This window comes from Cupressus sempervirens, chromosome 6, assembly GCF_028749045.1.
Source record: "Cupressus sempervirens isolate cs-2001-9-10 chromosome 6, ASM2874904v1, whole genome shotgun sequence".
Taxonomy (NCBI): Eukaryota; Viridiplantae; Streptophyta; class Pinopsida; order Cupressales; family Cupressaceae; genus Cupressus; species Cupressus sempervirens.
The window spans coordinates 625,706,563-625,778,651 of record NC_143123.1 but is presented as its reverse complement, the minus strand read 5'-3'; the positions used below and the strand labels follow the sequence as shown (position 1 = coordinate 625,778,651).

At 36.4% G+C, this 72,089-nt stretch overlaps 1 protein-coding gene and 1 pseudogene across 6 annotated transcripts; one reads left to right on the top strand and one right to left on the bottom strand.

The window, feature by feature from the left end:
• Positions 1–22,548: 22,548 nt before the first annotated feature.
• Positions 22,549–42,237, bottom strand: LOC149553788 (uncharacterized; annotated as a pseudogene).
• Positions 42,238–55,333: 13,096 nt separating this feature from the next.
• LOC149553787 (serine/threonine-protein kinase AFC1-like) lies at positions 55,334–61,366 on the top strand. Of its 6 annotated transcripts, none has more exons than XM_089789145.1 (12): positions 55,334–55,553; positions 57,893–58,118; positions 58,258–58,284; positions 58,403–58,556; positions 58,681–58,729; positions 58,872–58,986; positions 59,098–59,189; positions 59,459–59,609; positions 59,712–59,776; positions 59,867–59,964; positions 60,098–60,203; positions 60,303–61,366. In XM_089789145.1, the coding sequence occupies exons 1-12, from the start codon at positions 55,449–55,451 to the stop codon at positions 60,462–60,464; spliced, it is 1,350 nt and encodes a 449-aa protein (XP_089645271.1). In that variant the 5' UTR covers positions 55,334–55,448; the 3' UTR covers positions 60,465–61,366. The 6 variants fall into 6 exon arrangements, with proteins under 6 accessions (XP_089645271.1, XP_089645270.1, XP_089645272.1 ...); XM_089789144.1 differs by having other exon boundaries at positions 59,456–59,609; XM_089789146.1 differs by lacking the exons at positions 58,872–58,986; positions 59,098–59,189 and having other exon boundaries at positions 59,456–59,609.
• Positions 61,367–72,089: the final 10,723 nt, after the last annotated feature.

The following is a 72,089-nucleotide window of genomic DNA, read 5'->3' as shown; positions in this document are numbered from 1 at the left end:
AATAAACTATGTTTAATTAAAAATAAACTATATTTAAATGTATTACAACAATAAAACTTTATTAATAAATATTACTTAGATAATAATTGACAATAATATTAAACTTTTTAATAAATATATTTTAATCAATTATTAAAATATTTAATAAAATTCAATTCAATAAATAATATTAAAAATTAACTTGCATTACACATATATCTTTTAAAAACAAAAATCAAATTCATTGTATGAATCATGCAAGTTTTATATTAATTAAAAAGAAGGGGGTGCTTTTAAAAAGTCGTTGACCCTTTTGTTAGCCGTGCGGCCTCCTGACAGGGTGCCACAAGCTTTATAATAAAGGTTGTGAGGCCCCCTACGTCAACAAGTCCGCCAGCAATAAAGGTAGACCCCCCCACCCCACAATTTATATTTTTTTTTTAATTCTAATTAAATTAAATTCATTAACATTTTATATAATTAATTTTTAATAAATGATATATTAATTGTATATTTTATTTTTAAATTGTATTTTATTTATATTTTAATAAAACAATAACCCCTTCCTCTACACAATATATATATATATATATATATATATATATATATATATATATATATATATATATATATATATATATATATATATATATATATATATATATAGCTAGCTTAATAGAAGAATTACTATCAACCATTCAAACCTTCGATTTTAGAATTTTCTTTTCTTTCAAAAGCTCTTCCCAGTTTAATTTCTAAATTCTTTCATCTAGAACGAGGGTTTCAAATTGATTTATTTTCCCTTGATCTTTTGCACATAAAAGGAATCAACATGCATATCAAGATTTTACAAAAATCACAAGATTGAAGGATTCATTGCAATGAAATACAAACAATCAGATTCATAGTCACAAAGAAGACAGAATTTATTTGAATAACGTAATTAACTATGCAATTTAAAACATAAGAATCTACCTGGATTCTGATGCTAAAACCACGATGCCTAGAAGATTTGTGAGAGAATTTACTTCTATCCAAGAACTTCTCTCTAACAATTTTCTCCAAAATTTCCCTTCTCAAATTCACTTCCAAATATGCTTCCAAAATTCGTGTCCAAATTCCTCCCTCTCGAAAATGAACCCTCAATTGGTGGTAAGGAGTTCTCTCCTCAAATTGGGGCACTAATTGTGCATTCACCTGAGAGGACTCCTTGCTCACAAGACTCAACTCTAAATTTACCTTTATTAATCTTTCCTTTATCTTTTCATGCACATTAAATGAATTATTTAATTATTTAATTTAATTTTCCACTTAACTTTGCTTTCAAGAAATTTATTAACTTTTAAATCTCGTGCACACTTTATTAAAATATCTTTATTAAGTTCACATGTTTTATTTTTTAAATTAATTTCTTCTATTTTAATCTCATGCATAAATCATGCGAACTTAAAACTTTTTTCATAATTTAATATCTTTTTCATTTTTAATTTATTTTCGAATGTTTAATTTGATAAATATTTATTAACTTAACTAACAATAATATTTAGCATTTATTTAAAAATGAACTCTAAATATATTATTATTAAGTTAAATAAATATTATCATGTTCTAAATTTATTCTTATAGCTTTTATCTCCAAATTTAATTCTTTTTATTTAATTATTTTCTCAATTAATTAAATATAATTAAATATGAAAATGTCATAATAATTTGTCATTAAATTAAATCATTAATTTAATCTTTTAATTAGACTTAATTAATAGAAAATCCACCAAAGACTCATAAAGTAAAATACGAAAACCCGTCATAGAAAAACACGTACAAAATCAAACTAAATGTTTATAATCAAGAATTAATGTCATTCGACAATTCGAAGTGTACTTGACTTAAATACTTGTCCTAATTTTCAATTAGGACAAATGGCTTAAAGGTTTAGGATTTGGACTTAAGAATTTATCTCCCCTCTCTTACCATTGAGATAATGCGATAGGGTAAGCTCATCTTGGCAATTTAAGAAAGTCGATACCCGGTACTTGCAACCTGCAGAAAATTCACACATGTACAAACACAATATTCTAAGCTAAATAGGCAATGGTAGGAAGTGATGCATCATGTAGATCTCGACTAGCAAGTGACTATGACTCCCTTCCTTAACCACATCAGAAATGCCATACATAAAGAAAACAAACATGCACACCATACACATGTAGTATGGGGTAAGTATCCATAAGAAAACACATATGATAATAAACCATCTAACTAATCATCATCAATAACTGAAAACACTAAATAATCATCATGCATACATGAAATATAGAGTACCAAGTAATCTCATCATATAATAAATGAATATAAAACAATATCTGATAACCTCAAAACAATAATACTAATCATCAAACATAAAACTTTGAGAGTTCAAAAATGATAGCAAAAATGCAAACTAGGGCAGGTACTGCATCCACCCCCCTAGACTTAGGCTTACTCCTAGAAGCCTACATGAATGATAAAAGTAAAGGACTCACTGTGTAGGTCCCATTGGACCCTTTCCCCTATAGGAGGATATGTCTCCATAGAGAACACTCTCTAGGATCTACCCATATTGCCAATCGTAGGTTCTAAAGTTGTAGATCTCTTATCTAAGAGATGTGGTTTCCCTTGAGGGCAATGAGGTGACTTGTGTCCATGTTGTCCACATGAGAAACACCCTCCATTGAAGCTTCACTGAACTCTAGGTGCACTAGACTGCTGACTGCTACCCCCAGTGATAGAAGAAGGAATACCTTGAGATGGTTGGTGAAGTTGGTGGCACTTATTATGTTGTGCATTGCAAGATTTACGAGAGCTCATACACTTAGGTCTATGCTCAAGTCCTGCCCAATATGCTCTATCTTGATCATGAATAGGAGGTAGGTGATCAATGATGGTCTGCATCATTTGCCTTAGATCAAACTCCTTAGAGACAACTTGTTGCTCTCTATGGTTCTCTTCCTAAAGCTCTCTAACATGCCCTTCCCTATTCCCAACTTGGATAGGTTCTTCATGGATAGGCTCATGGATATTGATAGCTCTACCTTGTCCATGGCCTCTACCATGGCCTAAGCTAGAGCCTCTAATAGAAGATCTTGTCCCAGATACCATCCTACAATAATATCCAAATACAAGATGTTATCATAAACATACACATAATACTTTAAATCACTTAGAGCAATATGATTATGGTTTAATAGTAAACTCAAAACCATATTGATACAACATTCATCCCTTTTAACAACTACTGAAATAGATCTCCTAAACTCTTTAAATAAGAACAACATAATGATCACAAAGACAACCAACGACATACTACCTTAAAGCATAGATGAAAGATACATATTTTTACAAATAGACTAAGTTTCAATTTTAGTTTTGCATATATTTAGGTTTACATATAATTTTAGTTTTGAAGTCTAAGTGTTGAATTATGAAAAATATACAACTAAAAGTTTAAGTTTTGTTTTCAGTTCAACTAGTTCAGGTTTTAGTTTGAAATAGATATACATAACAATTTAATGTTTTCATTTTTGTACAACTACTTAACACTAGTGGCGTTCCAATATACCCAAAGCTCCCAATGTAGAAACTCGGACTCTATAGAAGATATCAAAAATTTGCTCTTTTGTGTTAACATATTCCATCTTCACCTCTTTATCTTGAACTAATTCTCTCAAGTAATGATACTTGATTGCAATGTGCTTAGTCTTTGTGTGCATCATAGAATTCTTTGATATATTTATAGCACTTGTAATATCACAATAAAGTATCACTAGTTCAATGATCTCTTCCTTCATACCTTTGAGTAGTTATTTGATCCATAAAATGTTTGTACAATTTACAATAGCAACAACATATTCAGCTTTAGCAGTTGATTGTGAAATGCAATTTTGTTTCTTGCTAGTCCATGTAACCAGCCTCTTGCCTAAGAAAATTGTTCCTCCACTTGTGCTCTTTCTATCATCAATGTTTCTAGCCCAATCATCATCAATATAGGCTCTCAATTAAAATTTCTCATTTTTCTTGTAGTATAGACCATATTCCTATGTTCCTTTCAGATATCTCATTATTCTTTTTACAATCATCAAATGACTCTCCTTGGGATTAGCAAAGAATCTTGCAACTATCCCTACAGATAATGCAATATTAGGTCGGCTAAGAACTACATATTGTAATTTTCCAATCATAAACCTATATAGTGTTTGATTCACCTCAATTGAATCATCATTCTTTGACAATTTATGTCTTATCATCATAGGTGTACTTACTGGCTTGGAATCCTCCAATCCAAAGTTTTCAGTATCTCTTTGACATACGTTGACTGAGTGATGTATATATCATATTTCATCTAGTGCACTTGTAAACCCACAAAGAACTTGATCTCTCCAAACATAGACATCTTAAATTCTTGCTTCATTTCATTTGCAAAAGCCTTACACAAAGCATCTTGACCTCCAAATATGATATCATCAACAAAAAATTCAGATAACAAAATGTCTTTGACTTTCTCTATCTTCAAAAATAGATTGTTGTTATCATCAATCCTTTCAAATCCAATCTTCAAAAGATAATTATGAAATCTCTCATACCATGGTCTTGGTGCTTGCTTCAAACCATATAAATCTTTGTGTAATCTACATGCAATTTTTTTATTGTTAACATCAAAAAATCCTTCTGGTTATTCTATGTAAACTTCTTCCTCTAATATACTATTTAGAAATACAGATTTAACATCCATTTGATAAACTTTGAAACTTTTGTATACAAAATAAGCAAGCAGAGTTCTTACTCCTTCCAATCTAGCAACAGGGGCAAATGTTCCTCCATGGTCAATTCCTTCTTCTTGTGCATATCCTTTGTAGGTTAATCTTGCCTTGTTCCTTGTGAGTTCACCATTTTCCTCTAAATTATTTATGTATACCCATTTGGTACTAATCCTATTCTTGTCTTTTGGTCTCCATGTCTTATTTTTCTCAATTTGTTCAATCTCTTCTTCCATGGCTTTACTCTAGTCTACATCTTCTAAGACATCTTTCACTGTTTTGGGTTCTTTGATGCTCAGCAAACATGTATCATTTCTCAACTTGTTCCTTATCATTGGTCTAGCATCTTTATCTCCAATGATTTATGCAGTAGGATGATGTCTCTTGATATATTTAGACAATCTTGGTTTAGCTCTAGTTTCTTCATTTGGTATTTCAACTTCCAAGTCACTATGTACATCTATGTTAGGTAGTTCATCATTTCTTTCATATACACTAATCTCAAAATCAAAATGTGCCTCAACTTCATTCTTTAACTCGACATATGAATGTAGCTCAGTTTTTGAATGCAACTTGGCATTCATAGTATGTGACTTGACAGTCATTGAAACTTGTTGTTGGTTTGTAACTTAATTTGCAACATCTTCTTTAGCAAGCATACCTTCATAAAAGTATACAAATGATTTGTATTATTTTGGTTCCTTCATATGTTCACCTCATATACTTTTGTATATTCATCAAATTTCACATTTGCACTTTCCACTTTCCACAACTTTGTTAGTGTTAGTATTTAAATACTTATAAGCTTTACTTCTTGTGGAATAACCTAGGAATATACCTTCTTCACTTTTTTCATCTAGTTTAGCATTCCTAAAATCTTTGAGAATAAAAGATTTGCTTCCAAATACATTAAATTAATTTACATTGGGTGAGTATCCATACCATAGTTCAAAAGGTGTTGAATGAGTACCTTTCTTGACTTGTACATGGTTCAAGGTATAGACAACTGTACTTACAACTTCTCTCTAGTATTTCAAAGCAACATTTTTCTTCATCATGAGTGTCTTAGCACAGTCCATTACAAACTTGTTCCTCCTTTCAGCAATTCCATTTTGTGGAGAGGTTCTAGGAGTAGATGTCTATCTTTTGATTCCTTTATCATTACAAAACATCTCAAACTCTTTTGATGTAAATTCTCCTCCTCTGTCAAATCTCAAACATTTTAGAATTTTACCCGTTTTCTTCTCAACTCTTGCTAGATACCACTTAAACATTTGGAAAGCATTAGATTTATGTTTCAAAAACATATTTGTCATCATTCTAGAATAATCATCAACAAGTAGAATAATGTACTTATTTCCTTTGTAGCTTTGCACTTCAATTGGTCCACACAAGTTAGTATGAACAATCTCTAGTACTCCTTTAGAGGTATGCATTTTACTCTTCAAACTTGACTTTGTCACTTTGCCTAACTGACATTGTTTGCATATTATATTATTAGGCTTCTTCAACTTAGGAAAACCTTTAACTTTTCTCATGTTACTAATATTGACCATGTTATCAAAATTGACATGACATAACCTCTTGTGCCATAGCCACACATCATCAAATTTTACAACTAGACAAGTAACATCCTCTACATCAAGTAGAATCAGTGAAATCAAAAAGGGGAGCAAGACTATTAAAAAAGACAATTTGATTGCAGAGGAGGTAATCAAATATTTTTTTGAGATTCTCACTAAGGATCTAAACTTGAAGATGGAAGATCAAAATGTTGTTATCATGGAAATACCCAAAATCATTGGGCAGGATCAAAATTGGAACTTATTGGCCATTCCCAAGTATCAAGAAATTAAAGCAGCTTTTTTTGACCTACTAGTGGAAAAGGCCCTTGGTCCATATGGCTTCCCCACTTTCTTCTTCCAACAATTCTGGGACATTATTCATGAGGATATTGTTCAAGCTATCCAGGAATTCTTTGGGGTGAGGGACCTCTTGAAAGAAATTAATGCTACCTTTTTAGTCCTCATTCCTAAGATTGTTGGAGCTAATACTTTCGGTTCTTTCAAACCCATCAGTCTCTACAATTCCTTTTATAAGATCTTTGCAAAAGTTCTTGCCAATAGACTTATCTCCATTCTATCGATTATTATTTCTTCCCAACAATCGATATTTGTCCTTGGCAGGAAAATTCTCGATTCCATAATGGAAGTTCATGAGGTTATCCACTATTTGGATGCTGGAAGGTAGGAGGGCTTTCTTCTCAAGCTGGGTCTTTCTAAGGCATATGACAAAGTTGACTGGGGGTTTTTGGACCTTATTCTTGATGCTTTTGGTTTTAATGTTAAGGTAAAGGAGCTTTTCTCTCAATTGGTTAGCACTTTGTCCTTTGTTGTCCTGGTGAATGGTGTTGTCTCTAAATGTTTTAAACCTTCCAGGGGCCTCCGACAGGGAGACCCCTTATCCCCTCATCTTGTTTGTCATTTTGGTGGAAGGCCTACAGAGGCTCATTCATTCCAACAGGAGGAGAGGGGATCTGGTGGGGCTAAAACCTTCCTCTGGCCCTTCAGTTTTCACTCGCCAACAATTTATTGATGACACCATTATGGGGGGTGAATCCTTGGTCAAGGAGGCTAAATCAATTAAAAATATTCTGAACACTTATTCAAAAGCCTTTGGACAGTTGATCAACTAGGACAAAAATTTGGTTTTCTTCTTTAACACCTCACATAAAAGGGAGAAGAAGATTGCTGATATTTTAGGATACAAGGTTGGCTTGCTCCCTTCTACCTACTTGGGGCTCCCCTTGGGATTTAAGCCTCCAGACTCTTTCTGGGATAATTTAGTGGATCGTTTCAACAAGAAACTAGCTAGTTGGAAAGGTATCACTTTGAGTCAGGTGGGTGATTAAGTCCACTCTTCAGAACCTCCCCACTTATGCCCTTAGCCTGTTCTCCATCCCTTCCAAGGTGGCTACCCACCTTGAAAGCATTCAAAGGAACTTTATGTGGTCTGGGCCTGATGAGAGAAAGAAGTATCTTTTGGTGGCTTGGGACTCTATCTATAAACCCAAGAAGCATGGAGGGTTGGGCATTAGAAAGCTGAAATAGTTCAACTCTATCCTCCAAGCCAAATAGATCTGGAGAATTTTCAATAATGTTGGTGAATGAAGAGACATTATGTTATCCAAATATGCTAACAACCTCAATCTCAAATAGTTCATTAACAAAGAGACTCACCCCAATGGCTCTTTCATCTGGAATGGTCTGGTGCATTCCAAGGACTTAGCTTTTGGCAAAGCCAAATGGTCTATGGGCAATGGAGAAGATATCAATTTTTGGATGGATGACTGGCTTAGCTTGAGCCCTCTCTAGGAGAATGAGGACTTCTATTTTTGGGCTAATTTTTGTATTGAAATATTTGGCAACAAGGAGAGGGACTACAGATTCAACAACAGGTGGATTGACCTTACTTAGGTTTTTGCAGATCTGAAGCAGCTCATGGACTTGGTGAGACCATTCCTTTATTGAATAATTAGGATGTTATTGTTAAGGGGGATACCTTGAATAACCCTTATTCGGTGGATTTTAGCTATAAGTCTCTCCAACCTCAAGTCTAGGCCCCAGCATGGGCGAAAGCCTAGTTTCCTGGACTCACCCTGAAGATCAACTTTTTCTTTTAGAACCTTCTGCAAAATCACATCCTCACTATGGATAATCTCAGCAATCGAGGTAACATGATACCTAATAGATGTATTTTATGTAAAAGGAATTATAAGAGTATTGATCATTTGTTCTTACATTTCCCTTTCACTTCATCCATCTGGTCTCATCTCCTGTCTTTTTTTAATCTGTCCTGGTGTTTTCCTTCTAATGTCTTGGAGCTCTTTGTTCATTGGCAATATGGTTTGGAGTTTAATCTTTCCAAGTCTTTTTGGCTATGGGCATTACCCCATGTTTTCTGGGGGGAGTGAAAGGAAAGGAATAACCGCATCTTCAGGGACAAGGAGGTGAATGAGAAGGTGGTTTTCCATAATGCTTTCATGATTTAATGGAAAACCATACCAATGCTAAGGGCCCTTTCCCCACCCTTATGCCTAGGGTCAATAATAAAAGAGAAGGTTGTTGCTAGTCTCTCCCTCCCAAGGGATTGTTCAAAGCCAATTTTGATGGTGCTGCTAAAGGTAACCCAAGAAAAGCTGGGGTGAGGGGAATCATAATAAATGAACATGGTAAAGGTATAGCAGCTTTCGGTTAAACCAATCACTATGTTGAGGCCTTGGTGGCTCACCAGACTATCAAGTTAGCAAAGGAAATGGGAGTTAACTATCTCTGGCTGGAGGGAGACTCTAAAAAATATCATAGACTACCTCAAGGGAAAAAATAAACCAACTTGGACTATGGCTAATATAATTGGGGAAAGTATCAAAGACCACCAGACTTTCAAAAAAAATATACGTGGCACATGAGTACCGCGAGGCCAATATGGTGGCGGATAGGCTGGAAAATTGAGGGGTTAAGAATAATGAGGTTTCCAAATGGACGGATGGATTTGACATCCCGTCAGTAGTTAATGAAGTCATTGAAAAGGATTGTATCCTAGGCAGATTGGGAATTATTAATGATCATAATGAATATTAGTTTTTTGCAGGCCGAGTTTAGTACCAAAATGTGTGATCTAAATAAGGTAATTAATATTTTATTGGGAAGGAGCAAAACTATGGAGCAGAAGTATGATTTCTCTAGTACTTTCCATATCCACAATATCTTTCATCTTATGCTGAGTACTACTAAAAGAAACCAAATTCACAAGGAAAATAATATTGCTAGTGATAAGAAAAATAGGGGAACTGAAGATTTGCAAATTCTGGAGAATTCAAGTTTTATAGGCAACGGTCAGGAGAACATCATGGTGGGAGAACATCACAGATGAGAGCCAAAGGATGAGGCACAAAAATGGAAGAGGAGAACCAAAGTCTAGAATATCTTGAAGAAAGGTGAAATTACCAGCTACATTGAATGCCTTCATCGATGGAAGCCCTCAATTACAAAAATCATGGTCAAAAACTAGAACGAGGGTACTATTGAAACTGGTGGGGTGAAGTTCTCAGTCATGGAAGAAATTATCTCCCATGTTATCGGCATCCCCATTATTGGCAAAAAATTCTATAGAGATCAAAAAATCTCTAGGAAACTGGTTGCAAAATTCACCAAAAACTAGGAGGAGAAAAAATAGCTGGTGAAGCAGGGCACCACTACCTCCCGAGGTCTATCAAGCCTCTTTGCAGATTTATGTTAAGGGCCATCATCAAATACATCATTGTCGACACTAGGTTCGACTGCATATGCACCTACCACTTTGTGCTTCTCAACCATTTCAAGTAGGGTGAAAATATCCATCCCCTTTTACCTCTACTCTTCCTTGAACGAGAATATTAATGAGTTCCAAGATAAGAAAGCTAGGAACCCTACTCTCCATAAGGGGTTGCTTCTATCAATTTATGAATATTTTAAGGCTAGGGCAATTAGCAAGTATATCAAAGATAGGAAAGAGGGCAAGAAAGTGAAAAGGGACTCTGATGATTCCAAAGAAATTTACTTCCCTTCAGAAATAGAGGAAAGTCTGGATATGTATACAGACTCTGAGAACTTAGAAGTCCCACAATACAGCTCCCAAAAAAAACCCATGATAGCAAGGAGATGGCTACACCCCTGAGCCCATGAAACTCAAAGATACCTCCTCGGACAGGGGCTACAATGAGCAGGATGAAGGGATGGAAATGGGAGGTGATAGTGTCGAGGCTGAGGAGAACATCAAGGCTGAGGAAAGAAAAGAATGAAGGAAGAGTAAAAGAAACATAATAATAAAAGTGCCTTCAAGCAGAGAAAAGGATGCCACAGGGACTGTTAAGCAAAAAAGGAAAAGCATGGAAGACAATAAGGAAAAATAGGGATAGGGAAACAAGAAGATGGAGGAGAACCCTATGGACAAGCTTGAATAGGATCTCGACCAAGGATATGATGAGGTTGGCACTTCCACTTATAGATGCTCAATAACTAGGAAGGATAGGAAGGTGGTTTGGAGAAACTTTGACCATTCCAAGGCCAATTTGGGGATCAAAAGAGAACTCATCAGAACCCAGGTTAGAGAGAATGATGAAGGCAGGATCCAGCTAGAGGAACTTATTAATCCTACCTTGGTTATCCTCAGTGACATTGCCACGGAGAATTTGGAGATGGATGTTCTAAATAATGCCAAGAATTGCACCATGGATAGCTATAGGACCACTAAATGGCTCTTCCATTAAATCCATGAGCTCAAACACAGACTAAGCACGCTAGAGAGAGATACAGCCTCAAGAACAAAGTTAATGAGGATGAGCTTAGTGTGGATATGAAGATGGAGGCTTTCAACACTAGATCCCTTGAGATGGACAAGACCTTGCAAGGCATTGTCGAGAAAAATATCAACATTCTGAAGGAAAATGAGAGTATCAAAAGGTTTATCCACTTTGGGGAAGATCAAAATATCTACAAGGAATAGGATAAAGACATCATCCTGAAGGACAAGACTCTGGATGAAGGTGCAAGGAAACAAACTAGATCTAGCACCCAAAAAAAAGAAACTCTGACCCCTGAGCAGGAGCCTTTAGAGATGAAGGAGGAGGCAGGCAAGTTGTTCGAGCTTGAAATCAATGTTGCTGAGATGCTCAGAGATATCGTCTGATGTGCCTTGGCCTTTGGCGGCTTGGCCTGGTTTTTTGGTGCTTCTCCCTGGCTTTTTCTTATTTATTTTTTATGGGAGTTATTTTGCTTTCCGGCTCTTTGTAGCCTTTTTCATTTAAATTTTTGACTATTTAACTATGTTTGGGGTTTTAGGGCCCTTTTAAAGTATGTTTTCCTCAATCAAAAACATCCTCTACATCAAGGTAGAATATATTACTCCTAGTTTTATCACCCTTTCTAATCAGTTTTCCATTAGTATCATATATCTTAGGAATCTTATTTTCAAACTCAATATTACACCTTGAATTATTCAGTTGTGACACACTCAACAAATTATAGTTAAGTCCTTCAACATAGTAAGCATTGTCACACAAAATCTTTTGTGTTAGTTTGATAGAACCTTTTCCTTTTATTAAACATGGTGGGTCATTACTAAATCTTACACTATTTCCATCATAACAATTCAAAGTAATGTACTTACTTTTATCTCCAATCATGTGATGTGAACACCCACTGTCAATGATCCATCTATCATTCTTGTTCATAAAAGACACAAGTACAATTGCCTCATCTTCATTAGATTTGTCCTTCATTTCAACATACACCACTTCATCATCATGTTCATCAAATTCATCTCGTGTTTCCTCTTCGATAATGTAGCAAGACTTCTTGCCTTTGTCTTTGTAATCTTTGTTGTCTTCATCTCTTCTATTTTTGTACTTGTCACTACCTCTGTAATTTTGCTTCTCTAGACATCTAGCAGCAATATGTCCAACCTCATTGCAATTGAAACAAATAATAGGTAATTTTCCTTTAAACTTGTCTTTACCTCTGTGAAATATTCTTGCCAGAAGCGCTTCAAGTTGATCTACATCCTCCTCATCTATATCACTATCACTAGACACATATTTTGTCTTTTTCTTCTTCTTCTTCTCATCAGGTTCCTTTAATGACAACTTAGCTTTGAAAGAAGATTCAATAATTCTAGGTTTGTAATTATCAAAGTTAGATATCTCAAAAGTAGTGAGTCTACTTACTAGACCTTCAAGAGTTAGATCATTCCTTGGTACACATCTTTGTTCTTGTATTACATAAACTCTAATAGGATAGATGGGTAGTAGTGTTCTCAAAACTTTTCTTAGTATAGTATCATCATTTATTTTACAAGTAGCTCCTCTTATTGCATTAACAACATCTTTTATCCTAGAGCAATATTGAGCAATATTCTTACCTTCTTGCATTCTCATATCATCAAACTTACCTCTGAGACTTCAGCTTTGGCTCTCAAAACATTCTTGTCTCCTCCATAGATGGTGTGTAGAGCATCCCACATTTTTTTTGCACTATCAAGACTTTTGGTATCATCAAACTCAGCATATCTTAGGGTAGAGACAATCTCCAACATTACATGGTTGTGTTCTTTCTTCTTTTTTAGATCCTTGACAATTAGGGCTTCAATAGGATCAACATGCTCATTAGTAATGGTAGATTGTGCATGATCTCCAAGTCCTCTAAGGTGTAGCTTCATCAAACTTTACCATGTAGGAAATTTATCTTTATCAAGCTTGGGTACTTCTCTTTTTGACATCTTGATCTTTATGCTTCTAGTACCTTCAAACTAGTCCTCTTAAGCAGATCACTCTGATATTAATTGTTGGAATTTTTTTAAATAATTGAGATGGTGGGGGGGTGGGGGTGAATCAGTTATCCAAGGTCCAAATGTTCAAATAAAACTTTTCATATCTTAATGAATCCATAAAACATTTATCATCATGCATGCATCCATAAGATTATGCAACCACTTAAAACTTGTGGGTTGCTATCAAATTAATTTGCAAAATTGTAAACATGAAATATAACAGATTCAATAATACACTTGACACAATGATTTAGATGGAAATCCAATTTGGAAAAAACCATGAGGAACATTCTACTCTTTCTCACTCTTCTAAAGTGATGATGTGTGAAAGGCCAACCCTATTAAAGGTTACAATGCACATTGTTAAATGTGACCCGGTTAAAGGATTTCAATCACCCTATTAGGAGTGAGCCTTGTTAGAGGACTTTAGACCATTCACTTGGAATGTCACCTAGTTAAAGGATTTACAAATGACTATTAGGTCAACCTTAATCCAAAGGATTTACCCTAGATTGATGCAATTATTAGAGAGTAACAGTAAGGCTTGATCTGACAACAACTTACAAATCTATTTGCAAATTAAAAATCTCTATTTCAGTCCTCCATTTTTCTTGGCTTTCACACACTTCAACTTTGATAGCTTATTCACCCTTCAAGTATTCATACCCTTAAGACTTCTTTCTTATCATTTTATTGTAGACTCTTCACTTAGGTCACTTAATGTATCAATACCCTAGACTCCTTCTCTTCCTTACGTTCTCACACATGACAACCCTTGCTTCTAACCAACCATCCCTATAAATAGAGAATTAAGACATTTGTCATTCATTCTCTATTGTCCAATTTAGGGTTGGGACAAATTAGGTAGGATTCAATGAATCTACCCCTTATTTCATTTCATCCCTCTCTAGAAACTTCTCCTTCAATCCTCTTTGAATTCGCCTCAAAATGGTTTACTGTGAATTGTATGCCACTAGCTCATCAACCTTATCTTCCACCTAGTTCACACAATCCATGAAAACAAACTTGTCAGCTCAAATCCATCAAATTCATGATCTTTCTAATAATGTTGACACTCGAAATTAACGTGCTTCTGATGCTCAGCATAAACTATGTTTCTCGGCATCCTCTATAAAATCACTCAACACAAACTAAAGTTTTTGGTGCTTAGCATCAACTAAAATTTAATCGGCATCAACTGTTTTACTTGGCATACACTAAAATAGACTTTTACTTGATTCCAACTAATTTTTTGCTCAGCTTGCACTGACTCTGCTCAACACCTACTATCAATTCAATCAAGCTTGACAGACAAACTTTGTTTAACTTGTTCTTTTGAACTTGCTTAGTGTAACCAACCTTTGCAACCTTAAGTAGATTATCAATGCACTATGATATCAATGTCTTAGCTAATTCTTGTACTCCTTTTCATATCATAACTCAACCTTTCCTCTAGGTGATATTGTTACATCATTTGATCAAATCCTCTTCATCAATCAAATAAGTGATAGTATTTAAATCATATAAGAAGTTGTCTTACCCAAAAAAAGTAGGTTTGATATCATTGACAAAACAATAATTAAAACACATTTCATACTTGTATCAATCTGTTTACAACAAACTAGTGCATTATCGATGATACCACCATAGGTTTTGACGATACAAGATGTAAGATGTTGTTATACTTGTAAGATTGGAAGTAATGGAGACATGAAAATCAAAGATTTCTATGGAAAACTATGTGTTGATGGAGTGTTGGAGGAAACAAGATTATAGAGAGAAAAGGGTTAACCCATGCCCTAGATTTTCCAAATGTATTCAAAATAGAATGGATTAAGATAGTGTTGAGCAGAATACATGATCACTTTGTATGGTTGGAAAATGGCACTACCAATATCACTAAAAGGATCATTGAACGAGTAATAGGGTACCCTACCCTAGATAGACCCAAGACCATGTGAAGTGATTTAAAAGAGGTAATTGAGAAGAATACAAAGGTTGTATGGAATAAGAGAGGGATGACAATTAACACAATTTTTGATCCCCTAATTGTATTTGCTATGAGAATTATTGCTCACAAGTTCTTTCAATCTATCATTGAACAGTGTGTCTTGTATGGTTGTGGATTTGGGCTACAAGATAGTCAAGAAGGATCACTCTTATGACCTTGCCGAGTTACAATTCCAGCAATTATCAAAAAACTTGGGAGCCATAAGAAAGATAAAGAGTGCACAATGAAATTTTGGTTCATTACTAGTTTGCATATTCTTTTATGTGTATAACACATTTCCTTCATTTGGAAAAGTTGCTTGGAAGACCAATAGGTCAATTGCAGTTCAAATTGGAGAATTCATAGAGCAACTTGGGGATAATTTTGAGTCAGTCATGACAAGCTATTTTGAAGACTTTAAGAAGTATATGAAGAAAAGACTGAGGATAGGAGTATCACTAGTAGAGAAATATTATGATGATGTTTGTTTTCTATTTGATGTTAATTTTACATATGTACAAGAAATATTGATAGTTGAGAAGGATGGGACACAAGTCCAAATAGGTCAGGAAGGCAGTCCTAAACCTAAATCACAAATTCAAGGTGAATAAAATTCAGAGAAAGAGAAGAATAGGACTAAAGAGTTAGTTTTGACTATGAAGCTAGAGGAATAGATAGCAATTCAGACATTGGTTATCCTACCAAGCTTTGCATCTCTTATTCCTATCCAAATTCTTCAAAGGTCGAGTGTAGATGCTACACCATTGTAGTCATCAAGGCCTAGTCCTGATACATCTAAGGTTGGAGAAGGCACATCTTATGGAGATGTCAACTTAGATGAGGTGATTGAACTTATAATATTTGATCTACTGTAGAACAAATGAGCATATTGCAAGAAGCTCTAGCAAGGAAGAAGAATCAAGAGTTTCTCATAAAGGAGCACAAGAAAAGACAGGTGCTATATGACATCAAAGACATATTTATTGATGCATTCAGCCTCCCAGGGCCTAATGCAGATAAATCTATTCTTGAGCAACTAGTGAATTTAGTGGATAAGATCAGTGATTCATACCTGGACACAAACACCAAACTTTTAGAATGGTCCAGAGAAGAGATTTTTAACAAAGGTTGATGAGATGATTTCTAGTGTCATTGCACTCAGATAGGTTGACTTAGCAACCAAGATGGAAGATGTGAAAAAGGTGTTAGAGAATATATTTTCTCTATACACAAAGGTTTGTGATTTGAACCTGTTTACACACAAAGCACAGAGGACTATTGACCAGCTACAAGGAGATATTCTTAAGTTGTCTCTTGGTCATAGTTAGAGTCATTTTCAAAGGTTAGTATCTACTCAAGGTTAGCTAGCTATACTATATGCACAAGATGCAAATATTAGGGCTACCTTGATAAATATTCAAGCCATGTTGACCCCACACATGGAGTTGTTGCATGAGGAACTAGCCTTTGCAGAAATAATGACGAAGAAAGATGTTCATCTTTCTACTCATGAAAGCTTGGTGGACCTTGTTGCTGATCTAGATGTTCAAATCCAATCTCTAGAGGTGGCATGCCACAATTGGGATGCAATACTTAAGATTATAATGGAGGTCCATCAAACATTTTTGGAAAAACACACTATTCATGTACCACCCATGACATGAGTGTCAAAAAAGGGGGAATTGAGAAAAAAGGGGATAGTAAAGAACAAGGAGATATTGAAGAAAAGAAGAAAATGCCCAAAGGGGGAGTACAGTCAAAAATAGAGTAAGCCAGCAATTGAAGCAAATTTACTTAGCAGGAGTATCAGATTTAGATACAACACAGAATAATCAACTTAGGGGGATTTATGAAGTTTTGAGGTATGACTGATAAGTCATTTTGCACAATTTTGAAATTTTGCATGTGAGTCAAGTAAAGATTATAGATTATCTGAGTTATGCTCAAGTTAAGGATATACATGCATGACAAAATGTTTTTGCCACTCATGTCAAAGGGGGAGATTGTTAATCTGAGATTGGTTTTGACATATGAGTGGCTACACACTTAGTCATATTCTTAAAGTGCATGTTGAGTAAGTAGTGTATGTCGAGCATAAGTTGTTAGATAATGCAAGCTAAGCAGAATATGTAGTATGTGTCAAGTAGACAGTTAGTGTCGAGTCACTCCAGTGCCAAGCAAGTTAGTATATGCTAAGTGATTTAGATGTTGAGTGAATAGTGGATGTCGAGTCATTCAGAGGTCATGTTACAACATTGAAGATATAGTGGATGTTGAGCATCAAAGGCTTCAAGTGTCGAGTAAACAATTTTGGACATAATTGTTTGTAATGATATAAACTCCTATGTAAATCATTTTTGGGCCAACTTAAGGATTTTTTTGTGATTCTAGATGATAAGAACAAATCTATATTAAGAATTCCTATGCAGTACATGAAACCAATCAGATTGAGGGATGTTCTAAGTGACAAAATGGGTAAATAACTATTGTTGATTCTTACCTAACCCTAAGTCACCTAGGTCTTCTTAAGGAAGGAAAACCCTAAAGAGTGTGAGGAGCGAAGAGAGAAGTTTGCATGCATAGACAAAGCATTCATCGTGACTAAGGAGTTGTGAATTGAGATATGAATTGCATAATTAGTGAGAGAGAATAGAGGAAACCGGAGAGGACAGAAATGATACATCTGATCAGAGAGGATCAAGTATACATGAGGAAAGAGGTGATTTTTTATCTAGCAAAGAAGTGCTAACTAAAAGATCAAGGCCAAGACATTCTAATAGGTGAATTAGTAAAATCTCTTAATAGAGTAGCCTTAATAGGTTTAAAGTTCTAGCGGACTTTTGTATAAATCTCTTAACTGAGTGCTAACTTCATTGTAAGTTGAAGTCCTTTAACCAGGTAGACTTCTTATAGGGTGTTGAAATCCTTTGATAGGGTAAGATCTAACAATCTTTGTAAGCCTTTAACAGGGCAAACCTTTCACAGAGTAGATCATAGTTTATGATCAAATATTGTTACCTTCATTGGATACACTTTACAACTACGGTGATAAAGATTTGTGGGTGTCATCCCCACCCTAGTTTTACCTTATCATTGGAGGATTTTTGGGTAACCAAATATCTTCTATCATATATGTGTTGAATGTTTATTGTTGTCATGCTACAGATGAACATGCTTAGTTTGGTATTTCAATTTACATGCAAATTGTGAGATGGATGTGTGGTGAATGTTTTATTGGATAAAGTTTTGAAGAACTGATTCACCCCACCCCCCCTCTCAGAGTTTACTTTCCCTATTGTATTTTCAACAATGTGTGCATTATATCAACCCTAAAACTTAACAATAACAATGGATGCATAAACCAAATGCTTGTGTCCAACATTAAGAAAAGTATTTCTCACATGTAACAAAAATAAATAAATAAAACTACCCACACGAAACTATATGGCTAAATATATAGGACATTGTTTGCAACCAAAATCGCTCCTGCAATGAAGACTATAAGTCCTTATAGGGTAGGAAAATGGAAGCAATCCAACTAGTACATTAACCAAGGGGGAAGACCAAGACCCACACTTTAGATGAGGTTTGGTTGATACAAAAAGAAGATGAGATATGAAATATAGAGATGAGATATAAAGATATGACAAGATGATGAAGTATATAGAAATGAAAGAGCTAAAGATTAAATACATTGTGATATACAAACCTAAAAATGGGTTGTCAAATGACCTAGGTAAGGGTTGATTCCCTTAACTCGGTACCAAAAATTATGCTACAGATAAAATATAGAAATCATTCAGTGATCTTTCAAGGGAGAACTAAATAATTAAGGGTGAAGTGGAGCATTAGAAATGCAATGTGCCCCTAACTGACAATGTGCAACACTGGTTTTAACTATGCAATTATGAAGAAAGCTGAAAAGGGTATCCAGATCTGCAACATGTTTGTTAATCCAAGATCCAAAGCCTACAAAATAAAGAGATCTGTTTGTTTGTTTGTTGTTGTTGGGAGGGGGGGTGGTGTTGCCTTAGTCAAAACCCAGTTTAGGAATCAACCTTGAATTGAAACAAAGATAGAATGCTAACAAGTAGTAGTGATAGATCTAACATAAAAGCAATGTAAATCTATGAATATACTCTTGAATTTGGAATGTAATCAAGTATGTAGATGTAATATCTTTGACTCAATTTCAAAACCATAGAAAGGACATCAATGTGACATCAAAACCTTCATGAATGAATGTGCTTGAAATCCACCTTAGCAATGCATGTAGATGAATGCATATCTTAAGAGGATTAATGTAGAAGATGCAAGAAGGGATCTTGAACATATGAAGGGAGATCCTAAATGTTGGAATGATATATCTTGCATAAAGTCCTTCAATAGCTTGAATGCATGAATTCTTGTGTAACATCTTGCCAAGGAACCCAAAAGAAATTAACCTAAAGTTTCACTAAGTTTGTCAAACTTTTTTTTTGAAAGATAATAACTTAACAACAACATATATAATATAGTGGAGGCATTCACATTCACATAAACACATACAATAAAACAAATTACAATTCTTAAGGGTCCCATGATGTTGCATCACATTTTTTAGTTTTAATTAATACTAACTCCAATATATAACACATCTATATTAAAGAATAACTACAAGTATAAATCCATTTAAATAATATACAATTATATAAGATGCCACTTAGCAATAAATAGAATGCACAATCATCCAATGTACAGGTCATAGGGTAAGAAAGGCTAAACGAATATACATCATGAAATATATTACATCATCTTGTAAGATCTATGAAATCAAATACAATACACTTAAGAGTATAACCATCCATCACAATACATAAGAAATAGAATGAAAGAGAGTATATAATAGGGAACTCTAGCCACAACATCAAACTGTTAGATCTCAATGGTATAAGAAAAAGCACTACCACCTAACCTCGTGGAACTTAAATGGCCCACTCCCACTACACTAAGGAGATAAACTCAAGTCCCAAACAAATAACAAACTCAAAAGTCAAAACCAACATCTAGGTTTAATGAATAATCTAAAAGTAAACTATCCCAAAGGGTAACAAGACATAAATATCAACTGATCCCAGAGGCAACACAGACACGTAGGAAATCTACTATGCAAGTGGGAAAGTGTCATCGCATGAGCCAACTATAAGGTTACCATTGTAGTATTTTAATACTTCGAACCCCCTAGTGCCTCTATGCAGCATCAATATCCTTTTGTACAGACAAGGCATACTAACAAGTCAGCTCTAAGGTCTGTTAAGGCTAAAATTTGCACCCTGCTAAATTAAACAAGTTTAAAAATCTTGTCTAACATGGGATTCATTTCTGCATGTGGGAAATGCGTAACTAGAAATGAAACCTCCAGCTTATAGGCTGATTCCTATTGGCTAATCACTGATATCTCTAGAAAACTAACTTGAACTTATGGAAAAAAGGATAGAAGTTATTGAAATAAACCTATGACCTTAAACTCTCAACTAGAGAACTAGGTGATACACTAAAATGTGGATACACAAATACATGAACAACTTTACTTTGGAATATTTTCTCCATGACTTAAACATTTTCACTTTGTAAAGGTTTGCATAAATATTTCACAATGAGGTTTTTTGAAAGAAAAGTTAAGGAAATGATAATATCTCACTTAACAGTCCTAAGAAATGACACAAAATGTAACCTATAAATAGACTTACACTCCTACAATTTGGTAGGGTTGAGACAGAAAACTAAGGAGTCCTAAAACTCACAAATTTATCTTATCAATCAGACTTTTACACAAAAACTACAGAGAAAAGAAAAGGCTTGAGATCAATTCCCAAAAAATTACACCAAAATGCTTCAATTCATATATCTTGTTTAGGGAATTGAGATACAAAAGACACAAAAATAACTTAAGGACACTAGAAAAAATGTCACCAAATCCCTTTTTTGCATATTCAGAACTCCCTCCACAATTAGAGTTCAAAATACTAAATACAAACCCCTTAGGGTCAAATCCATGAAAAATGCCTCTAAAAAAGGAGTCATAATCACTAAAAATGATGATTCACCTTTGAAAAAGGTCCACTAGGCCATAAAGAGACTTATGACTCACTAAAATTGCCCTCAAAAGACTCAAAATGTTAATAAATGACCTCAAACTACCAAGATAAAGTCAAAATCCGACCCACGGTCTTAAAATGACTCAAAATCCCTAAGATACTCTATTCATGACTTTAAATGATATTACTAAGCCTTTGAAAACAATCATTCCTAGGACTTAGTATTATAAACACATGTCAATTATATCTATGAATAAGTCTAACACCTCCATTTGGCATAAACAAACTAACAAAATATTAAATTGTTAATAATGTTACCATTAATTTTTGTTTTTACAAGAAGACTTATTCAAAAAATATCAACATGGTTTATGAAAAATGTGACAACACCTATTCCATTATTTCTAAAACTCGATAACACATCTTTAATTTGAACTTTGGAAAATAAATAAAATCCCATCTTAATTCTCTGGACTTCAAAATTTATGAAATATAAAAAGGGGCATTATACTTCTATTCTCAACCCTAAACTCATTTTTGCATTTGCATTGGCTTTGGAAAGCTTGGGAAGGAATTTGACTAGAGCTTAAAGGCAATTTACTTCATTTGTGGCTGCCATGAGAGCTTTCTACAGTCACTCCATTGTTATCATTTGTTTCATTCGGCTAGAACCATGTTTCTTTCTTCATTTCATTGCACCTGTAACTGAAAACCACCATAGTGGAAGGTAATACATCTATTCTTTTGTTGTTGAAATTCATTTCAAGCCACCAAGAAGAAAGGAAAGCTTCTTTTGTGTGAAACTATCTTTTATGACTGGTGTTTTATGAGGTTAGAAGCCAATATCACTAAAACATTCTGGAACGATTTCATTTTCTGGAGTCACCATATATGAGGGTTTGGTCGTGTGGTTAGAGCCATGATTCCTCTACAATTTTTCATCTCTTGAAGCAAGAGGTAATATATCTAATTTTTGATACTTCTTCTAGTCAGTATTAGAAGCCATGACTGATATTAAAGATTTGAATCCGCCACAAGAATTTTGCAAAGGCTGAGCATATTCAATTATTTGCTATTTGAAGGCTACCATAATTGAAGTCTTTTCCTATTAGTTTTATGAAGAAATGCATATGGCTGTTGTTAAAACACAAACTCCATTTATTTACTTGCCATTTTCTAAAAATACATATCATTGTTGTTACGGAAGCAACACAAATTTTTTGGTATTACATCTCCTTTCTCTACTGCTTGGAGTGAAGCTTTATTTTTTTCTTTGAGGGCCATTACTTGGTTTTAGAGTGATTACTTCTTGTTGAAGTTGGCATATTTGAAAGGTACCACTATTTTACATTTGTTTCACCTTCAATATATTCTTGTACTTCTTTACGAGTGATGACCAGTACAATTTACATTGATCTGTTGCATAAATTCTTTCCCATGTAGCCTTCTTTGTTCTTGAGTTTCTAAATGGACCTTCCATTTTCCTACATAATTCTATCAACTTTTCAGTCTCCATTTTTATCCACGTGGACCTCTTCTTTGTTGGTGGAGCTTTTGATGATAAATCCAATACTAAGGGTTCTAGAGAAACTGTAGCCAAATCCTTTTCTTTATCTTCAGATGTAATGGAAGAAGATAGTCCAAAGGATATTAACAATGCCATTTCATAAGATCCATGATGACCTACATGGTCTTCACTTGTTCCAACTTGATCTTCATGGTTGTTGGATAAGATAGACAAATCTTTAGTTGATGATTTTTCTGCACCTTTATGGTAATTTAAACTTGAAGATTTTTTGATCAATCCACCAGCAGTCTTTTTAGTTAAAGTACCATTTGAGGATTCTCTTTCAGAAGCTGTATATTTACATAAGTCTACAATAAATTTCAAAGATGCTACATGGTCTTTGCTTGACTTTCTTGATCTTAGTTTCTCATGTGAGGCAAATTGAGTGTCATCTTTCCTTGAATCCCTTCTTATTATTTGACTACAATGATCAAGAAGAGAAGCCATTTTGGCTTTTTGGAATCTTTCTAGATAGACTGGAAGCCAAAAACATGGTCAGAAGAGTATTAAGACAAATGTTTATCATTCATACACTATTGTTGTTGCACATTAGTGTCACCTTTAGAAGCAATATCCCCATATACAATAACTACTACTTCTGGTCTTTTACTACTGTACTTTAACACCACCTTTCTTAATAATCTATAAATAGTGTGTTGTATGTGAGACACTGTAGCATTTGAAGGGCAAGATGCTAGTGCCACATGTATTGCTTTATACAATGCTTTAGTAAGTTTTCCTTTGTCATTCCAAAGGGATCGAGTTGTGATATATATCTTTCCTTTTAGTCCTGGTTGTGATTGATTGACACGATTGTGTATACCATCTAAAGATGTTCTCATATACCTTTTGACCTCCTTTAGCCACTACTAAAGAGCTCCTTGTAGCTTTTTCCTTGATAATTCTTATGAAAAGAAAACATAGTTTTATATGCTGCTCAATCATATGCTTTGTTCATTCCTGTAATCTTATGCAATGTTGTTTAGAGGCAATCTTTGTAGGTAATTGATAATGTTTTTTGAATTGCATATGTGAAAATCTTTGTAATTCCATCAGGCTGAAACTTGTGAACTTGTATAGAATAATAAAGATTTATTTGTTGTATCTTGTAGCAAGTTACTTTCTTATATCATTTATGAGGTTCGAGAATAGGCTCGTGACATCCATAAATGACTTCTATTGTCACTTAGGTTTGCACCATTGTCCAAAGCCTATGCATGAGGACAACCTAGTAAAACATGGAAACAACCTCCAAGCTGTGGGACTTGAACTATGAGGTTGAGTCTCCAGAGAAGGCCGGCTTCCTCTTACTATTAGGATGCACCTAACTACGCTTGGAGAGGAAAAGGGAGAAGGAGAGCATAAAAGAAAATCTACCTAATCTGATCTAAAGAGGTGGTGCACCAAAATAGAGTGTTTAGACCAATCTCTGTCCATATATGCACTATTGAACCAGAATGAAACTAAGGATATACACATTCAGACTTGCTTTAATCTAATAATCACATGCAGATTAGAAGACCAAGATGAATGACACAAGGAAAGAGAGATTCACTTATATTATCATTCATAGGCCAAGGAGATACAGTCATGCAGATCATAGATCTCTACAAAACACCAGTAAGAGGTAAGGAGTTCTTGCACTTTCATACCAATGGCTGAAAGAGATAAGGCAGAAAATCATGTAGTTCAGAGGCACAAGGGAATTTACACTGAGAATTTGCAGAGCAATAACAGAGAAGACAAAGAAAGGTCTACCCCTACAAAATTCATAAAATTTTGTCTTTATAGCTCAGGCATAACTAGGATGCCCTCCAACTGCAATTACTTCGCAACAACCTGCCATTAAGTCCTACAGAGAACAATCATGAAGAAAACCTGATCTGGATACGGATCCAGATGCAATGATATCTGATCTTCTATGTCAAATAATGCCTTGAGAGGATAGAAATTATTCCATTAAGTCATTCTGACCCAGTAGATGGATCAAAAAATGGGTAGTGGAGTGTCCCTCTCATTCTGCACTCATTCGAAGGTGGTTGGGATCGATCATAAATATCAAATTTTGTGGGGGACTTGACCTCTTATCATTTTTTGTGCATGAATCAGCAGATTCAGCGAGTTAGCCGAATCTCACAATGAAAATGCACCAGGTGGACTAATAGTCTCATTTCTTTATGCCACCTTGCAGGTCTCCTCGAATTTGACCAGATATTCAAACTGACCGCACCACCTTGCAAACCCTGTAATGCCCCGCCCGGAGATCCTTGGAACCAAGGATTCAAATCAAGCCAAGATATTTTTTTTTTACAAGTATGAATGCACAAGACAACATCATACAGGGATCACAAAGATTGCAATGGAAGACTTCAACACAATCCCGGCAACCAACGAATCTCTGAATCCCACTACCCAAATGACACACCCAAACAAAAGCCAACAACCACCACAACAAGATGAGGGCACAAGAAATGACCACTCATCAACAAACCACCACGCTGGGGTAAAATGCAGAATCTCGAAATTTGGCTAAGCCTGAAATCCTGAAGCCCTGAAAATTGGCTAAGTCTGGATTTCTGAAGCCCTAAAATTGCCTAGAATCCATAACTTATCTCTGAGAGGTCTGAAACCTATCTCAAACAATTTTTCACATATACGTCAACTTATACTTAAATGATATATTTTAAACCCCGAAGGACTACAATAGAAACCCAAAAACTGAATTTCAAAAGAAACCTCCTGAATTCAAAATGCAACAACATAGGCTCGAAGAACACCCAAAAGGGTATCCAAAACCACTCTCAAAAAGATCGGATCATGAAAAAATGTGCCCGTTGATGGCACGCGTAGGTATTTCACAAAAACCGTGTGAGACTTTTTACTAAGGGAGGGCGACACTTCTCCCTTACTAAGTGTGAAACTTCTCAAGAAGGTATGCGATACTGGAAAAGTATCGCGCGACATTTCTCATAAAGTCATGCGACACTCTTCCAGTGTCGTACGACACTTCTCCAGTAATGCGTGCGACATTTATACTATCGTACGACATTCTTTCTATGGGCGTGCGATACTTTATCAGTGTCACACAATGCTGAACAAATGTCGCCCATAAAAAGTAAAAACACTTCCAAAACTCAAAAACGGGGAAAAATCGACAAAAGAACCTCCACACCGAGGAGTACCGGATCCACAAAGGCTCGAGGAATGAACACTCGAGTGCAAGAACACGGAATGAAGAACATCAAACCATCTAAACTATAGTAGCAAAGAATACATTGAAATAAACATCGCAGAGAACAAAAGCAACATCGCAATATACAGAAATACATCTCAGGAATAAAACAACCAAACTAAGTACGCGGTTCCTCCCAACCGTCAATAGCATCATAAGACCATCGTGGATCCTAGCCATCCCCCACGCGTAACATCCCAAGCCACCGACCAGATCGTCAGTACTGTCGTAATAGGGATGTCACTACTAAAACATGCAACAATATAAGCATAAGAAAATCTAACATGCTAGTAATAAAGCATAAGATAATCCTATAGTAGATAACATCACCTATCACATGCTAAACAACAGTAAGCAACAGATATACTACTAAAGCAAATCATATGCTAAACATCATAATAAGGGAATGCGCCAAATAAAATAACATCATCTAAACATGATATAAAATCATCCCAATGAAAGCATAAATCACAAGAAAGCATACTCCGGAACCCGAAGTACCAAGTGAAGACATCCAGCAACGGTCGCACTAGGACAAAAGATCGTCTCTGTACACCGATCCCTAGCAGTGGTAAAGATAGCTTCGCCTCCCAACCACATGGCACCCGTAGGTCCACACCTGTCGTGCTGATGGAGATAATGATCTGTTAGGAACCTGTGTGTTCCTTCTGTTTATTTTGTTACAGTAGAGTTGTTGGACGCATATGCTTTGTAAGTCGTCCCGTGAGTTTATTTTATTATCCCACATGCATAGGTAGTATTACTTTTCTAGATCGTACCCAGTATATAAGAATAGGTTGAGGCCCTTGATGGGCACGGACGAATTTATTGTATTGAGCTTGCTCAAAGGAGGTTACCCCCTCGAAGTGGCCTGCGATCAGTAGATTTATTCTGAGTTCTGCTATCACTTTGTATTTTGTTATTTCGAGCATTCTCACGATATTGCTATAAGGAGGTTCATCTCATCTGGTATCAGAGCACTCTCTTGGGCTCGCTGGGTGGAAATTACATCAAATTTTTTTTCTGTCGTGGCCTTCAGGTTCCTCTCACTTCTAATATCTCTTGTTATTGCAATAACTCTTTTCAGTTGTTCTGTCTGTGAGTGAATTTTTCTAAGTCGACTATTCAGAAAAGAATTTTAAAAAAAAAAGAGTAAAATTTTTTCTGTTTTTTAGTCGTAGCTTCCTTGTTTGCTTTCTGTTTCTACTCATACTTCCGCAGAACGTCTGCAATATCATTTCGCATACTTCCTTCCTTGGCGACCCAACCCCAAATTTTACATATCAAAGCCCTAAATCCCTCATTTATCTAATTTTAGGGTTTGCCCTATCTTTTTCACCTCTCATCCAATCGCCACCAAACTGAGCCACAAGATTCAATTCCTCATTCTGCTCCCTTATCCCTCTTGGACTGTTCGCCTCATTTCGCCTCCCTACCCTTGAAACCCTCATTTTTCTTTTTCCCTTGTCCCCAGATAGTCTCCCACCACCCGTCGAACACCCATTTCCTATATGAGTTTTACCCAAATCCAAGTTTGCCGTAACTAAAAACGTTTTTGTTTCTCATCTTCTACCCATTTCAAAAAAAAAAAAAAAAAAAAAAAAAAAAAAAAAACCTTGTTTTATGGTTGTTACGCGTACAGGAGCAAAAATCATGGAAGAGGAAATTGCATCCCTCAAAACCAGACTTCAAGATCTGGATGACAAAATTCTGGGTCTTAACTTTCAGCAGTCCGCCATGAGCCGAAACCATTCAGGAGATACTGGGTCCTCTTCTGGCAATTTCCGTGGACCAAAGCTTGATTTTCCACGCTTCGATGGTTCTGATCCGACTGGATGGATCTATAGGGCAGAGCAGTATTTCAGCTTGCATATTACTTTGGATAACCACAAAGTCTCCCTTGCATCTTTTCATTTGGAACATGAAGCTCTTCAATGGTTCCGTTGGTACATCAAGGCTAATGTAGGCCCAACGTGGAGCGAATTGTGCACCCTCATTTTGGAGCGCTTTGGCCCTAGTTCCTTTGATGATTTCACAGGAGCACTCACTAAACTGCGTCAAACAGGCACTGTAAGAGAATACCAGACAGAGTTTGAAAAATTAGCTAATCACACAGAGGGCTTGTCTGATGAATTCTTCCGTAGTTGTTTTGTCAGTGGTCTGAAGGATGCACTTCGCTCAGAAGTCAAAATGTTTCGACCTACTACAATGATGGAAGCCCTTGGGTTGGCTAAGTTAGCGGAAGACAAGATTAGTGTTCTACAACGCTCCAGATCTAATTTTGTTCCATTCAGAAATACAGGTTCTCACAACCCTCCAGTCATACCAGCTCCCAGAACTACTCCGATCAAGCACTTGTCTGAAATAGAGATGCGAGTTAGGCGAGACAAAGGGCTTTGTTATAATTGTGATGAGAAATGGTCTCGGGGCCATAGATGTGTTCAGCAAAAGCTCTATCTCTTGGATGTGGATTCTCCACCGGAACTGGAAGAATATGTAGATGCTCAGGAAACAGTGGATGCTGAGGTTGAGCCTCACCAGCCTGAACCTCCTTCCCCAGAAGCTCCACCAGAGATATCTGTCCATGCTTTGGCAGGAGTCACTACTCCACAAACCATGCGGGTCCAGGGTTTCTTCAAGAAGATCCCTCTTACTATACTCATTGATTCTGGTAGCACTCATAACTTCATTGATCCACGAATTGCCAAACAGGCTGATTGCTTTATCCATCCCTGCTCTAGCTTTGAAGTCATGATTGCCAATGGGGGCACTTTACCTTGTAAAGGGAAATGTCGCAATGTGCGTCTCTCTATTGGAGATTATAACATGCGCTCTGACATGTTTGCCTTACCCTTAGGTGGTTGTGATGTGGTTTTGGGTGCCCAATGGTTACGCACTCTTGGCCCCATTCTCTGGGATTTTGCCGAACTTTGGATGCAGTTTTCAGCCGAGGGGCACCAACACACTTTGAAAGGCTTACAACCAGGGTCTCTCAGCATCATCAGTTCACACCGTATGGAAAAACTTCTTAAGAAGAATTCACATGGTGTCATCGCTCAGCTCCATTCCATTCAGATGCAGCCATCAGCAGTCTCTAGCACTCCTGTCGATCTCCAACACATTTTGGACAAGTATTCTGGTATATTTGCTGAACCTGTGGGGTTACCTCCTTCTCGTCCAGAGGACCACCGTATTCCGCTCCTTCCTGGCAGTGTTCCGCCCAACATCAGGCCCTACCGCTACCCATTTCATCAGAAGACCGAAATCGAGATACTTGTCCGTGACTTACTGAAGCAAGGTATTATTCGCCCTAGTACCAGTTCCTTTTCTTCTCCAGTTCTACTTGTTCGCAAAAAAGATGGGTCATGGCGACTCTGCATTGATTTCCGAGCACTTAATCATCTCACTATAAAGGACAAGTTTCCCATTCCAGTTGTTGATGAACTTCTTGATGAACTTCATGGGGCTCATTTTTTCTCCAAGTTAGATCTTCGTTCTGGGTATCATCAAATTCGGGTTAATGAGGAGGATATACCTAAAACTGCCTTCCGCACACATGATGGTCACTATGAATTTTTAGTCATGCCCTTTGGCCTCACGAATGCTCCTTCAACATTTCAGGCAGTGATGAATAACATATTTCGACCATACCTCCGAAAATTCATTCTGGTCTTCTTTGATGATATCCTCATATATAGCAAAACTTGGGCTGAGCATCTCCATCATCTGGAGCTTGTCTTGCAACTTCTCTCTGATCATCAACTCTGTGCAAAACTATCTAAATGTGTGTTTGGCCAGGCGGAAGTGGAGTATCTCGGGCATATTGTTGCACACCATGGAGTGCGGGTGGATCCTACAAAAATAGATGCCATGAAAACTTGGCCGCATCCTAAAACTCTCAAGAGCCTTCGGGGTTTTTTGGGGTTGACTGGCTACTACCGCAAGTTTGTCAAAGATTACGGGAAAATTGCAGCACCATTGACAGCTCTGTTAAAAAAGGATGCCTTCTCCTGGACCCCTGTTGCTGAGACTGCATTTGAACAACTGAAACAGGCTATGTGCAGTACACCTGTTCTCGCGATGCCAGATTTTTCCAAACCCTTCACTATTGAGAGTGATGCTTGCGGCAATGGATTGGGTGTTGTTCTCCTGCAAGATGACCATCCTGTTGCGTTCACTAGCAAAGCCCTCTCTGGTAAGAATCTAGCCCTCTCTACTTATGAAAAAGAAATGATGGCTATTTTGCATGCTGTACAGAAGTGGCGGCCATACCTCTTAGGGAGTCATTTTTGCATCAGAACCGATCACCAAAGTCTGAAATACTTCCTGGAACAACGGGTATCCTCTCCTACACAACAGCAATGGGTCAGCAAACTCATGGGGTATGATTATGAGATCACCTACAAGAAGGGTAAGGAGAATATTGTGGCAGATGCTCTTTCTCGCCCATTTGATAATCAAGCTTCCCTTTCCGCTATTTCTAAGCCCATTCCCAATTGGTTAGCGTCTGTTCAGCAGGGCTATGACAGTGACTCTTCTTTATCTCAAATCATTCACCAGCTAGCCAATAATCCTTCTGCTATACCACATTACTCTTGGGATGGTGCTTCTCTTCGATACAAGGGTCGGCTAGTGCTTCCTCAGAACCCAGCTCTACATCAGGCTATTTTTTATGAACTCCATGCTTCTCCTTCAGCAGGGCACTCAGGCTTCCTCAAAACTTATGAGCGAGCAAGGAGAAACTTCTTTTGGAAAGGGATGAAACAGACGATTCAACAGATGGTGGCTGAATGTGATACTTGCCAACGCCACAAGGGTGAAAAGACCCTCCTTCCTGGCTTGCTCGAACCATTGCCCATCCCTACACGGATTTGGACTGATATTTCTATGGATTTCATTGAAGGGCTTCCTAAATCCGGTGGCCAGACAGTGATCTTGGTTGTGGTTGATCGTCTCTCGAAATATAGTCATTTTTGTGCCCTCAGCCACCCCTATACTGCCTCCTCTGTTGCACAAATCTTCATGGACCAGATATTTCGTCTTCATGGACTCCCTTCTTCCATTGTCTCTGATCATGATGCAACTTTTACCAGTCATTTTTGGACTGAACTGTTTCAAAAAACTGGCACCAAACTGAAGATGAGTTCGGGCTATCACCCACAAACTGATGGTCAAACGGAAATTGTCAATAAATGCTTGGAAACTTATCTTCGTTGCTTCACTTCCGAACAGCAACATCAGTGGGCCAAGTGGCTCCCTTTAGCTGAATGGTGGTACAATACCTCTTACCACACTGCCTCTAAAATGACTCCATATGAAGCAGTCTATGGTCAGGCACCTCCAGTGCTCCTTCCCTACACTCCCAACAGCTCACCAGTCCAGGCAGTTGACATAGTTCTCCGCAGCAGGGATCAGATTCTTCGTACCTTACAGGATAATCTTCACATGGCCCGTAATCGGATGAAACAGCAAGCAGATCAACACCGTTCTGAGCGCTCATTTCAAGTTGGGGATATGGTTTTTCTTCGTCTACAGCCATACAAACAATCCTCCCTAAAGCTGAAAGGGCGTCATAAGCTGGCCCCAAAATTTTATGGGCCTTATAAGGTTCTGCAGAAGATTGGTTCAGTTGCTTATAAACTGGAACTTCCTCCTTCTTCCCGCATTCATCCAGTCTTTCATGTTTCTTGTCTAAAGAAAGTTCTGGGTACCACTGTCAGCGCACAAACTACTCTCCCTGAAATGGATACGGAAGGATCCATTATCCTGGAGCCGGTGGCAATCATTGACCAGCGCACTCGCCAGCTTCGCTCTCGCTCCATCTCTGAGGTCTTGATTCAGTGGCATGGCATGCAACCAGAGGATGCTACCTGGGAACCCCTTCTTCAGATTCAACAACAATTTCCCCACCTTAAGCTTTGAGGACAAAGCTTTTTTCTAAGGGAGAGGGGATGTTAGGAACCTGTGTGTTCCTTCTGTTTATTTTGTTACAGTAGAGTTGTTGGACGCATATGCTTTGTAAGTCGTCCCGTGAGTTTATTTTATTATCCCACATGCATAGGTAGTATTACTTTTCTAGATCGTACTCAGTATATAAGAATAGGTTGAGGCCCTTGATGGGCACGGACGAATTTATTGTATTGAGCTTGCTCAAAGGAGGTTACCCCCTCGAAGTGGCCTGCGATCAGTAGATTTATTCTGAGTTCTGCTATCACTTTGTATTTTGTTATTTCGAGCATTCTCACGATATTGCTATAAGGAGGTTCATCTCATGATCCAACCACAAACACACATAAAACACAGCATCCATGGCTAACACTCACGCCAGACAGTATGATGGCTGCAACCAAGAACCTAAGACAATGCAAGGAGTAAAGGTCCTGGTCAGACACTCAATAGGCTACTATGTAGGGACTAACATCATGGAGAGTCGCTTGGCATCAAAAAGCCCAAGCTAGGACTTGCATAGATTCAACATCCCTCAACGGAAAGGCTCTTGCACCCCAGACCTTTTTATTATCTTAATTTTTATTACCAGTCACACATTATATTTAATTTTCACTTAATTAAAGCTTCCTTCGGCAACCCTCTGGGCATAATGATCACCAGGCTGCGAGGTAGAAGCCCCCTCCATATGCTACCCTACCCTACCCATGCTCATCCTACGACAAGTGCCCGTGGGCATGCATACTCCCATCCCAACCCCAATGATCATAACTTCCGGCAAATCCACAGAAGATCGGGCCTCGCAAGTCACCCAACAAATGTACGCGTACGTACTCGTGTGTGGCGCACCACCATCACGAAGATCATAACACAAGGACAGGAATGAGAACACAATGCAAAGAAAACACCCAACTGAAAGCAACACGGGAAGGATGGATTCTACACGAATCCCAAAGCCAATAAAAGCATACATCATGAAATCACTCAACCGGCCTCAATCCGAGAGTATGGATTCTACACGAATCCCAATGATGTAACAAGACCAAACATCATGAACTCACTCAATCGGCCTCAATCCGAGAGTATGGATTCTACACGAATCCAAGCGTTCATGAAACAAAAGCAAAGGTCCAACAAAACTGTAATAGGTATAAAATCACTCAACCGAACACGTCGGGAGTACGGATGCGACACACATCCCAATGCAACATAAAAGTGCAATAGTGGTCTGACTGATATCCAAATGGATCATCCAGGTCCATGAACCACAATGTGCCAAGAAAATCGGAGAAAATAGGATGGCACGCAAAACGAGGTGAAAACCCCAAAAATTGAAAAACTTCAAAATTAAAACCCATTTGGCCTTTGGGTTCAAAAACCCCAAAAATCCAAAAATAAATGGAATCGAACACCGTATGCAAAAACGGCCAGCATAACAATGTAAAATCCCAAACCCTCATCCCAACAAACAGGAAAATGTTCATACCCACCCAACCGGGTAGAACTAGCATACAAAAACGGAGGGGAACACTAGTTCTCAGCCTCCAAACAAATGGCTACCAAAAACAGAAGCAAAAACAGAGCAGAAACAATAAAACAGGAAAGCCCTACCTCACAGCCAAAAGGGCAAAACGGGAATCTGAACCATAAAATAAATATCTCGCAGAAGTAGCTAAAAATCGTGGCAATCCAAGGTTTCCCTAAGCTGGATCCAACGAGCCCAACCTCGCGACGATCCCACGCCCGTAGCTCCCACAACGAACAAAACAGTAAATCCTCATGAAGAGGATTTTTGGTTTTACTCTCCAACTTTCCAATTTGAAAGTGAGAAGTGAGGAATTAAATTCCTCTTTGGATACTTATTCACTTTTCGAGTGAATAATCGATTAGGGCATTTAACCAGCCAATCTAGTTAAACCCCGAATCGACCCAAACGAAAATAGGCTATTCCTATAAATAGGAATTCATCTATGGCAAAGCTGCCAGAAATTACAATAAATCAATTAAAAAGCTCGAAAACCCAAAAACACATAAATCTCCTCAATAACTTTCGCGACAAGGCGAACCTCTAAATGCACAGACACGCTTACTAGTCTAATCACATAATGCAAATGAGTTCGGATCTAATAATCGCCGAAAGGTTTAAATTAAACATTTAATAAAGGATACGTCAGCCATATAAGGACGACATTGGTAAAATATGAATGGTTGAATCACTAACTCCATGTGCCACTGCCAGGGATATAATCCTACACACTAAACAACACGATCAAGTGCAATTGCATATAATAACATAGTCGAAGCAATAAATGCATTAAATCACTTAATTTAACCATTTATTTAATTATATTAAAATAATCTATTTACATCACTCACGTTCGCATAAAGCATAACAATGCAGGAATGAAGTAAATAACCATAGCATTAAATCCATCACATAACATAATCAGAGGTATGTCCAAATACCAGATAACCAGATATCATCATAAAACACACTGTCATCTCAAAATGGCATCATCATGCAATATGATTAACTAAACAACATAGTAGTCTAATATCTATGATACTGGAATCAAAGAGTAACATTTGACCCTCAGGTCATCTCAAATGTAAACATAACATGAGTAACAAATATCTCTCTAATCAGAAATATAACAAGGTAAATGCCTCAGCACATAACCCAATAAATCAACATGGACAATCCATTCTAATTACTTACACATTAATAATGATTGATTACTCTGCATTAAAAAGGCATTTAAAACACATAAGCAAACACAGTCATAAACATGACTAACCACTGCTACAGGAACCTAGTCCAGTATAGCATGGTAATGGTACACAGTGCAATCTCTGCACACATCTCAGGGTAATCACGAAACAACCTCATGATACCACATCGATCCTGGTAACCACTGGCACAAACCTTAGTGAACCAAAAATCACATCAAAATCTCATAGATCAGTCAAAAGCATAATCAAAGCAACTGATACAGAAACATAAATCCAAACACCTCAACGGTGTAGACCACTCAGGGTCACAATCATGATCCCATCACAACAAAAGATCATCAAGGTTGCATCCATTAGGATGACTTACAAAAGTCAAATGGGAGAGGCACTACAAACCCTGACCGCGACAGTCACATTAATTCTTGACCACTAATTGTCAATGCCTTAACTGCTCATACCCTGGCCAGACCTCGTGATCCTAACTGGCACCAACCGATGATTCATAATACTTGGCCCCACCTTGCCACGCATTGTCGAGGTGCTATGTCACTATGCGTATCCTCTGAGTAATTTCCCATAGCGAGATAGCGCCCACCGTAGATCTAGACTGATTTGACGATCATGAAGACTCGCCATATTACTGTGCCATCTCCTTAAGAGAAACTTGAAAACCTGGGCCCACAAACCACTTGGCAACCGCCTAGCATCTTCATCTTGGCGTGACCTGGCCCCACTAATCCACGTGGCACAATGGTGCTATGTTGCTATGGGTAATATCTTCACAGCTTTCCATAGCGAGATAGCGCCCACCGTTGATTTTTCTTAGATCTATGGTGATCAATAAAATTGCACGACTGCACTCTGAGTTGGCTGAGTGGACCAATGAAATATCACCACTGTACTATGACCCACCTGACAACTACCACTAAGGACGAGCCATAATATTACTTGGAGAAGGGTGAGCCCATGATGTCATTTGTGCCACGCGTCGCCGAGGCACTATGTCACTATGGGTAATATCCTCGTAGCTTTCCATAGCAAGATAGTGCCCACCGTTGATCCAGATTGATCTGAGGGTGAGGAAATCTTCATGCGTTTGAAAGGGGCATGGGTCCAAGTAACTGCTGCCATCAACAAACTGCCCAGCTGGCAACGAATCAAAGCCTCATTTCAAGCACAATCGTCCTTCCACGTTGCTTGAGGTCCCACCGTGTGTGCCAAATTTCATCACTGATATCTGACAGGGCATACTTGGGACCCACCTTCCTTCTGTTGTCGTCGTAGAATCACTTTTTGTTTGGGCGCTATGTCGCTAACGATGAGGAACATAGATTTTTTGATAGCGCCATAGTGCCCTCCGGGGATCTATCAAAACCCGACGTCGGAGAAACAACAAGGAAAAGGAGGACCCACCGGCCACGCGGCCAAAAGGTGCTATGTCACTATGGTAAAACAACGTGCAACTTCCCATAGCGAGATAGCGCCGACCATGGATATTTTGAGATTCAACGATGGGGACTTGCGGGCTCGCAAAAACATTAAAATGTGCAGGGAAAGAAATATATGAGGTTAAGCGTAAAGTATTTGTGCCCTTTTGAATATTTGAATATTTAAAACTTGTGAACGTTACTACATTGAATTCAAATGTGGTGATTCTAGCAGGAAGGCAAAAATGACCAACAACTTCTTTTTTCTTTGAAAAGCTTACTACAAAATAACTTCCAGCTTGATATTTAGTGTAGCTTACTTTCTTTATAATGGAATGCATCAATAGATAGGATATCTATAGTGGTAGCTTAGTTAGGATATTCAGTCATTGCTTAGATCCTTCGAGATCTAATATCATTTTTCTTTCAATTTTGTAGTTGCTAAAAATCTCAGGGGCTTAGAGCTGGATGAAGAACAACACCATGGAATCCATAACCAGTCAAAGCAAAAAAGACAATGACTGGTTATCTCTAACCTCATTTCTTTCTTTGAAACATATTCTATCTATTTATGTATTCCTTTGTACATGTGAAAGTTAGTAAGCTATACTCACAACTTGTGTGAGATCTTTGCCTTTCAACATTTCAATTCATTTCACTCTTTTGTAGATATCAGTTGTATATTCGAAAATGAATAATACAAGGACATTTCTATTTCTTTGTAAATATAAAATGAAAAGTGTTTTTTCAGTAAAAAGCAAAATCTGAATTTTTTAGAACTAAATTTTAACATGAATTAAAATTAAGTAACATTTTTGGTGACCTCTTGTTGATTGTCTACCCGCTAGATAGTTGACTAGTTGCCTTATCCAATGGGCATGGAATCTAAATTAATGCATCCTAGCACCTAGACCTAACATAACGTGACTTCTAAAGTTGTTGGTTGAGTTTTGAATGCATGTACGTAAGCTGAATAGGATTTAAGATTCTTATTGGGTTGACTAATATGCATGGTCAAACTCAAGTAGCATCTTTAGAAGCTAAAACCCTCATAATTTGATCATCTTAGGTATGTATGGATGAATGGATGTATTTGAATGAATGCATATGAATAATGGATATGTGGCTATGCATGTATGTAAAGCTAGCAACAGGACTTGAGTAGTTGTAGCATTATGTATATGCATATGCATGCGTATACTAAGTATGTGTAGGCATTTAAACACATGTATTGATGCAAGCATAAGTGGGATGGGCAAATTATGAAGCTTTACAACACAAACTAGCAACTTGACCAACCTAAAACCTAAGGAAACTAGGAAACTAACTTAGGAAAGAAAATAAAAACTGAAATGCGCTTGAACAACACTTAGGAAAACTGAATTAAAATGCAGATGCACTTATTGAAAATAGGAAAACTAACCTAATATATACAAGATAGGACTGATAGTTCATACCTCAAAACATGGCTTGAGATAAATCTCATTCACAAGGATTGGTAAAACATCTCCTTCCATTGTAGCCAACTAAAATGCGTTGTGCTCCTTACATTCAACAATAAAAAATGGACCAACTCACATATGATCAAACTTATTATGATGCCCTAGCCTGCTCTTCAAAATATCGCACTTCAAAACTAGATCACCCTCGTTAAATGATCTTGTTGTTGCCCTTTTGTCCAAAGTAAGCTTAGCTTGCAACTGCTGGTACTCCATTGTTTGCAATGATTTCCTTCTTTCTTCCTCCAATTTAGTCAATTTAACATATTTCAGGCTTAGAGGATCATCTCTTTCAAACAATAGTAATTGATTAGCCAACTCAAGTGAAGGAAACTCAGTGGAAACAGGTAAACTTGCTTGTTTTCCATAGACTAGAACATAGGGAGGGTTACCAAGAATCTACTTGGGGGTAATTCTATCCAATCATAAGGTTGATCTCAACTTTGCATGCCAATCCCACTTATTCTCCTCCAATGTTATTTTGATAATTCAGAGTAGATTCTTATTAGTACTTTCAGCTAAACCATTACCTTGAGGGTAATAATTTGATGAAGTGTTCAAGTACATGTCATTTTTCAAAGCCCATTTAGTTATTCTAGCCCCCACAAATGCTAAGGCATTATCAGAGATAATTGATTCAGGAACCCCAAACCATGTGACCAATTCATCATAGAAACTTAGAAAAAAACTTTCATTTGCTTCCCTTAGTGCAACATCCTTTGTCCAGCAAGTGAAGTAATCCATGGAAGTTAGGATCCATTTGTGACCAGTGTTAGAATGAGGATTTACAGGTCCCACAAAATCAATTCCCCATCTCGTGAATGGTTGTTCAACCAAAATGGGCTACAAAGGCATAGCAACTAGCCTTTCTTTTCCTACAAGTAGTGCAAATTGCTTGCATTTTCTTGCCCAGGCATGAGAATCTTTGAACAGATTAGGCCAAAAATACCTAGCCCTCATGATTTTATAGGTTGTTGTCTTAGGTGAAAAATGTCCCCCTACTTCATGAAACTATTCTAAAAACTTGTTGGTCTGATTATCATTAATACATCTAAGCAGAATGTCATTCATGTTTTTTCTAAACAAAGCATCATTAATTAAGACATAGGGTATTGATTGTAACCTAATTTATCTTCGTTTAGCTCTATCAAGTAGTGGAGGACACTCCAGTTTGTAAAAAATGGACCATTTCCTGCAACTTGTTACCCGGTTGTATTTGTACAACATTTTCATCACCATTAAATAGTAAATGTTCATCAAAATCAATTTGAACAAGTTGAATTTGCTCCCTTTTTAGCTAAAATTTCAAATGAGTAATCTGTCATATGCTCACACAACCCTTTACCTCTTAGCAGTTTAGTAATTTTGATGTCAACATCATATTCCATCACTTTAGTTATCCACCCAACACGTTTTTCATTAACACCTTTACTAAGAAAGAACTCTTTGACACTAGGATGAGAGATATAAGGTGTACCTTGTTTTTTATAACAAATGTCTGAACTTCTTGAGACTTTTAATGACTACAAATGCATGCTTCTCAACAAAACTATAATGTTGCTCATAACTTTCAAGCCCTTTATTGTAAAAAGCAATAGGCCACTCATACCTCTCGTCATTTTTTTGAACTAGAATAGCTGAAATAGCATGAATAGATCCATATGCATATAAAATGAAGTCTTTGGAGAAATCTAGGTTAACCAAGGTTGGAGTTGATGATAAAGCTTGTCTTAATAGCTGAAAACTCTACTTACCTTCTTTAGTCCATGTGAAAACTGCATTCTTTTTAAGCATTGTTGTGAGAGGCTTAAGTAAAGTAGCAATATCAGGCATGAATCTTCTCACAAAATTAATTTGTCTAATGAGACTTTGGAGCCCCTTTTTGTGGTTGGGCAAGGGAAGCTCAAGAATTGCTTCAACTTTTTCTAGATCAACTGTTATATCTTCCTTTGATATGATGTGACCTAATAATTTACTCTCATGAACAACAAATATACATATCTTAGGAGTTAATGAAATTCCAAATTGTCTACACCTCTCAAAAACCAACCTTTAATGAGCAAAATGATCATTAACATTTTTTGAATAAATAGTTGACATCCAGATATACTAAAATCATTTTATACATTAGTCCTTTGAAGATCATGTCTATTGCTCTTTGAAATGTGGCACCAATGTTTGATAAGCCAAAAGGCATTCTTTGATAAGCCATTGTACCCAATTTTGTGGTGAACGTTGTTTTATACTAGTATTCCTTTTTGACTCATACTTGATTGTACCCTAAAAAAACCATCAAGTAGAGAGAACCTTGCTAAACTAGCAACAACCTAAAGTATTTGTTCCATTGAGGGCAACGAGTAATGATCTTTTAGTGATGCTCTATTTAAATTCCTGAAATCCACACAAAGTCTGATTTCTTCGTTTTTCTTCTTACTGGGACTAAATTAGAAACCCATATTGTGTGTTTAATCTCATAAATAATACCTCCTTTAATTAACTTGCTCAATTTCTTAAACATCAAAGGTTCTAAATTGGGGTTAATAGGTCTCTATTTTTGCTTTATGGGCTTAGCATTTGGAAATAGCTCAATAGTATGCTAAGCTATGTTTGGATCAAAACCTTTAAGATCTGAATACTCCCAAGCAAATACATCAGGAAACTCTTTATATAACTCAACAAATTCAGATTTTTCTCTTGTTGAACATACTTTACCAACCTTCAAAAACTTGCCTTCAGCCACTTCAACACTTTCATAGTGTTCTTCTTATACCTGCATACTGGCTTTGTTCTTCCTTAACTTGTCATCTCTGCTAAAATTTAGATTCCAAAGTGACCAAACCCTTTGGAAGCTTATTGGACTTAAGCTAGATTATTTGATCGTCATAATATTGTTTCAACTTATCTTGATTTGAAAAAGAAAAAATATCTTCTTCCAACAAAAAACTAAGTATTTGTTCATCACGATCAAAAACTTTCCAATTAGTGCTATTATCAGCAATAGAGGGTCTTACTACAACTTTGACATGCTGCTGGATTTTATCCTTGCTAATTTTTGTAGGTATGTCAAATTGGACACCAACTGCAGCAAGTCTATCAGCTTGCTAATTCTGACTTCTTGGAATAGAAAGAATATTGAAGGTAGAAAACTCCTTAATGATATCCCAAACTCGATGTTTATACAACTTCAAAAAGTCATTTTTGGTTGCATTTAAACCTCTAACTTGGTTCACAATTAGTTCGTTGTTCCCATATATCTTAATACATTCAACTCCTCTTTTCTTTGCCCACTCTAAACCTTGAATCAAATTTTTGTATTGCACAACATTATTTGAGCATGCAAAAGAGAAATGAAAAGCAGTATAACACTTTTTAGCACTAGGTGATACCAACACAGTGCCACCACCAACACTATTTTTGCTCTTAGATCCATCAAAGAACATCTCCCATAACTAATTTTGCGCCTTCGTCTGATTTTCTGACTTGATTAAGTTTGGAATGATTGCATCTTGCTCATGAATAACATAGTTACCTAAACCAACATGACAAAAGTTTGAATGATGATTTTCAATAGCATGACTTGTTGCCCATTCATCAAGGAGGATATCTGGAATATCATCCAGGTGATTTTTATCTTCAAAATCATTATTATGGTCTTCTTTATCAAAAGAAACTAAATTTGTATTTAAGGAACTAGGTACATATGGCTCTATGTGATCTTTTGCAAGCAATTAGGACTAATTGTTACCTTGGTACCATACCTAGTCCTAAAAAGCATGTGAGACCAATCAAATGATAAATAGCCCCCAATCTTATCAGTGAAATCCCTAGATAGACAAATGGCAAAATAAGGTGGTAAATCTATCACATAGACATCCTGTTGAATAGAAAAATTAGGACATGCATGGAGGGTAAGGCTGGCATCTTTGATAAGGCCTATAGTACCAATAGATGTTCCATCAAGCTAGACAAATCCTTTTTTCAACTGGTTGGTATTTCAATCCTAACTGATCTGCTACTTTTGAAGCATAAAAGAGCTTGTAGCTCCACTATCAACCATACAGTTATGGACTAATTTATCACCAATAATTAATGAAAGATAAAAAGGCAGAGGCTTAACAACCTTACTTGATTCGTTGTTGATTCCCACGCTACTATCTTGTCTTTCATCATTATGATCAGTATCTGTCAAAACAACCTTTCGTGGTTCATTTACAAATTCTTTAGGAGTCATTTCATCAAATAGAGCTTGCCTTAGCATATCAATCTGCCCCAAAATAGCCAATGTATCCCACATTGACATAGTCACGTTCATTATCTTCATATTGTTAACTATACTAAATGGAACATCAGAATGTGGCCTTTGATGTGAATGAATAGCAACATGGTTTGCTTGTTTTAGATTGCTATCTTTGACTGCAGGGATGGGAGTATTGGTGGCAGGTCCTTTACCTTTATTTTTCATTTTCTCCATTTCTAGAGCTCTCTTCTTTGCTCTAGTGTTGGCTAATACTGGTGAGTCAGTATTTACTGCACATAATTCCTCTCTCTGCCAGTTAAGGAATGTACTCTTAGGAACATGTATATTATGTTGTTGTTCACGTACATTAATAGTGGTATTTTGTTGATCCATGACTATATTTTGCACCATTAAAGCTTGATTTATCATTCCATTTGTGCAAGTAGACTAATTATGCACTTCATTGCAGGGATAACACCATTCTAAATCTCTAACTAGATTATTTTGTACAGGTGCAATATCTTTCACTAGATTAGCAACATTCAAGGACACTGGGTTATAAGGCCGAAAAGGCCTTTGATTAATATTTGGCCTATAACCAACTATATTAGCCTAATATGGTTGCCTATTTGCTTGCATTTGGCCTTGGTTTTACTAATGATAAGGTGAAGTCACAACTTGATTTTGCTGTTGGTAAGGTTGTCTACCCTGAAATTGCTAGTTTTTCAAATTTACCAGCTCATTGCTAAAGGTTTGCATCAAGTTCTCAATCTTGAGTTGACTGTTTTTAATATCCTACAGCTCCTGTGAAGGGTCTGCTATAGCAACTTCTTGACTCAGAACATCAGGTAAGGCATTAAAACGCAGGATTGCTAATGGCATATTTGTTTGCATATATGGAAAAATAGGCATTGGAGGCCTAAGGGCTATTTTGCCTACTTAGATAAGGCTATTTGCAGCTCTAATAGCAATATCATATGCTTGAGGTAGTGAGACACCTCCCGTTGATTGAATCATCACAAAAATATCACTATTTAAACTCCTCAAAAAATATAGAAATGCATGATCTACTGAAGGTCTTTTCGAGATAGGTATTTTGGTCCAAGTCCTCTAAAATCGATTTTTGAAGTCCATTATTTTCTCTTGGGGAGCACGCTTTATTGTTGTGAGTTGTTCAACCAGAGATAAGTGATTTGAATTATCTTCAAAATGCCTTATTAGTGCATCTCCTAAAACATCCCATGAACTAATGGAGCCAACGGCTAAGCTTCTAAACCATTGAAGTGCCTTTCCTTTCAATGAAGCTGTGAGTAACTTGATAGCAACATCCTCCTTTGTGATATAATGAATGTTGCACAATGTTGCAACATCTCTAATATGCTCATATGTTGTAGTTTGAGTTTCTCCAGTGAAATCTAGTAAACTCTTCAAGGCAACCAAAGGTATATCATGATGTTGTGCAAAATTCAAGGGGCTTCCTTGGTTGAAAGGTACAAATGCAAATCTTCTTGCTATTAGAGGTGGTAATGACACTTGTTGCTATTGTGATGAGATTTGGGTAGGAACAACTTGTGTAATAAGGGCACCAATACTTGTTGAAACAAAACTTGTACTTGTTGTAGTTACAGTTGAAACAATAGCGATATCTGGTTCAAATGATTTAGCTCTCAAAGTTGGACTTGCTAACCACCTTACCTCTCATTGTCTTGATTGATTTCTTCTGCTATACACACAAATGTCAAGAGCTGAAAGTTGTCTCCTTTTTTCTAGCTTAGTCCTGGCAAGAGCTCTTCCACACCTTTTGGGAGTTTGTAGTTGTAAATACTTGATAGAAGAAGAACTCCTTGTTTGAGTCTTTCTCATAAAATTTTATTGAGCCTTTCAGCTAGTTGAAAACTTGTTGTCTATTGTACAGTATAGCATATGTTTAGAAAATTATGTCTGTGTCCCCCCGGCATGCCAAAATTGTTAAGGCTAAAATTTGCACCCTGCTAAACTAAACAAGTTTAACAATCTTGCCTAACATGGGATTCATTTTTGCATGTGGGAAATGGATAGCTAGAAATGAAACTTCTAGTTTCTAGGCTAGTTCCTATTGGCTAATCACTGATATCTCTAGAAAACTAATTTGAACTGATGGGAAAAAAGGATATAATTTATTGAAATAAGCTTACGATCTTAAACTCTCAACTAGAGAACCAGGTGATACACCAAAATATGGATACAAAGATACATGAATAACTTTACTTTGGAATATTTTCTCCACGACTTAAACACTTTTATTTTGTAAAGGTTTGCATAAATATTTCACAATGAGGTTTTTTGAAAGAAAAGTTAAGGAAACGATGATATCTCACTTAACAGTCCTAAGAAATGACACACAATGTAACTTGCAAACATACTTACACTCCTACAATTTGGTAGGGTTGAGATAGAAAACTAAGGAGTCTTGAAACTCACAAATTTATCTTATCAATCAAACTTTTACACAAAAACTATAGAGAAAAGAAAAGGCTTGAGATCAATTCCCAAAAAATTACACCAAAATGCTTCAACTTGTATATCTTGTTCAGAGAATTGAGTTACAAGAGACAAAAATAACTTAAGGACACTAGAAAAAACATCACCAAATCTTTTTTTTGCATATTCAGAACTCCCTCCAAAATCAGAGTTCAAAATACTAAATACAAATCCCTTAGGGTCGAATCCATGAAAAATGCCTCTAAAAAAGGAGTCATAATCACTAAAAATGATGATTCACCTTTGAAAAAGGTCCACTAAGCCATAGATAGATTTATGACTCATTAAAACTACCCTCAAAAGACTCAAAATGTTAATAAATGACCTCAAATTGCCAAGATAAAGTCAAAATTTGACCCACAGTCCTGAAATGACTCGAAATCCCTTAGATACTCTATTCATGACTTTAAATGATATTATTGTCTTTGAAAACAATAATTCCTAAGACTTAGTATTATAAACACATGTCAGTTATATCTATGAATAAGTCTAACACCTCCATTTGGCATAAACAAAATAACAAAATATCAAATGGTTAATAATGTTACCATTAATATTTGTTTTTACAAGAAGACTTATTCAAAAACTATCAACATGGTTTATGAAAAATGTGACAACACTAATTCCATTACTTCTAAAACTCAATAACACGTCTTCAAATTGAACTTTGGCAAATAAGTAAAATCCTATCTTAATTCCCTGGACTTCAAAATTTATGAAATATGAAAAGGGACATTATACTTCTATTCTCAACCCTAAACTCATTTTTGCATTTGCATTGGCTTTGGAAAGCTTGGGAAGGAATTTGACTAGGTTTTGAAGGCAATTTACTTCATCTGTGGCCACCATGAGAGCTTTTTGCAGTCACTCCATTGTTATCATTTGTTTCATTTGGCTAGAACCATGTTTCTTTCTTCATTTCATTGCAACTGTGACTGAAAATTATCGTAGTGGAAGGTAATACATCTATTCTTTTGTTGCTAAAATTCATTTCAAGCCACCATGGAAGAAAGGAAAGCTTCTTTTGTGTGAATACATCTTTTATGAGTCGTGTTTTATGAGGTTAGAAGTCGATATTTCTAAAACATTCTAGAACGATTTCATTTTCTAGAGTCGTCATATATGAGGGTTTGGTTATGTGGTTGGAGCCATGATTCTTCTGCAATTTTTTCATCTCTTGAAGTAAGAGAAAATATATAAAAATTTTGATACTTCTTCTAGTCAATATTAGAAGCCGTGACTAATATTAAAGATTTGAATTTGCCATGAGAATTTTGCAAAGGCTGAGCATATTCAATTGTTTGCTATTTGAAGGCCGCCATGATTAAAGTCTTTTCTTGTTAGTTTTATGAAGAAATGCATATGGTTGTTGTTAAAATGCAAACTCCATTTATTTGCTTGCCATTTTCTAAAAATACATATCACTGCTGTTACGAAAGCAACCAAATTTTCTTGGTATTACATCTCCTTTCTCTACTGCTTGGAGTGAAGCTTTATTTTTTTCTTTTAGGGCCATTACTTGGTTTTAGAGTGATTACTTCTTGTTGGAGTCAGCATATTTGAAAGGTATCACTATTTTACATTTGTTTCACCTTCAATATACTCTTGTACTTCTTTACGAGTGATGACTAGTGCAATTTACATTGATCTCTTGTAGATATTTTTTCCCATGCAACCTTCTTTGTTCTTGAGTTTCTCAATGGACCTTCCATTTTCCTACATAATTCTATCAACTTTTCAGTCTCCATTTTCTTCCATCTGGACCGCTTCTTTGTTGGTGTAGCTTTTGATGATAAATCCAATACTGAGGGTTTTGGAGAAACTGTAGCTAAATCCTTTTCTTTATATTCAGATGTAATGGAAGAATATATTCTAGAGGATACTGACAATTCCATTTTAGAAGTTCCATGATGACCTGCATGGTCTTCACCTGTTCCAACTTGATCTTCATGGTCGTTGGATAATATAGACAAATCTCTAGTTGATTTTTCTGCACCGTTATGGTAATTTAAACTTGTAGATTTTTTGATCAATCCACCAACAGTCTTTTTAGTTAAAGTACCATTTGAGGACTCTCTTTCAAAAGTTGTATCTTTAGATAAGTCTACAACAAATTTCAGAGATGCTACATGGTCTTTGCTTGACTTTCTTGATCTTAGTTTCTCACGTGAGCCAAATTGAGTGTCATCTTTCCTTGAATCCCTTCTTATTATTTGATTGCAACAATTAAGAAGAGAATTCATTTTGGCTTTTTTGGAATCTTTCTAGATAGACTAGAAGCCAAAAACATGCTCAGAAGAGTATTGAGGCAAATGTTTATCATTCCTAAACTTTTGTTGTTTCACATCAGTGTCACCTTCATAAGCAATATCCCCATATACGATAACAACTACTTCTGGTCTTTTACTACCATACTTTAACACTACCTTTCTTAATAATTTATAAGTAGTGTGTTGTATGTGAGAAACTATAGCATTTGAAGGGCAAGATGCTAGTCCCACATGTGCTACTTTATACAGTGCTTCAGTAAGTTTTCCTTTGTCATTCCAGAGCCATCGAGTTGTAATATATATCTTTCTTTTGAGTCCTAGACACCATCCAAAGATGTTCTCATATGCCTTTTGACCTCCTTTAGCTGCTACTAAAGAGCTCCCTATAGCTTTTTCCTTGACAATTCTTATGAAAAGAAAACTCAATCATATGCTTTGTTCATTCCTGTAATCTTGTGCAATGTTGTTTAGAGGCAATCTCTGTAGGTAACTTATAATGCCGAAAATCTTTGTAATTCCATCAAGCTAGAACTTGTGAACTTGTATAGAATAATAAAGATTTATTTCTTGTGTCCTGTAGCAAGTTACTTTCTTATATCATTTATGAGGTTCGAGCACGGGCTTGTGACACCCATAAGTGACTTCTATTTTCTTTGAAAAGCTTATGGCAAAATAATTTTTAGCTTGATATTTAGTGTACCTTACTTTCTTTTATAACATAATGCATCAACAAATAAGATATTTGTAGTGGTAGCTTAGTTAGGATATTCAGTCATTGCTTAGATCCTTTGGGATCTAATATCATTTTTCTTTCAATATTGCAGTTGGTAAAGATCTTAGGGGCTTGGAGCTGGATGAAGAACAACACCATGGAATCCATAACCAGTCAAAGCAAAAAAGGTAATGATTGGATATCTCTAACCTCATTTTTTTCGTTGAAACATATTCTATCTATTTATGTATTCCATTGTACATGTGAAAGTTAGTAAGCTATACTCACGACTTGTGTAAGATCTTTTCCTTTCAATATTTCAATTCATTTCACTCTTTTGTAAATATCAATTGTATATTCGAAAATGAATAATACAAGGACATTTCTATTTCTTTGTAAATCTAAAATGAAAAGGGTTTTTTTAGTAAAATGCAAAATTTGAATTTTTTTGAACTGAATTTTAACATGAGTTAAAATTAAGTAACAATTACCATGATAGTCTTTTAATACTCCAAACCCCCTAGTGACTTTCTGTGGTACCAATATCTTATTAATTCATTTTAAAACCATTTAATGAAATGTTATCACTTATTAAAATAACCTACAATGGGTTACTCGTCAGCCTCTTTAGGGCCTCAGCCTCCATTGCAAGCCACTTCCCAACATGACATACATAAGACCAACCCTAAGCTCATCAAAAGAAATGATTACAAATGATCGTAAACCACACACCAGTTCTCAAACAAGCAATTAGAACATACTAAAAACATCACTGATCATAATCACAAATTCCACTAATATGACCATCCTAATAGGATTGATCCAAAATCAAGTAAGCATAAACCAAATCCATGTCATATCATGACATAACCAAGAACAAATCACATAATCACCTTAGTCCTATACAAGAAATTGGGAAGCAATCCAAAGATAACTGATTAAAGACTCAAAGGTTATATTAGGAAAGACACATCATCCACCTTAGTTTCACATAAGAACACTGGAAAGCAATAATCATCATTAGATCAAACTCATCATAGAAACACGTGACACATCACCAAGGTTGGGTATAAAAGATCATATACAAACATCATCATGACATCACAAAACAAACCCCCAAGCCTCTGGTAAACATCCTAACTGGTCAAAGCTAAGTCAACCCCGAAACCCAACATCAATAAATCACACCTCACATAAAGCACATGCAATAGTAACATTTCATAATTCATCAGGTTTTTAAAAACATAGAAGTTTAAATTTCACTATAGGTTTCCAAGTTTTCATTTTCAGGTATTATAGATTCGCTAAAGTTCTCAAGTCCACCCAAGTCTCAACACTCAACAAAACATGATAAGGTGTTTAAACATAGTTTTCACAGTTCAATCTGTTTTCTAAAGAAACATAAGATTCGATATACAATTAGGTTTTTAGTTTCCATTTCCAAGTATTACAGTCGATAATGTTTTTGATTTCAATCAGGGTTCCAATTCCCATTTCTCTAGTTACCAGATTCGCTAAGGTTTCCAAGTTCTCTAGAATCTCAAACAGTTCAACAATTCAAATAAAGTTGTTTAAACATTGTTTCATAGATCAATTAGTTATCCAAACATATGATTCGATAAGCAAACAGGTGATAGTTTTTGTCTTTTCAAAGTAATATATTTGTTAAGGGTTTTTCAAGTTTACAAAAACTCAAGAAGACTTATCAATTAATTTAGAAAACATTCAACTATAAAACCCCATTATTTTATATTAAGAAAAAGTTCCTTATAACTGAAACCCATTTCCCTGTTTAAACCAAACTCCACAACTTACAACTAGCTTAATAACATTAATGTCTTTATTAAATTATTCAAAATAATAATTATAAGTTATTAATAAAATCATACTAATTTATTAATAACTATAATTATTATTTAATAATATAATAAAATTTATTTTTAAATTACTAATCACATTTCATATTAATTAAATTTAAATAATAATAATTAAAAATTATACTATCTAAATTAATTAATAATAAAATAACTATATTAAATTTTTCTAATAATTTAAAATTATATATTAAAAAAACATAAAAAATGCGTTTTAGGCCTGCCGACCAAATCCTAACTGCTCGCAGTAGTCTTGGGTTTGCTGCAACTATCCTTTAGCCTGCCCGTGACAATCTTGGTACTGCGAGCGACATCCAAGACACCACCAAAACAAAGTGAAAGGAGGAAAAAGGGGGTTGCGGGGTGGTGGTCCCCGCCCACCCAAAACTCTATCTATTGTGTGTGTGTGTGTGTGTGTGTGTGTGTGTGTGTGTGTGTGTGTGTGTGTGTGTGTGTGTGTGTGTGTGTGTGTGTGTGTGTGTGTGTGTGTGTGTGTGTGTGTGTGTGTGTGTGTGTGTGTGTGTGTGTGTGTGTGTGTGTGTGTGTGTGTGTGTGTGTGTGTGTGTGTGTGTGTGTGTGTGTGTGTGTGTGTGTGTGTGTGTGTGTGTAAGGAGGAAAAAGGGGGTTGCGAGGTGGTGGCCCCCGCCCACCCAAAACTCTATCTATTATGTGTGTGTGTGTGCGTGTGTGTGTGTGTGTGTGTGTGTGTGTGTGTGTGTGTGTGTGTGTGTGTGTGTGTGTGTGTGTGTGTGTGTGTGTAAACCCTTACTACTTCAAAACCCAAATTCGTCCTAAAAGGTTTTTTCTTTTTTGTTTGATCAATAAGAGGCTGAAGCCAAGATTAATTATTATGTATTATTATTAATTATTATTTTATTAAGCACGGGTAGATTCGAACCGAAGACCTCTTCAATAAGAGGCTCACAATTTACCATTGTGTTGTAGGCTCTTGCCTCATCCTAAAACATTCTAAATTATTTATATAAATTTTAATAATGTAATTACCACAGTAATTACCAATCACTGTGGTGTATATATAAATAGATAGATAGATTCTCCAATATAAACCTGCTATAGAAATTTAGACCAAACAGTAAAAAACTATAAAATAAAATTGATTTTTCTTTTCAAAAACTCACATCCTGATTTTAACAAATTGATATATGAATCCTCAATTCATCAAACAAGGGTTTCAAAACTAAATTCATTCACGTATATTTTCAAGAAACGAAGAGCGATAATTTCAACACTAGGGTTTCTAATTTTCAATTTACATATAGATGATTTCAAAATGAAGAACAAATAATATCACGAACAAAGGTTTCTGATTCAATTCATAAATAGAGGTTTCTACAATGAAGAATGATAAAATCACATACAAGAGTTTCAAATTCAATTCAATTCTTAAAAACATATTCACAAACACAGAGAAGACAGAGAAAAACAAGAACGAGCATCTATTGCACAAACCCACAAGATCCTACCTGGATCTGATGCTAAAACAATGAACGCAAAAAACTCACAAACAATTCCCTTTCCTTTCGAAACCCTCTTTTCAGAAATTCCTCCTCCAAAATCCTCGGTCCATGCAAAATGAGCTTCAGATCTCTGATAAAGAGTTCTCCCTTAAATTTAGGGCTTCGATTGTACAATCACACGAGAAGAGTCATTGATCTATTTCTTTTATTATTTCATGCACACTTTTTGGCAATTTAAAATATCTTTATTAAATTAATTTTCTTTCTCTCTTTAATTAATTTATTATATTTTAATTTCATGCACAAGCTTTAGGCAATTTAATTAAAATAAATTTTATGAAATTTATGTTTTCTCTCTCTAGTTAATTACAAGACGTTTTAATAATAAATTTATTAATTCAACTAATAATATTATTTAGAGTTTATTATTAAAATATAACTCCTAAATAATAATTGTTAAATTAAATAAATATAAATGCACCTAAATTAGAATTTTAATAAAATCTTTAAATATATTCTTTTATTTAATTAATTTCTCAAATAATTAAATATTAAATTTTTAAAATAAAATTTCCATTAAATTAAATCATTAAATTATCTTTTAATTTGATTTAATTACAACAAAAAATCATCATAGACCCACAAGACCAAATATGAAAATCCTTCATAAAGTACAGAATACCAAAACAAACTCCAAGGTCAAAATCACAAATTCACATCACTTGACGAATTCAGAAAGGTGAAACTAACCTAGATACTTGTCCTATTTTCTAGGACAATTAGCTTTGGTTAGGATTTGGACTCAAGAGTTTTCTTCCCACTTATACCATTGAAATATTGCGATAGGGTATGCTCATCCTGGTAATTTAGGGAAGTCGATACCCGATACCTGCAATCTGCATAAAATCCACGCATGTACATGCTCATATATTCTAAACTAAATAGGAAATTACGAGGAGTGGTGCATCATGTAGATCTCGACTAGTAGGTGATTGCGACTCCCTCCCTTGATCACATCAGGAACGCCAATCATAAAGTAAAACAAACATGTACACTATACACATTCAAGTAATAATAGAATTGCACATAAATAATCCATCTACTAATCATCATGAAATAACTAAATCATTGAATGAACATACATCTATCATTATCAAAATAATCATGAAATAATTGAAATAACTAACTCGTCACATATATCAACTGAGTATAAAATAACATTTAATCAAATCCCATAACCAAGCACCGATAATCATAAAATATAATTGAAAAACTAACCTAAAAGAATCTGACATTGCAACAGAAAAGTCAAGTAGGGGTAGGTATTACATCGACTCCCCCTAGACTTAGGGTACTCCTGGAAGCCTACGGGAAAGATAAAAGTAAACTAGGGGTACGCATTACACCTTGACATTTAATGGAGAGATATCTTGAACACCTTGAATGCTAAAAAAATGCTTGAGAACTTGACAACTTAAGTGCTTGTGCTTAAACTTGTGAGTACAAGATGTGAAAATGGAAGGGTTTATAAAGGGCTAAGAATTGACTAACTCTCGTAGGCTGACCTGCCTAAGAATTAACACTCGAAAAGTAGCCAGACATAGGAATGAAAGAGAAGACCCAAAATAGGCCCCAATCAATGGTGCACTGTGCCCTTGATTAGCTCAAGGCAACCAAGTCCCAAAACCTTTGGGATCCCTTTGAGATCCCAAAACAAGTCTCAAATCTCCAAAACTAGGTGCAAAATATGAGATATAGCCATTTTGGTGCAAAGAGTAGACTCCAAGTGGATAGCTGAAGGGAAGGGAGGACCTAGGAGGATAGATGCTACCTTAAGCTTAACACTGTGAATATATGAGCTTTAAAGAGGAACTATTAGGTTTTACACCAATTCCACCTAGGACGAAGGACAAGAACGGGAAGAAAGAATAAATGACGCAAGGAGATTGATGATCTAGCATCAAATAAGTGCTAAACCTTTATTGAATTAGACTACATCCAATCTAATACGACACATTCCTAAAAGTTCATTAAATAATACAAGAGCACAATAATTAAATATTCATCCCCAAAAAATCAAAATACAAACATAAGAAGCAAAAAGTCACCTCATTTGTGAAATAAGATAGAGATGAGAAACAAAATGCCTTCTACTTATGAGTTTATGAAGCACACTTAAGGGAAAGATATATAATTTAAGATGAAAAATACGCTACCAAACAAATACAATCTTCCCACAATTTTATATTGATGGGTTTTGAAGCAAACTTAATCAAAGAACTCAAAATCAACCTCACCCACAACTTCATATAAATCGACAAATCACTAGCCCTAAACTTTTAGTGCTATTTCTAGAAGGATGATGACATAGTTGTAGAGATGATGGATTATTCTAGCCATGCGTCTCCTACCAATCACCTAAGTCCCCACTTGTAAGAGCTAAAACTTACAAAAATAACACAAATAACAAATACACAAAATATGAAAATGATTGAAAGTGCACTAGTTTTAGGTCAAAATGCTCATCAGTTGATAAGTGTATCACTCTAGGGCACATTATCAAAAGATAGTGGAGAAAAATGATGAGGTTTTTGTTGCTTTGTTAACTTTAGAAAGGATTTTGATAATGTCCTTAGGGACAAGATTTGGTCCAAAATGGGATAAAAAGGGATCAATATACATCTCAGAGTTGTCATTCATAGGATGTACGAAGAGATAAAAGTCAAATTCAGAACTTCAATAGACATTTTAGAATATTTTAGGACCAATATTGGGGTCAAACAAGGTTTTACACCACCACCCAACTTGTTTGGCTTATATATGGACAAACTTGAAGAGAGGTTAACCGTGCAAAATGGTTGGCATCTAGCTAAGATGTTTTTTAATAAGGTTGCTCTTCTATGTGGAAGACCTCATTTTGATTACCAAATCTACTAATGGTTTGCAAGCATACTTATTTTCCCTTTAGCATTTTTGTAAAATGGTGAGAACACAAATCAATATCAACAAGATTCAAGTCATATTCTGTCTAATAGTTCAAAACAACATCAACATAAGTTTTATTTCGAATGCATCATTCTCAAGGAAGTTGCAAAACATAAATATCTCGACATTGACTTCAACAAGAATCTAAGATCAGAAAGTTGCAGAAATAAAAGAACATTGGGAGGGTGAAAAACATTTTATGCTCTCCAATAGGTGTTGAGAGGTATAGGTTTGAGATTGGCAAAATAATCAAACTATTTAGTCTTTTGGTTGTGTCAGTTATTCTTTATGGGTGTGAATCATGGGCCAACATCAATTCAAACTCATAATGAAAATAAATTGCGGGAATAAAAAAGTGTTAGATCACAATCAAGTTTAAAATCAAAAGCATTGTCTCATATGATATTGTGTCAAGTGAAATGGGGGTTGCATTCATTGAGCTATGATTTGTCTCATAAACTATCTAAAAAGAAAATTTATTTAGAAGAAGTTAGATGGCCTAGAGTTGTCTTTAATGATATATTGTGCAAACGTAAAAAAACATGGATGAAAAAAAAACATAAAGTGGACAATTAAATGGAATATTCATTTTAATATGCACTCCATAATTAACAAAGAACTAAAGGTCGTCGATATGACATTTTTTTACAAGAGAAATTGGGAAAATGGGCTCGGAAGGAAGAAAACATATTATATCAATGAGTTCAATCCCACATGCAATAAACTTCAAAAAGCACCCATATGGTCTAACATTTATTGGAGAGCTAAAATTCTTATTACTTAGTGTTGAGAGCCAACTTACATCAATTCCATTGTAATAAGGAAGAGGTCAAAGGAAGCTTGAGAAGACACAATTTTCACATTTTACAATTTTAGGATTGTAGAAATTGAACAACACTTTATTATAGAATGTGAGACATACAAGGACAACATGGATAAATTTGTGAATATTTTATCTAACAACTCTTGTTATAATGTATTTAGTAAAGAGTGTATTGAGAAGTTGGGTATGCTTATCGTCAAAATGCACAAGAAAAAAAACTAAGTTATTAAAGTTGGCTTAATTTGACAGGTTGTCCCATAGGCTATGTTTAGCCTCGTGGATGTTAAAAAACTATTCTAATTCAATCCACTGGGGACCAAGTCTTGTTGAGTGCAAAAAATCTAAGATCATAAGGGATGACACAAGGATTGCTCATTGAACATATTTTGGCAGGATGAATACCCCTTAATTCTTAACTCTTAATCAAAGTTGAACTTTCAAAAAATAAACATTATGTATTATCTTATCTTGCCTAAAAGAGGATGAACTAATAATAATACTACCATTGAACTCTCTCTAACTTTCTTAAAATATAACTCCAATATAAATAAAAAATATGACGAGGAACAATAGCATATAGTTTCCCAAAGAATATTTAAAGATATTTAAACTATATGTTTAACGTCTAGTTCAACAAGTTTAACAAGGACAAATGAAACTAATAATTATATATTTTTTACTTAAAATTCCTAAATTTTAGAAAAGAACTTTCACCACACGGCAAAGGGAGGTCGGTATGGAGGATAGATGGGGTCTGGAGTCCACTATAAAATCGAATATTCCAAAAAGTGTTCATTACATATGCTCGAATAATTCTTCACCTTCGCGTCGTAACCCTTATCTCTCTTTTAGGTTTCTCTGTACAACCACACACTAGAAGTCTTCTCTTGTTCTCGCCGGAAGAACAAACCCTAGAACCCTCGTGTTTGCAGATCAGTTGCCATGGCTTGTGTTGCAGAATACCCTCTTCACAACCTGCTCGACGAGCGTCCAAAGAAACGGCGCAAGCTAACATCGTCATGGGACGTGCTTCCCTCTGGTCAAAAGGTTCGGATGTTATCTGTTTATGTTTTTAGATGTTTATTTTGAGCCGGGTTTTTCGTGAATTATATCTATTGGCAAAAGGCACCTTATTTCAGAACAAATTTCTTGATGGGTTGAAGCGAAATCCTGACCTTTTAAGTTCTGGGTGTGTTGTTATTTTCTTTTTTTTCCTGGTTTATTTTTAAATGGGCAGAGGTTTTGATTATCTTTTCTGGGTTTTTCAAATGGATTATAGTGAATCAGGGCTTGATATCTTATCGTTATTTGGGTATTTTTGTGCATCCTTCTGACAGATGTCGATGTGTATCGCACGGTTGTGTATGTGGAATGTGTGGTTTCATTGATAGAGATATTTCAAATTAAGGGTTTCCTGTACTTGGACCATTTGGGTTAGTTTGAAGCCCTAGAAAATCTCAGATCTGCACTTATAATTGGACTTTTTCCTTGCATATTTGTCTATTTTAGAACACGAGGTTCAAAGCGGTTGTGAAATGATCTGGTTGTTATATTGGAGTTTTGGAAGATCTGAGTTTCGTAACTTCGCAAATTTGTAATGCGTTCTTAGTTTATTTTCCTTTTCTGTTTTGGGTTAGCTTTATTGGTGACTATACTTCACTCAGAATTTCATTTTTAGTTTCTTTCATGGTTTATTACGGTATTTTACTGTATACTTTTGATATTATGTATATTTTACTATGAAGATTGTGGAGATAGTGGTTTGTATGATGGATCTACCTCAATTTAAGGGTTTCTGGACGTTTGGACAATTTGGGCTGATGTTGTGACCTTTATAATCTTAGATCCGCACTTTGAAATGTATTTTAGAACCTGAGGTTCAACTGGATTTATACCATAAGTTATATTTTAAATTAAGGGTTTCTCGTGTTTGGACTATTTTGGTTAATTTGATAATTTCAAGTCCTATGGAGTCCTAGATCTGTGCTTGTAATGTGTTGTTACCATGCTTATTTGGGTATTTTAGAACCCGAGGTTCAAGTGGGTTGTAGAAATAGTCGGTTGTTATATGGGTTTTGGAATATTTTGTGTTTGGACCATTTGGGCTGATGTCGTGACCTTTATAATCTTAGATCCGCACTTTGAAATGTATTTTAGGACCTGAGGTTCAACTGGAGTTATATGATAAGATATATTTTAAATTAAGGGTTCCTCGTGTTTGGACCATTTTGGTTAATTTCAAGCCCTATGGAGTCCTAGATCTGTGCTTGTAATATGTTGTTACCATGCTTATTTGAGTATTTTAAAACCCGAGGTCCAAGTGGGTTGTAGAAATAGTCGGTTGTTATATGGGTTTTGGAATATTTTGTGTTTCGTAACTTAACAATTTTTTTAAATAACCAGGGGTTTGTTATTTTCTTACCAACATTATATTTTACTGAATTTTCTCAACAACAAAGGATTGCAGGGATATCGCATTATGATGGTCGAGGTTATTATTATTATATATCTACCTCAAACCATGGGTTTTTGAATGGTTGGACCATTGGGCCAGTCACGTGACCACTATAAGCTTAGATCTGCACTTTCTATTGTATTTTTGAACCTAAGCCTCGAGTGGCTAGGAAGTTAGCGGGTTGCTATTTGTGGGTTCGTACGATTTGATGTTTCTCTCTGACTTTAATAGTAGGCCTTTTGGGCTAATTTTGCTACGAAGAAGGATAAATAATTAATTTCATATCATGTAAATTCTAGGTTTGGACGTTTTCAAGTGTATTATTTGCACTACTTATTTGGATGTTTAGGAACCTGAGACTCGGTTGGGAAAGAAGCGGGATAGTAAGACTTGTGTGGAAGAGTTAGGGGGTTTTGGCGACGGCAATTTGATAGATCTCTTAGGCATATAAAAATTGGTCAATTATCAGTTTCGGGCCAGTCTCAACCTGAGACTAAAGCGGGTAGGGAGAATAACTGCGTCATAGTATCGTAATATGTGAGTGAAGGATCTCGGTTTTTGGTGACTATTGGATGGTTGATATATTGCAATAATGGTGATTTTATTCTGATGGAGAATTTAATAAATATCTTTCTTGGTAATTTCACGATATGTAGAATTGTATTTTTGTAGCTTAATCTATTTGGTATCTTAATAACTGTGGCTCTACGTGTTGTCGGTAATGATGTTGGGTTTTCAGTATCTGGTAATATTGGGTTTTCAGTATTCGTTAATGGTCTGAGTGATTTTTGGTGGTGTTGACTTTATGTTGTAATATTGCTGGCTTCTGAATTAGTAGTGTGATTTTTGAATAAGCTGACAATCGTTTTAATGGAGTTTATTTCCATTATCTTTCACTAAAAGATTTTACGCGAAATGATGCCCTCTACAGGCTCAGAATATACTGAATCTCTTTGGGCAAACAATTTCAAACATAGAAGGGGACGGAAATGAGTCTTCTCCCTTCTCAGGTGCAGAGTCGGAGCACAGTGGTTCCACTTCTTCATCTAAAGCATCAAATGGAGATGTACCATATCGCCATATCTCTCCTCCATGGCGAAATGACGACAAAGAGGGCCATTATCAGTTTGCTCTCGGAGACAATTTAACCTCTCGCTGTAATTATTAATCGCCGGCCTTTTATTTTATTTTTCCCAAAGGGATATGGCTTTTAAAGATCACCGCATATATCTCTTCCATCATGTATTATTGTTTGTAATCATTTTTCTTACATGTGTCATCTTCTGTGTTTTGCAGATAAGATTCTCAGTAAAATGGGTGAAGGTATGTTCGGTTATTCTGTGTGCTTGCCATTTTCTTTCAACATTTTATAGTGTCGTTCTCTTTTTACAAATTAAAATAGAAGAACTATCTAGTTCTAATGAAAATACAATTTGTGCAGGCACCTTTGGACAAGTCTTGGAATGTTGGGATAGAAAAATAATGGATCATGTAGCCATTAAAGTTACGCGAGGCTTACAGAAATATCGAGAGGAAGCTTTAATTGAAATTGATGTGCTTCGCGAAGTTGGAAAGTATGATAGAAGTGGCAAGCGGTATGTAACAGCATTTCATATGATTTTGTCTGAACGTTATACTGACAGTTGACTGTTATTATAAATTATTCTTCCGGTGGTGGTTGTTTCTGAGAAAGTGATATGAATTGACCTTTTTATTCAGTTGCGTGCAAATGCGGGAGTGGTTTGACTATAGGAACCACACTTGTATCGTGAGTATTTTAGATCAATTTATATCTACTTGATATCAACGATCTCAACATCAATCTTTTTTTATCTCAATATTCGGCAGATTTTCTTTGGGTTGTTAGAGTCCTTAAGGTTTTCATGGATGAATTAAACTGCATTAAACAGGTATTTGAAAAGCTTGGGCCAAGTTTATACGATTATCTACAGAAAAACAGCTTTCGACCATTTCCCATTGATCTTGTCCGTGAGATTGGAAGACAGCTTCTGGAGTCAGTAGCATGTGTGTAGGCAACTCTTTGAGTTTAATATACAATGGTTGACTAATGCATTGGCCACTTGTGGTTTTCTAATAGATTTGTTTCCCCTAATATTACCAAATGATGTGTGGCAGATATGCATGAACTGAAACTTGTCCATACGGATTTAAAGCCTGAAAATACACTTTTTGTTTCTTCAGACTTTATCAAGGTGCCTGATTATAAGGTAGCCCACTGGTGATTCTAGTTTAGTGGTACTGTAATCGGTGTTTATGGTTATGGATGATAAGAGGAAGTAACCGTTTAAAAATGGTTTTATTCGCATCTTGTTCAGTTATTTTAAGTGGTTCGTGTGTTTGTATTGGAGTAACTAAACCTGCTTTTGTTATGAAATAATAACATTCTCTTGTCATCTGTGGAGGACTATATATTTTAATACGTAATCCTGTTTCCCCAAAGAAATAGATCTTGATTAATATCTTGTATTTTTAGAAGGGCACAAAGAGATCATCAGAAGACAATCAAATGAGGTTACCAAAGTCGAGTGCAATAAAGTTGATTGATTTTGGAAGCACTGTATTTGAAGATCAAGATCACACATCGGTGATCTCAACCAGGCACTATAGAGCTCCCGAGGTCATTTTGGGTAAGCCTGCCATGGCCGACAATGTGATAGCACCCTCAATTGAAATAAGCCTTTCTAGTATAATAAAAGAATCTGTGCCTAAGAATTTATGAATCTTAACAGGTCTTGGGTGGAACTATCCTTGTGATATTTGGAGTGTAGGATGCATGATTGTGGAACTATGCACGGTAACATATTTATGATGTAACATTTATATATGCAATGAATATGAACCTGGCTAGTTGAATTATAATCATGGAATCGACATAAATGTGTAGGGAGAGACATTGTTTCAAACCCATGAAAACTTGGAACATCTTGCCATGATGGAAAGGGTTTTGGGGCCTTTGCCCAGGCATATGATAAAGAAAGCAGAGTGAGTTCTTTGAAGTTTTTAGGGGAATGTTTAACATAATTATATTTTGTGCTGCGAAAGGAAAAATATGTTCTTTTGCCGATTCATTTTATGGGCACACTAAAGCATGACTGAAACATTCTTGTCTTGACAGTGGCAGATCTGCTAAATATTTCAGACATGGAACACGACTGGACTGGCCAGAAGCAGCAGCTTCAAGGGATAGCATTAGAGCAGTAAGGAAGTCGCTGAAGCTTGGGGTATGTTTATCATGTCTTATTTTGTTTGAGACTGAACACTAATATGCAGTTTTTTTTGATCTTTTAAGCAAATCTTAACTTTGTACGTTGTCTTTGTAGAATTTGGTCATGCAACATGTTGATCACTCGGCTGGTCTCCTTATTGACTTGCTGAAAAACCTTCTCAAGTTTGAACCTTCAGAGAGGCTGACAGCTCGAGACGCTTTGAGACATCCTTTCTTTGGAAAAAATTCCTCGAGGAAAGAATATGGTTCATCTTAAATCTTTTCAATGCCGGCTGCTTTAGGATATGGAGTAAAGCTGTGTCGTTCGTGGTTTGCCATTGCTATTCTCAGAAATATTGTTGGATGAGTTTATAAAATCTTTGTAACCAAGACACAACGTGCGCACTGAACTATTTAAGTGCACCCAAAAGATAGGCTAGCCACAAATTGTAGACGGAGTTGGAAATGTCTTCTTTGACTTCGGAAGTATGCACGCTGAAAATGATATGCCAGGAATTGCATACAAAAGCAATGGCCGGCACAGTGGAAGAAAGGAAAATGATATGCCAGGAATTGCATACAAAAGCAATGGCCGGCACAGTGGAAGAAAGGATGACCTCTTGTAATGGCTGTTCAGATGAGAATTGCAAATGTGAATTTGTAGGACAAGTGGTTTATTACCAGTTGCATGCAAAAGAAGGGCTAGCGAAATTTTTGCCCTTGTCACGAAAGAACGGGATGTCCAACAGAGAACCTGTATGTCTGTTACCGACAGGTGGTTGACAATAATAGAATCCGCCTCTTGTGAGAAATGTAAATACCATTCTTGTGCCTTGGTTGTTGAAAGCATATTGTAAGAAATGTATGATACTATTCTTTTTGCCTTATGGCATGCCACCGATCTTTCTCCACCAATGGAAAAAAATGGATTATAATTACATGCAAGATCTCCATATTTTGTATTAACGCCAAGAACGGGATGTCCAACAGAGAACCTGTATGTCTGTTACCGACAGGTGGTTGACAAGAATAGAATCCGCCTCTTGTGAGAAATGTAAATACCATTCTTGTGCCTTGGTTGTTGAAAGCATATTGTAAGAAATGTATGATACTATTCTTTTTGCCTTATGGCATGCCACCGATCTTTCTCCACCAATGGAAAAAAATGGATTTTAATTACATGCAAGATCTCCATATTTTGTATTTGGGCAAGAAGATATATTTAGTTAAATATTTGGCGTTGATATCGTAATTCAGCTATAATGGGATAGAGTTGTTTGCACTACTGTCAGTATTTTACCGATGCAGGACGATCTGATTTGTATTAGAGATGTAAATCGCCTTTATCATGATAAGAAATAATTGCCGGACTACATGGACATTGATTGCACGTAAGACTTGGCATGCAAGGTGATTTTTAAAATTAAACTTCTAAAATGAACACAGAAACTTGGAGCAGGAATAATATAAAGAATACATGAAAGTGTAACCAAAAATCTAGGGCTGTTGCAGATGTCTTTGGATTAGTAGCATATGGTCGAGTAAGATGAACATAGTTTTTATACCCACAAAGCTAGGGCTGTCCAGAATGTCTTTGGATTAGAGTAGCAAATGATGAGGAGATGAGCATAGTTTTCATCCAAGAGGTGTGCCTGACAGCTATAGTTCGAGTTGGAATAAGTTTATTTGGAGAAAATGTGTAATATCATGTTTGAGGCAGCTTACTGTAAAAGTGATTACTAATGCCATTCTTTTGCATTGTTTTAAGTGCATCCTTGGAGGAGATTCCTGCCGATATTGTTTCCCTGATGTTTAAATTTACTCAATCTTTGGGAAGGGTTACACTCACTTCCCTGAAAATTGGGATTTTTGTGCAACATGTACCTGGGGTTTGGGGAAAAACATAGTCTTTGGAATAGTCTTTCGTACAGAGGGTGTCCGCCGTAAACTGTTGTTTAAAGCTTGAATTATTGAATATCAACCTTTATTATTGAAGCTAATTATCTTAAGAAATAATTATCTGCAGAAGTTGAAAACTCATACCAGTTTTCGATGGAGGAAGATATGTTTTGGAGAACCAATCAGCTCGGAGGGCTAGGGGGAGGGGGCAAGAGCTTAAATCGAACTCTGGCATGCTGCTGCTATATTTAAAAAAATTCTTTTGATAGGGTTGTCACCTTTGAAGCTTATAGGATTTTGTGTTGAATTCTATTAGTGAGCTTCTTAAGAAACTCAGGGGAAAGGGTCTAGTACTTGAATGTTTTCTAAGTGTTGTGATAGAAGTACATTTGAGTACTAGAATGCCATCCAATGGTTGTGATGCGACATCTGATGGTTGTGATGGGAGTTGTTCATTTGATATTTACACTGATTTAATATTTATATTTGTTATTTAATCTGCAACTTGTTTGTGACATTTTGCACCAATAGTTTTGGCTTTAAAGTTGTTAGTACAATAATTATTCATATAATTGATTGAAAAGTACTCCTTGGTTATAAGTAGATTCTAGGATGGATATCACACTTTCTCTGCTAGCTGCTTGCATAAATTGTAATGACTGTGGATCTATATTATCTACAGTGAAATCAAATAATATATGCCTCTGGATCTAGAATATCTACAGCAAAATCAATTAATATGCTTATTTGGGATTTAAAACCCAATTATTGTTTATTTGGTATATAAAATCAATTATGCTTTGTAGGGAGAGATATTACTTGGGAGTGCTTTTCTATGTTGGGGTCTCTATTGCATGGGGCGTCCTAAAAAACCAGAGCTGGAGTTGGAGCTTCTTTAGATTTTCGAGGATTATTTTAGATTGTTTCCAATTCCATGAATTAATGCAGTGATCAAAATAGACAATTTTCTGTCCAGAACAATTTTTGACAAACATTATAATTTGAATTTTTTGACATTCCTGTGATGAACCTCCTTATAGCAATATCGTGAGAATGCTCGAAATAACAGAATACAAAGTGATAGCAGAACTCAGAATGAATCTACTGATCGCAGGCCACTTCGAGGGGGTAACCTCCTTTGAGCAAGCTCAATACAATAAATTCGTCCGTGCCCATCAAGGGCCTCAACCTATTCTTATATACTGAGTACGATCTAGAAAAGTAATACTACCTATGCATGTGGGATAATAAAATATACTCACGGGACGACTTACAAAGCATATGCGTCCAACAACACTACTCTAACAAAATAAACAGAAGGAACACACAGGTTCCTAACATCCCCTCTCCCTTAGAAAAAAGCTTTGTCCTCAAAGCTTAAGGTGTGGAAATTGTTGTTGAATCTGAAGAAGGGGTTCCCAGGTAGCATCCTCTGGTTGCATGCCATGCCACTGAATCAAGACCTCAGAGATGGAGCGAGAGCGAAGCTGGCGAGTGCGTTGGTCAATGATTGCCACCGGCTCCAGGATAATGGATCCTTCCGTATCCATTTCAGGGAGAGTAGTTTGTGCTCTGACAGTGGGACCCAGAACTTTCTTTAGACAAGAAACATGAAAGACTGGATGAATGCGGGAAGAAGGAGGAAGTTCCAGTTTATAAGCAACTGAACCAATCTTCTGCAGAACCTTATAAGGCCCATAAAATTTTGGGGCCAGCTTATGACGCCCTTTCAGCTTTAGGGAGGATTGTTTGTATGGCTGTAGACGAAGAAAAACCATATCCCCAACTTGAAATGAGCGCTCAGAACGGTGTTGATCTGCTTGCTGTTTCATCCGATTACGGGCCATGTGAAGATTATCCTGTAAGGTACGAAGAATCTGATCCCTGCTGCGGAGAACTATGTCAACTGCCTGGACTGGTGAGCTGTTGGGAGTGTAGGGAAGGAGCACTGGAGGTGCCTGACCATAGACTGCTTCATATGGAGTCATTTTAGAGGCAGTGTGGTAAGAGGTATTGTACCACCATTCAGCTAAAGGGAGCCACTTGGCCCACTGATGTTGCTGTTCGGAAGTGAAGCAACGAAGATAAGTTTCCAAGCATTTATTGACAATTTCAGTTTGACCATCAGTTTGTGGGTGATAGCCCGAACTCATCTTCAGTTTGGTGCCAGTTTTCTGAAACAGCTCAGTCCAAAAATGACTGGTAAAAGTTGCATCACGATCAGAGACAATGGAAGAAGGGAGTCCATGAAGACGAAATATCTGGTCCATGAAGATTTGTGCAACAGAGGAGGCAGTATAGGGGTGGCTGAGGGCACAAAAATGACTATATTTTGAGAGACGATCAACCACAACCAAGATCACTGTCTTGCCACCGGATTTAGGAAGCCCTTCAATGAAATCCATAGAAATATCAGTCCAAATCCGTGTAGGGATGGGCAATGGTTCGAGCAAGCCAGGAAGGAGGGTCGTTTCACCCTTGTGGCGTTGGCAAGTATCACATTCAGCCACCATCTGTTGAATCGTCTGTTTCATCCCTTTCCAAAAGAAGTTTCTCCTTGCTCGCTCATAAGTTTTGAGGAAGCCTGAGTGCCCTGCAGAAGGAGAAGCATGGAGTTCATAAAAAATAGCCTGATGTAGAGCTGGGTTCTGAGGAAGCACTAGCCGACCCTTGTATCGAAGAGAAGCACCATCCCAAGAGTAATGTGGTATAGCAGAAGGATTATTGGCTAGCTGGTGAATGATTTGAGATAAAGAAGAGTCACTGTCATAGCCCTGCTGAACAGACGCTAACCAATTGGGAATGGGCATAGAAATAGCGGAAAGGGAAGCTTGATTATCAAATGTGCGAGAAAGAGCATCTGCCACAATATTCTCCTTACCCTTCTTGTAGGTGATCTCATAATCATACCCCATGAGTTTGCTGACCCATTTCTGTTGTGTAGGAGAGGATACCCGTTGTTCCAGGAAGTATTTCAGACTTTGGTGATCGGTTTTGATGCAAAAATGACTCCCTAAGAGGTATGGCCGCCACTTCTGTACAGCATGCAAAATAGCCATCATTTCTTTTTCATAAGTAGAGAGGGCTAGATTCTTACCAGAGAGGGCTTTGCTAGTGAACGCAATAGGATGGTCATCTTGTAGGAGAACAGCACCCAATCCATTGCCGCAAGCATCACTCTCAATAGTGAAGGGTTTGGAAAAATCTGGCATTGCGAGAACAGGTGTACTGCACATAGCCTGTTTCAGTTGTTCAAATGCAGTCTCAGCAACAGGGGTCCAGGAGAAGGCATCATTTTTTAACAGAGCTGTCAATGGTGCTGCAATTTTCCCGTAATCTTTGACAAACTTGCGGTAGTAGCCAGTCAACCCCAAAAAACCCCGAAGGCTCTTGAGAGTTTTAGGATGCCGCCAAGTTTTCATGGCATCTATTTTTGTAGGATCCACCCGCACTCCATGGTGTGCAACAATATGCCCGAGATACTCCACTTCCTCCTGGCCAAACACACATTTAGATAGTTTTGCACAGAGTTGATGATCAGAGAGAAGTTGCAAGACAAGCTCCAGATGATGGAGATGCTCAGCCCAAGTTTTGCTATATATGAGGATATCATCAAAGAAGACCAGAATGAATTTCCGGAGGTATGGTCGAAATATGTTATTCATCACTGCCTGAAATGTTGAAGGAGCATTCGTGAGGCCAAAGGGCATGACTAAAAATTCATAGTGACCATCATGTGTGCGGAAGGCAGTTTTAGGTATATCCTCCTCATTAACCCGAATTTGATGATACCCAGAACGAAGATCTAACTTGGAGAAAAAATGAGCCCCATGAAGTTCATCAAGAAGTTCATCAACAACTGGAATGGGAAACTTGTCCTTTATAGTGAGATGATTAAGTGCGCGAAAATCAATGCAGAGTCGCCATGACCCATCTTTTTTGCGAACAAGCAGAACTGGAGAAGAAAAGGAACTGGTACTAGGGCGAATAATACCTTGCTTCAGTAAGTCACGAACAAGTATCTCAATTTCGGTCTTCTGATGAAATGGGTAGCGGTAGGGCCTGATGTTGGGCGGAATACTGCCAGGAAGGAGCTGAATACGGTGGTCCTCTGGACGAGAAGGAGGTAATCCCACAGGTTCAGCAAATACACCAGAATACTTGTCCAAAATGTGTTGGAGATCGGCAGGAGTGCTGGAGACTGCTGATGGCTGCATCTGAATGGAATGGAGTTGAGCGATGACACCATGTGAATTCTTCTTAAGAAGTTTTTCCATACGGTGTGAACTGATGATGCTGAGAGACCCTGGTTGTAAGCCTTTCAAAGTGTGTTGGTGCCCCTCGGCTGAAAACTGCATCCAAAGTTCCGCAAAATCCCAGAGAATGGGGCCAAGAGTGCGTAACCATTGGGCACCCAAAACCACATCACAGCCACCCAAGGGTAAGGCAAACATGTCAGAGCGCATGTTATAATCGCCAATAGAGAGACGCACATTGCGACATTTCCCTTTACAAGGTAAAGTGCCCCCATTGGCAATCATGACTTCAAAGCTAGAGCAGGGATGGATAAAGCAATCAGCCTGTTTGGCTATTCGTGGATCAATGAAGTTATGAGTGCTACCAGAATCAATGAGTATAGTAAGAGGGATCTTCTTGAAGAAACCCTGGACCCGCATGGTTTGTGGAGTAGTGACTCCTGCCAAAGCATGGACAGATATCTCTGGTGGAGCTTCTGGTGAAGGAGGTTCAGGCTGGTGAGGCTCAACCTCATCATCCACTGTTTCCTGAGCATCTACATATTCTTCCAGTTCCGGTGGAGAATCCACATCCAAGAGATAGAGCTTTTGCTGAACACATCTATGGCCCCGAGACCATTTCTCATCACAATTATAACAAAGCCCTTTGTCTCGCCTGACTCGCATCTCTGTTTCAGACAAGTGCTTGATCGGAGTAGTTCTGGGAGCTGGTATGACTGGAGGGTTGTGAGAACCTGTATTTCTGAATGGAACAAAATTAGATCTGGAGCGTTGTAGAGCACTAATCTTGTCTTCCGCTAACTTAGCCAACCCAAGGGCTTCCATCATTGTAGTAGGTCGAAACATTTTGACTTCTGAGCGAAGTGCATCCTTCAGACCACTGACAAAACAACTACGGAAGAATTCATCAGACAAGCCCTCTGTGTGATTAGCTAATTTTTCAAACTCTGTCTGGTATTCTCTTACAGTGCCTGTTTGACGCAGTTTAGTGAGTGCTCCTGTGAAATCATCAAAGGAACTAGGGCCAAAGCGCTCCAAAATGAGGGTGCACAATTCTCTCCACATTGGGCCTACATTAGCCTTGATGTACCAACGGAACCATTAAAGAGCTTCATGTTCCAAATGAAAAGATGCAAGGGGGGCTTTGTGGTTATCCAAAGTATTATGCAAGCTGAAATACTGCTCTGCCCTATAGATCCATCCAGTCGGATCAGAACCATCGAAGCGTGGAAAATCAAGCTTTGGTCCACGGAAATTGCCAGAAGAGGACCCAGTATCTCCTGAATGGTTTCGGCTCATGGCTGACTGCTGAAAGTTAAGACCCATAATTTTGTCATCCAGATCTTGAAGTTTGGTTTTGAGGGATGCCATTTCTTCTTCCATGATTTTTGCTCCTGTACGCGGAACAACCATAAAGCAAGGTTTTTTTTTTTTTTTTTTTTTTTTTTTTAATTTAATTTTTTTGGAATGGGTAGAAGATGAGAAACAAAAACTTTTTTAGTTACGGCAAACTTGGATTTGGGTAAAACTCAGATAGGAAATGGGTGTTTGACGGGTGGTGGGAGACTATCTAGGGACAAGGGAAACAGAAAAATGAGGGATTTAGGGCTTTGATATGTAAAATTTGGGGTTGGGTCGCCAAGGAAGGAAGTATGCGAAATGATATTGCAGACGTTCTGCGGAAGTATGAGCAGAAACAAAAAGCAAACAAGGAAGCTACGACTAAAAAACAGAAAAAATTTTACTCTTTTTTTTTTTTTTTTTTTGAACAGTCGACTTAGAAAAATTCACGCACAGACAGAACAACTGAAAAGAGTTAGTGCAATAACAAGAGATATTAGAAGTGAGAGGAACCTGAAGGCCACGACAGAAAAAAAATTTGATGTAAATTTCCACCCAGAAAGCCCAAGAGAGTGCTCTGATACCAGATGTGATGAACCTCCTTATAGCAATATCGTGAGAATGCTCGAAATAACAGAATACAAAGTGATAGCAGAACTCAGAATGAATCTACTGATCGCAGGCCACTTCGAGGGGGTAACCTCCTTTGAGCAAGCTCAATACAATAAATTCGTCCGTGCCCATCAAGGGCCTCAACCTATTCTTATATACTGAGTACGATCTAGAAAAGTAATACTACCTATGCATGTGGGATAATAAAATATACTCACGGGACGACTTACAAAGCATATGCGTCCAACAACACTACTCTAACAAAATAAACAGAAGGAACACACAGGTTCCTAACACATTCCTGAGTTGTAAAATCGCTCTATTACACAGCAATTTTCTTTCAGAACGCGGCATTTCCCTACAGTTAAATCAAGAAAATATGTGTTTTTTTTTACGATTTAGTAAACAATTTCCACATAACCCTTGTTTTCTACTGTTTTCAAGATCTTGTGGAAAGCATGAGAACAAGTTGGAAGTAAAAACAAGATCTTACCACTCGGATCAATATGGTGGAACATTAACCTTTTGCATTGCCTGCTGGATGTCCAACAAAGTTGTTAGGGTATTTGGGACTTCTGGTAATGTTATATGCAATGGTATTTTGAATGGAGTTACTTCCTGGAAACCAAATCGAGGCATATTCCATATTCAAAGAAGTGCAATGATTTTCAAGTTGGCACGAATGCGGTGTTTCAAGTGATTGCTTATTATACCAACATGGTTTCTTCAAACATGGATATTTGTATGAAACCTGACATTACTCTTTTGAACACATTTTCAAGAGTTTTGGAACTTGTTTTGTGCAGATATGAGGGGTATCGGATCTTATTTTATTTTGGATAAATCACAATTTATTTTGGGTCATTTTATCTATTTAAGTATTAAAATGAGGGAATAATTCAAAATGGGAGAGAACATACGAGTCTTAGAAAATTCATGATGTTTTTGTGTAGGTTACAATGACAATGGAGTATCCGAAGACAAATTTGTTGACATGTTGAAGACTAGCATGGTGTAGGTTAAAAAAGCGTATGATAGAAGTATTTAGTTGCACTATTTTTTTGCATTATGAATATGGCAAGATTATGAAGTAGAGTTAATCTTGGTTTTGGTAGAATGGATCAATAGCATGTTATAGGGCATGAACAACCATCTACACATCAAAATTTAGATATCAATTTATAAATAAAATATACTTCAATTTTTTTTTGATAAACACCACATAAAGTTGGAGATAGAAATAATTTTTTTGTTTTAGAAATTAAAATAGTATCTTCCCCTGAGTTAATACTTCATCACCTCGGAGTGGGAGTGGTACCATTCTCATGCAATTAAGCTTCAAATAGAGGACCAAAGAGTTCTGACACCAATTGTTAGGAATAATACACCATGTACAACTTGGGGGTCGGGGTGAACATTTGTGAGCAAATTAAAATATTAAGTGATCCATTACTTATCAATTTTTTTAAAAAAAAGCAATGCAAAACAAAGGATACCACAACACATAACACATATATTTTGTTCTATCAATTTTTTTAATAAAAGCAATGCAAAACAAAGGATACCACAACACATAACACATATTTTGTTCTCAAGGAAAACCTAGTTAAGGAAAAAACCCTAGTGGGGATGAAACCCACAAGATAATGTACTAGTACATTTATAACCCCATTAAAGGTACAATGGGGAATGCATATGCATTTAGGAACTCACATGGAGCTCACTGCTCTAATATAACAATAGCAATATCCTTGTTTGGAAAACGAACTAGTTACAAGGGAAACAACCCAAAGAGTGAACAACAATGCACTACGGACAACAATCCATTGAAATGAAGGAACCAAAAACATCAACTATGCCAATACAATTGTTTTGAAGTGCAACTTTAGATTCTACTCATACCTCTTCTCAAACATCTATGATCTATGTTCTAATTGAAAGTTGCATCCTCAACTTTGCATCATATCCTTTTGTCATCAATACACTTTAAAATTTACAAATGAATCCACTTACTTATACAAGTTTCAAACACTTATTAGGTCAGCTCAATATGAGGCCTAATACCACAAATAAATTACATTAATCGATACGATTCTATAAGTTTCAACCATAATACATACAATATTAATTAACATGCTAGCATTAAATAGATAATACAAACAATATGTTTCCTAATCGAGTTGGCCATGAAATAAATTCCCTTCCTCTGTCTAATGAGAAAATTGTCTTTCAAACCAATAATTTTCAAGAAAAGCTATTGGAACTTGACGATCAAAATACTATACCACTGTATGAAACAATTATCAGTAAAAAATGGTAGAAATCAAGCTTCATCAAATGCTCTGTAACTTTACCAAATTAGATCACAACCATATGCCATGGTAAGCACAACATGTAGACTCGCTAAATATTATCCCATAACATCTACAAGAATAAGTGCATTAAAATTGTGTTGCCATTGAACTGATCTTTGCATTGATCAATATAGGTACACTAAACAAATATGTTGACATATTGACAAAATATTTATGACTAACATAACTAATAATAATTCCACTATCCAACAATCTCTTGACATCTACATCCTTCAAATGTGAACATTCAACATGTTCATCTACATAAGAAACTCATACATTAATCTTTTTTCAGTTTGTCCTCAATATTGGAGGCACCCAAATGTCCTATTTACTTTACTACATTGGAAATAGGTTCCACAAAACCCTCTTGTTCCCAATCCTAGTCCTCATCTTGCCTTTCCTCTTTGATCAATATTTTAACATAGAAATAGAAAATATTTTCTCATATTATAACCATGCTAGATTCTTCATTCTTCTTTTGTTCTTCATTTCGGGTTCCATAAGACCACCTACTCTTTCAACCACAACCCCTTCCTCTTAAACCTTATGTTAAACTTGTCTTTCACCTTTAAGGCTACATAGTATGCATCTTCAATAGTAGACATTCTAACCAAACACAACTCATCATAGATATTAAGGTTTAAACTATATGTAATCAGGTCTTCAGAAAACTCCTTTTATACTCCTCTACTTATTTTTTAGCTTGCTTCAACCTTTGCATATTTTTCAGTGTATCAAGCTCAAAGTACACCTGAATAAGTTGTCTTTGTTAGGATAAACCACAGACAGAAATAAAAACTACATGCAAATATAACCAATAACAGAAAAATAATAGAACACACAGAAATGAACACAAGGCACCAAGATTTAACGTGGTTCACCCAACCCCTGGGCTACGTCCACCAAACAGCAAGTCCGATCTTATTACAATCTAGTGATTACAACCTGATTACAAACCATAATCCCTTACAGCTCAATACCGCCGCAAGAACCAATTTCGTATCACACCATTATATAAAATACCCAACCCTAAGCCCTTTTTATACAAGTATTAAACCGCTTTAGGGTTATAACATGTCGGCCATAATATGTCGGCTACCATGTCGGCTACTGCCCAAACCCCACTATTTATGAAGTATGTACAGTACTTTCCTGATCAGTCACCACAATCTAACAGTCTTTGCAATTTATCTACCATTTGGTCATGTCTTGGTATTTTTTAATTCTCTCTTGAATGTTTCTCCTCAATTGGAATTCTTTCCACCAAAAATTTGAATGGCCCTTTAGTTTGGTCTTAGCAAATCTAACCTTCTCGTGATCTTTTACTTTATACTTAGAACACTCCTCTAGATTTAGATAGCCAAGAAATGTAGATAACTCAATCTTTGGATATTTTCCACACTTGGATTGATACCTATAAATCAATCCAACTCAAAA

What these genes read in the sequence shown, in the direction of transcription:
- LOC149553787 (XM_089789144.1), top strand. Translation starts at nt 55,449, where the DNA reads ATGGCTTGTGTTGCAGAATACCCTCTTCACAACCTGCTCGACGAGCGT. An exon ending in AGCTCCCGAGGTCATTTTGG is followed by an intron (nt 59,610 to 59,711) that starts GTAAGCCTGCCA and finishes GAATCTTAACAG; the next exon opens with GTCTTGGGTGGAACTATCCT. An exon ending in GGAAGTCGCTGAAGCTTGGG is followed by an intron (nt 60,204 to 60,302) that starts GTATGTTTATCA and finishes TTGTCTTTGTAG; the next exon opens with AATTTGGTCATGCAACATGT.